Genomic DNA, 72,089 nt, shown 5'->3' with positions numbered 1-72,089 from the left:
CACAAGAAGGCTGCAGTTAAAAGGTACACCCAGGTAAGATAATAACTGCATCAAGGCATACACTCTTGATGGCTAGCCCAGCCAGTGAGAATATTTGGCTGTCTTCCAGATACTCCATTGGCAAGAACTCTGGAAAGCAACAGATTTTGTGAGCCTTTACCCTACTCTTCAATGCGAATATGGGGTTAAAGAAATACATTGTGTAAGAGGTAAAAGGGTGAGAGACAGAGACAGAGAACTAGGAGTTCAAGAAGAAAGCAGTGAGATTGCCCAACGTGAGCTTGTCTGTTCAATACATTGTTTGGAGAAGACATAATTCATTGTTTCTTGCAGATGATTCCTCTGGAATTCTTTTCTTGGCTTCTAAGCCTCCATCACCTCATGACCTTAAATATTTCACTTACTGCCTTGTTCCTTTGCCTTTGTGCCTTGCTCCTCTCTTCCATACATGGAGCTTCTGTTGATTGAAAAATGGAGCTATGTGGCCATTCAGACAATGACGACACTTCACCTGGATCTCTCTCACCAGAGCTAAGGTTCAAGCATCTGTTACCTTTCATCTATTTAGCACAAAGAAAGGTTTTCTCCTATAGTTAGGGACATGGTGTTCCGGCGATTTTTCTCTTGTGTTTGATCTCTTCCTGTACATTTGGAACCAGAGAGTCAAAAGTCCATCCAATTACTTATATGGGATTGGAATTTTGGCTTTCATACACTGCCTTGAGTTTCTGGGAAGTGGAGTTTAACACCGTAGAGGCTGAGCTGCTTGCTTGCTTGCTTGCCTGCCTGCCTGCCTGCCTGCTTTCTTTCTCTCTTTCTTTCTCTTTCTTTATTTCTTTCTTTCTTTCTCTCTCTCTCTTTCTTTCTCTCTCTGTCTTTCTTTTCTTCTTTCTTTCTTTGTTTTTCAAAGCTTTGCCCTGTAGCCCAGGCTAGAGTGCAGTGGCATGATGTTAGCTCACTGCAGCCTTCTGCCTCGCATTTTCAGGTGATTCTCCTGCCTCAGCCTCCCAAGTAGCTGGAATTACGGGTCCGCACCACTGCACCTGCTAATTGTTTGTATTTTTTAGTAGAGACAAGGTTTCACCATGTTGGCCAAGATGGTCTTGAACTCCCGACCTCAGGTAATCCGCCCGCCTCGGCCTCCCAAAATGCTAGGATTATAGCAGTGAGCCACTGCACCCAGCCAAACTCTACTTTTCCTAGGTGAATTCCTAGCATGTGAAAAATAAAGGAAATATGAGAAGTTCGTGTGGGTGTCATGCAGGATGACCCAAGAAAATGATGTAAGAAATGATATAAAACTGTTCCTCTGAAAGAAACTGCCCAGCGTTCAGAAACACCTTTCTGCTTCCTGCAAATGGAGCCCTGCTCAATTGAAGGAACACCGTGCTGCTAGCCAGGAGATTTGAATGTTAGGCATGGCCGTTGACCAACTCTATTTCCTTTGGCAAATTGCTTCAGGTCTCTGATTCTCAATTGCCCCTTTTATAAAATAAGCAATTTGGAAAAGATGACTGCTGGGATCCGCTCTAACTCTAACAGTCCAGGAAAGCAGTAAATGTTCATTATGGTTCCCAAGAGTAAGGATTCTGCTCAAAAGATCTGTTTTGAATCCCAGCTTCTCTGTTCATAAGCTGTGTAAACTTGGCCTTGGGCAGGTTTATCACCTCTCTAAGCCCAAGTTTCCTCACCTAAGAAGTGGAGATAACCATAGTACCTTCCTCAAAGGGTTACTATGGGGATTAACTAGGATGATGCATGGTTGGTGCCTGGCACCTTGGTCATTTGCTTTACGATTATTCTGGGATCCTAGAAGCACCCTTTTAGATACTGTCAGTTGGGAGCAGTGCAGCAAGGGATTAGGAGCACAGATGATGAACAGTCTGCCTGGGTTGGCGTTCCATCTCAGTCACTGAGATGGCGACAAGGTGTCTGGTATTAAGTTGACAATGCCCATTCCCTATTATCAGTCTCTTATCACTAAAGATACACTTGTCTTTGGGAGGGGCAGGGTGGATTTGCAGAATTTTTCATTTCCATCTTTGCACTTTATATATTCCAAATTTTCTACAATTACTTTTAAAACAGAAAATAAGGCCCCTTTTGGTTGGCTTTAAATACCATAATCAACTACATCAGGGCCTCATCACTAATGTATGCATAAACTTCTGTCTTACGGACACTACTCATTTCTTTGATTGAAGTAAAAGTTTGCCTCCTCCTCATTCAAATTCTTATCATGAAAGCAAGCCTGGCTTCATGAATCATTGCAACAGAAATCAAACATCTGCTGTTTATGGAAATATTCTGAGGCCTCCAGGCCACACAGTATGTTTTCTCCCAGCAACATGAAATTTCTCCCCAGCGCTTAATTGCTGTGGGGTAAGAACTTGTCAGCATACGATGACAAATAAATTTTCCCGGAGAGTCCATGAGGGAATCTTAACAATTGTGAGTTCAGTTAGAGGCTCTAGGAGCAGACACCATGGCCTGCAAAACAGGGACTCTCCTGTGTCTTCTGCCTGAGCTAATGACCAACTCTACTTGATACAGATGCAAGCTCATCTCCCTGCTAGAGGGTGAGATAAAGGGTCTTAAATAATACCTCTCAGCACTCCAGATTATTCTCTACAGTGGTTTTCCTTGTTTTGTTTTGTTTTGTTTTTTTTAATTTTGGAGACATGGTCTCACTCCGGTCGCTCAGACTGGAGGGCACTGGTCTGATCTCAGCTCACTGCAGCCTGGACCTCCCAGGCTTGGGCGATCATCCCACCTCAGCCTCTGGTAGCTGAAGTACAGGCATGTACCACCATTTTGTACTTTTAGTAGAGACAGGCTTTCACCATGTTGCCCAGTTTGTACAATAAAGGATTCTTAGAGAAGAAGGGAGAAAAAGATTCTAGGAAGAAAGCCAGAAAGAGGAAGTTTCCCAGAGGATAAGGGAAGAGATGCCAGTGGGTGGGAGTGTGGAGTGACAGAGCACAGCAGAAAGAAAGGGAGGAATTATTTACCCCAGGGAAGGACACTTTTCGTTAAAACTTTCCTATTAATTTATATACGTACAACTTGACAGTTTATAAAAATGCTAACCTATATCAACATTTTTCCCCACCAAAGTGTTCCCAAGGGCAAAGGTAAGTGAATACATGTTTCCATGCTTGTGTCAGGGGCACACAGCAAGGGAAGGCAGAATGGGCATGGCCTAGATTAGATCCCAGAAGCCTTCAAATTCCTTATAAGACTTGGGACTGTATCTTAAAATAATATTGTTTTTTTTAATTATTTGATAATAAAAGAATGGAACCAAATCCTGGTTGTCTGATTCTTTGCCCAGTGCTCGCTCTTATGTCTAACACTGCCTCGTCTTATGAATAACTCTGACATTACAGAGAAAGACTATTGTTTGTTCAGTTCAACACTCAATTCCATAGGTGCTAGCAATTATGAAAAAGGCTGTTAGTATCCAGCGGGGAAAGCAAAGGATCCGCAGGTGGTAACACCCTACTGAGAGCAGAGGGGGATGAATACATACAATTTTGCAGAAGCACGTTGGGAATTCCGCCATCTTCACATAGCACCCCTGCAAGCTACGGCCGACAACCTGCCAGACTAATCAGACAATGATCACTACCCACCTCTGCTGATTCATGTAGGAACACATGATACGATCGTTAAAAATCTACCATGTATCTCTGGAGACTTTGAAGCTCAGGTCAAGAAACAGAGACCTGGGGGCACAGGTAATGTCTGAATTCCTCTTTCATCATAAGACCTGACTTCAGAAAATATGTTAGAGTTGTTAACAATCAGTTCAGTCGATGGTAGAGTAATAATCACCATTTTTTTCTAAATTAAGCCCTTGTGACTTATACTCAATGAAAAAAATACAATATATATAGGAAGAGAGATAATCCTTTCTCATGTTAGAGTTATGGTTTAATGGAAAGTATACTGACTGACAAGAGGAGTTTATTTTGCAAAGAACACGTGGGAAGTTTTTTGTCAGAGGCTCCGAGATGCCATCAAAAAGAAAGGACACTGAATTCAAGGAACAGAGAGTAAGAAATCCAGAAAAAAAAAAAAAAACTAAAGATAAATTGTATGGACAATATGACTGCAACAAAGTGGAAGAGCAGCTTCCAAAGAGGTGATTATCTTCGGAAATTTGTCAGGAACAATCTATGTATGCATATTAAAGACAAAGTAAATACAGAATTTAGGTTTCTAAAATGGGAAGTAAATGCTACTATTTGTTTAAAAGAAAAAGATCTACTAGGAAGTAAAGCATAGTGGGTAGTAGCATGATGAAGGTGTACACTTGTGCGGAATCTACCATTCTGAAAGTGAAAGACCATTGAGATTAAAATTAAAAATTAGAGAAACACTGTTATGGTGGGAGAATAAACCAGGCAGCCCAGATTTATGAAGGCCATGCATCATGCTTACTTTAATTTTATTCTAAAATATGAGATACCTGAAACATATATAAGTGTATCCCACCCCAATAGGAGGCGGGGCTAAGTTGGTCCTTCAGAGATGTCTTCAGCATGGGCAAGAGGTCAGACCCTGTCATCTCACATATTGGAGAGAGGCCACCTCAGGAAGGGAGGGTAACTTCAGGTAAGGCAGCTGTCTGCAGCTGAGAGACTCCTGCCTACAGCACTCTCAGCACCAGGAAGAGGGGATCCCTCTATCCTGAAGAGGGCCTGGGCAGTACATCACAGGGGCTGCTGCAATGGCTAAAATGTTTGCCAAGCATGATATATTTTCTCAACACTCCTATGGAGGAGTACTATGGTAAACGGTAATTTAGAAAGGGAAAACTGAGGCACAGAGTAATTAAGAAACTTACCTATCCAAGGTGACCCAGTCAATGGAGGTGGCAGCTCCAGGATTTGAATGGAGGCCATCTGACTCTGAGGCCTTTGCGCTTCTCTGTAATTGATGGTGCCTTTGGTCATTGCCTGCTGTCATCATCAGTCCACACAGGAGCTGTTATTATTATTTTACTTTATTTATTGTTTATCCCAATCCCCATTCCTATTTTCTTCTTCTATACATGGTTCTGTGCTAGAGAGGTCACATTCTTCTTCTTCTTTTTTTGAATTTGGCACTCTTTTTAACACCTTTCCATGTTAACATATATGCCTCTACTTCATGCCTTCAAACTGCTTAATAATTCATCTCTGTAAAAAATGTTTATAGTCTCTTTCAGATTTGATTTTACTGTGTCACGTTTTGGGGGTTAAGGGTAGTATTCTGATTTGTTGAATGTATAGACTTTTGATTGTGAGGAATTTGTTCCCGGTATCTCTTTAAATGTTGGATTGTGAGCTCATCTTCAGTGGGATTTTGTTCTGTGGTAAGTCCCAACTGCCTAGGTTGGGGGAAAGTCCCTCTGCAGCAACTTTGCGTGTGATGCTTCCAGATATCTCGGGAATAGCACCGGGTTTTGACCAAGTTTATGTTAATTTCTTAGCTAGAAATTCAGACTCCAAACCTACTTAAGGAACAATACTTGGGTTGTGATTTCTTATAAGAAAATTTTGCTCTGCCTGGAAATCAGCAAGAAATAAGACCTTTTTTTTATTGTCTCTCTCTGGTGGTGAGTAGATTTTTTTCTATTTTCCATTTGCTGAGTGTGTAGCCCTGGCTGTAAGCTGGGGTTTCCATAACGCCTCCCTCTTCACAAGGTCTTGTCTGCTATTTGTGCATAGTCAGTAGGAAAACAGTTTCTTGCTTTGTATCTTTGTATTGGAACAAACTTCTCGCCTCCCAATTTGTTCACCTGCTTAAAGAGCACTTGTAGTTCCAATATCTGACACCTATAAAACCCATCTTTCATGCAGGCTTAAGTGGTGTCTTAAAATTTTTTTGCTATATTTTATTCAGTATTTCTAGATATAGTTGCTGGAATGTGTGTCTATTAGTTTAGACAATCACATTGCCAAAAGCAAAGTCCTCTCATCTGAATCATGCATTCTTACTCAATGGGTTCAATTGGGTGGGAATGGAAATGTTCACCTACCTGTGTGCCAATGGCCTTTTGCTTTTAACAGCTTTATTGAGAAATATTTCACATACCATAAAATTTACCCTTTAGAGTAAATAATTTGATGGGCTTTAGCCCATTTATAGAGTTGTACAACAATGACCGCAGTCAATTTTAGAACATTTTTATCACCACAGAAAAGCCAAACCCATTAGTATTCACTGTCCCCTTACTCCTACCCAACCCAGCCTTAGGCAATCACTAATCTACTTTCTGTCTCTTTGAATTTGCCTATGTGGGACATTTCGTATAAATGGAATCATACAATATGTGCCCTTTTATGCCCAGCTTCTTTCACTTAGCACTATTTCCAAGGTCCATCTATGTTGTAGAATATATCAGTACTTCATTCCCTTTTATTCTTGAATAATATTCCAGTGTATAGCTAGACCACATTTTGTTTATCCATGTTGATGGACATTTGCATTGCTTTCACTTTTTTATTACGAATAATGTTGCTATAAACATTTGTGTACAAGACTTCATGTAAATACATGTTTTCATTTCTCTTGGGAACATATGAAAAAGGTAACTTTTAGATCATATAGCAACCCTATTTTAACTTTTTGAGGAACTGGCAAACTGTTTTCCAAAATAATGGCACCACTTTACATTCTCACCTGCCACGTAGTATGAAGGTTCCAGACCTTTCTTTTGATGCTAAGATGAAATGCATCCTATAGAATCTCATGTTAGGTTCATTCTACGGAGTCTTGTGTTAGGTAGAATATAAGTGTTCTGATGCTTAGATCCTCCCCCTTACTGGATCATTCTCCTTGGATGTTCTACAAACACGTCACATCCAACAAGTTCTAATAGAAATCATCATTTCTCCCTTTCTCTAAATGTGCTTCTCTTGTATTCACTATCTCGCTCAGTATAGAAATCTGGGAATTATTCTAGATGCCCAAATTTCACTCATGCCTTCACTTTTAACTAGTCAGTAAGGCCTGCCTTTTCTTTCCCCAGAAAAGTTCACAAACTCATAATCCTTCTCTGTGTCACAGCCTCAGTTCTTTTTCTCACTGAAACCATTGCCATGGCTAGTGGCCTCCCGGCCACCCACCAACCAACCCACTGTGTGTGTGGTCATTGTACACTGCAGAATGCAAATCCAATCATATCTTTCCCCTGCTTAATCTTTCTCGTGCTTCCCTGTAACTTACAAGATAATAAGCAAACTGCACAACAGAGTATCCAGAGCACTTTGAGATCTGGCCTGCTCCCTTCTCTCCAATTGTACAGCTTGCCATTCCCATCACACAACCTCTGCCTCTACCATGCCTAGCTCCTTCCACTCCCTAAGCTAAATCTGCTAACTCAAACTACAGTTTTTGGAGTACATTTATCCAATTTGATCACCGTATTTGAAGGATGGCCAACTTTTATTCTCATTTTACCAGTGATGAAACAGGCTTGATGAAGAGGTCTGCCCAAAGTTATACAAATGCTAAAGAAAAAAGCCTGGTGCTCATTTCCAGGTTTTCTGACTTTAAGGCACTTAGTGTTTCCCCACACTAAGCATAGAGCAATCACTGAGCTTTGCTCCCTCCTGAATCTCACTGTGTTCTCTCTTACCTGGGGTCTTTTAGCATGTCACCCTCATTCCCTCCACCTGTGCACTCTCTCTATTCCCTTGACTAGCACATCATCAGACTTTACCATGCAAGTTCATTTTTAATTATATGTTACTTTGTGCTTTTTCGTAGTCCTATGCCATGACCCCCATCTAGTTGAGGCCTGGCCTTCAGTTTGTGCCCAGTGATAGGTCTTGGTAGGAACTCAATTACCATTGCTTGACTGATTGTTAGCTTTTTCCCTGAGCAGACTTCTAGACTTTAGCTATACGGATTCCCTATAAAGCACAACACTATATATCATCTCATATTAGGACATTTTTATAGTTTCCACTCAACATATTACAATATACTAGTACTTTATATTACTAAATATGTTTAGGTTTTAGGACTTAAAACATACTACTAATTATTATTTTATTTATTTACTGACATCAGGAAGTATTTATTGATTCTTAATGCACACAATTTTTTAAAGAATGTCAAGGAATTACAGTGACAATTAAAGTGGACTTTCACACTTTGAGTTCACACACCATTTTGCCAACCCCAGAAGTGGATGGTTCTTGATTTTCTTTAAAGAACTCTTGGCTTGGCATCCTCTGATAGTATCTTAAGTCTCACTGGAATATAAGTCTCACTTATATTTACTCAGAGGTAAAACTTCTCATCAGTCACTGCTTTTCTATTGTCTTATATAGTCTTTTATTTGTGCCAAGTGCTTTAATATTTTGGGGCTTTGTTCTCTTTCCCAAAAGCTCTGTGAAATAGATAGCACAGTTTACTGATGTGTTATAGAAAAGAAAAATAATAACCTATTCATCTACAATCAGACTGCAGATTAACACGGAGTCAGAATTAGAATCTGTAGTTCCCAAAACCTGTACATGGCCCAGTATGTTATAATTTTATGCTATATATGTTTTCTCTTTTTTGATTTTTCTTGATGTTCATATCAAAGGTTTTAATCACCTCCCAGTTACTAAACTTTCCATTTAAAAAATATAGGAAAGTTTATGAAAAAAGGTCACTGTTAAATCTCTAAAACAGGTACCAAATAAAAAGTTATATTGGATTGTTTATTATTAAACTTCCTGAAATTCTACAGAATATAACTAAATTGTAGCAGAATTTACTCATGGATATTCAAATGATGCAGAACAAAAGATCTTGACTAGTTTATTCTCTCCTTTGGAACAATTGCATGTTATAACCAGTATGTTATATAGAACCTTGAACAATGAAGTCTGTACTAACCTAAAATCATTGTCATAACTTACACATTCTTGCTCATAGTACAGGTCTGACATCATTTGATTGATTAGCACTCCAAATTTAGGTAGTATGCAATAATTGCATCAATGTTGAAAGTATGGTTCTAGTTAGCTGCTCAACCTCTTTGTTATCTATTAGTTGAAGAGACAAATAAGTGTTAATTCAAAAGTTATTTCAGGCCACACGTGGTGTCTCATGCCTATAATCCTAGCATTTTTGGAGGCCAAGGCAAGAGGATTTCTTGAGCCCAGAAGTTTGAGACCAGTCTGGACAACAAAGTGAGATCCCATCTCTATATTATATAATTAAACTTTTTTTTTTTTTGAGGTGGAATCTTGCTGTGTCACCCAGGCTGGAGTGCAGTGGCATGATCTTGGCTCACTGCAACCTCTGCCTTCTGGGCTAAAGTGATCCTCCTGCCTCAGCCTCCCAAGTAGCTGGGATTACAGGTGCATGTCACAACACCCAGCTAATTTTTGTATTTTTAGTACAGACAGGGTTTCACCATGTTGGCCAGACTGGTCCCGAACTCCTGACCTCATAATCCACCTGTCTCAGGCTTCGAAAATGCTGGGATTACAGGTGTGAGCCACCACATCCAGCCTAAATATTTTTTAATAATTTTAAAATAATGCAATCTAAGTAGTAGATGACCAGCTAATTAAGTTGTCTGATTATTGAAATCCTAACTTTCAAATGCATACTTAATTATTCCTCTTTGTGTCACTTTGAAAAATCCCTTTTAGCACCAAGACCTGTATGAAATCCCCTAATTTTTGATCTATGAAATATTTACAAGAATTGCTCAGAAACACCTGTGTTCTCTCTCCTTTCTCTCTATCTCTCTCCCCCTTTCTTTCACACACACTGAATCCATCACTGTTTCATCATTACCTCCAAACAATCCTCTTGCTCATGAGCAAATGGCATCATGTCAGGTAGAACTCACATCTTCAAGAAACAGAACTATGCTGCCTCCAGAACTTTAACTTTAAAAAAAGAAGTCTTTGTAATTAGGTACATATTCAACAACTGACATTGGGAAAATGGGAGGCAGTTTCACCAAAGAAGTCCGTTAGAGTAAGTTGTTTTGTTCCCTTCCAATGACAAGAATACAAATAATGTTGATTTGTGATTATGGTGAAAAGGGTGTTTTGGTACTTGATCCAGCTATGATTGCTAACTTGAAACTTTGAGCTGTTGAATCAGATGATTTTGGTCAGTGCTATCCAATAGGAACTTAATGCAAGCTGCAAGTGCAAACCCCAAGTGTAATTTTAAATTTTCTAATAGCCACATTTAATAAACCACCTATTATTAAGACACATGCATGCATATGTTTATTACAAAACTATTTACAATACCAAAGACTTGGAACCAACCCAAATGCCTATCAATGATAGACTGGATAAATAAAATGTGGCACAAATACACTAGGGAATACCATGCAGCCATAAAAAAGGATAAGTTCATGTCCTTTGCAGGGACATAGATGAAGCTAGAAACCATGATCCTCAGCCAACTAACACAGGAACAGAAAACCAAACACTGCATGTTCTCACTCATAAGTGGGAATTGAACAATGAGAACACATGGACGGAGGGAGGGGAACATCACACACTGGGGCCTGTCGAAGGGTAGGGGGCTAGGGGAAGGTGAGCATTAGAACAAATACCTAATGCATGTGGGGCTTAAAACATAGATGACAGGTTGATAGGTGCAGCAAACCATAGCACATGTATACCTATGTAACCTGCACGTTCAACACATGTATCCCAGAACTTAAAGTAAAATTTAAAACAATAATACATTTTAAAAAATAGGTGACACTGGTTTTAATAATACATTTTATTTAACAAAATATATCCAAAATATTGTCATTTCAACATGCAATAAACGTAAAACATATTGAGTTATCTTTCATTTGAAGTCTGTGAAATCTTGTGTGTAATTCGGACTTACAACACATTTCATTCGGACTAGTCACATTTCAAATGCTCGATATTCACTTGTTGCTAGCAGCTACTGCACTGGACAGCACAAATATAGATCTTCTCTTGCCAGCCTTCTATGGAGTAGCAACCAAAAGCATTCCTTATGCAAGATTTGTAATGTATTTAATTTGTCCACAGTTCTCATTACAAAGAGATGCCCAGTCATAAATCAACCAGTTAGCAGCTGCAATAACAAACCAAAAAGAGGCCAGCATGGTGGCTCACACCTGTAATCCCAGCATTTTGGGAGGCTGAGGTGGGCAGATCACAAGGTCAGGAGATTGAGACTATCTTGGTCAACATGGTGAAACCCCATCTCTACTAAAAATACAAATATTAGTTGGGCGTGGTGGTGCGCACCTGTAGTCTCAGCTACTCAAGAGGCTGAGGCAGGAGAATCTCTTGAACCCGGGAGGCAGAGGTTGCAGTGAGCCGAGATTCTGCCACTGCCTCCAGCCTGGTGACAGAGCAAGACTCTGTTAAAAAAAAAAAAAAGAAAGAAAGAAAGAAGAAAAAAAAAAGAAAAAGAAAAAAAAATTTGCTTGTCTCTCTCTTTTTGCTTCTAATAATAAGGTTTTGTCCTCCATGCCAGCCAAAGTACTTAGCTAAAAGGATAACCATCGAATGACTCATTTCATCTGTTTTCCTCCTCTGAAGCAAACAAACAAAAACAATGGCAGAAACCAGTCTCTGCTGTCTTGCAACCACCACCTGGGTATCTCCCTTTTGTCATAGAGATGCATGTCAACAACTTGAATGACAGCCACGTAGGAGAAGTGGGGAAGAGTGGAGTGTGATTCACCAAGCTCAGCGCCCAGGGGCAAAGATTGAAAACCCATGATATGAGCTAGCACAGAAATCACATTGGAAGGTTGATTCCTTAAGTATGTTCCACGTTCCATCCTTCGTCCCATTCAGAAACGTTACTCCCAAAATACACCTAACTGTGCAATCCAATATTCTGTGGAGGGAAAAATACTTCCTGATTTCATGCTCTACCGCATTCAGATTGATAGGCCTGTAATTTTACCCAAAGTGGAGCAACCACAAATGCTCTCTTTTTTTTCCATATGTAAATGTTTAATCCCTTCTAGAAACATGCTGTGCTGCAAACCAGAGTGATATCTCATCATCATGGGTTCCACAGGTTAATTACACACTGCTAAAAAAAAAAAAAACAAAGAAAGAAAGCCTAATTTATTAAGTCATGAATATAAGACACTTCCAAGAAAAAATAAAAACTCTGTATTCCTATTCCTAAGTAAGGAGATAATAGAAAACTTAGATGTGTTTGGGTGGTTGTGATCAGACATAAATTTGGGGTGTGGTGCAATTTTCATATAAGTGAGTTGTTGTATCTGGTTTGAGTTAAGTGTTAGGCAAGTCATTTATCTTCACTCATCATTCCAAACATATAAGAAAGACGAGGGAAGGAGGCATAGGAGAAATAAATTGTAAGAGAAACTTGTGAGTTAAAGAAATTGGCTGTACTGCATTGAAATCTAATAGAATGGTGCAGTGGAATTTGGTTTGTTCTGCTTGCAAGTTATACTTGTATTGCTTTAGATATATAACCTATGAGCTACTCTGCTAATGTCAGTTTCTTGAGTGGTAATACATCTATCTGTTGTCTATTCTGATTAAATGGGGAAGTATGGTCTCAAATTTTTTTTAGTAGTATAAAGGTGATCAGAATGCACTCATACTTTCTTGAACAATAAGTGCAATACATCAAATTTAAATGAAATTTTAGGGCCAGGTGTGGTGGCTCACAACTGTAATCCCAGCACTTTGGGAGGCCGAGGCAGGTGGATCACTTGAGTTCAGGAGTTCGAGACCAGCCTGGGCAACATGGTGAAACCCTTTCTCTAGTAAAAATACAAAAATTAGCTGGGTGTGGTGGCGCATGCCTGTAATCCCAGCTACTTGGGAGGCTGAGGCGAAAGAATTGCTTGAGCCCAGGAGGCGGAGGTTGCAGTGAGCTGAGATCACACCACCGTACTCCTGCCTGGGTGATAGAGCGAGACCCTGTCTCAAAAAAAAAAAAAAAAAAAAGTAAAATAATGAAATGAAATGAAATTTTTGGTGGTTTTAATTATGTCAGAACTTGGTCCTTTTCATCTTAATACAAGAGTTGAAAACAAAAACCAACTTTCATATAGAAAGATGTCTTAATGAGTCTGAACTCAGAATCAAGACACTTGGTATGACAAAGGATTAGTTTCTGATTAGTGAAAACAGAGATGAAATTGGGATTGCCCTAGAAATGATAATGGCAAACAGTTACATAAGCACATGCATCTGGCATTTACTATTATTCTAGGTGCTTTGCATTATATTAGCTTTAATTCTTACAACAGCCCTCTGATGTAGGTACTCTTTCTTTTTCCTTCTTCCTTTACATATGAGAAAATGTAGGCACAAAGAGGTTAAATAACTTTTTCAAGGCCACCCAGTTTTTAACTTGGAGCTGAGATTCAAAATCCAGGCTGGAACCTGAGGCTGGCCCTCAACTGCCTCTGTAACGTGTGGTCATTATGCCCATGAGTGGGCAGAATAGCATTTCTACAAAGTCCTTAGGTTGAAAGTTATATTGCTCTTTAGAATATCTTCTTCCTTTTGCCCCAAATTTCTATTAGTAGGGTCCATCCTTCCAATAAACAACTACCAAGGATTCCCTAATTAAGTGCAAATGGTGTCAGACATTAATGTTTCTATAGCTTACACTGTAGCCCAAAATGTTTAGTAGCTATGATGACAATTTTTAAATATTTCTTAGCTATAAGGCATAAAATCCTGAGGAAGTTCAATACAGGAGAGATAAGTTTCTTGTATCAGAAGAAGGGGATCCAGAAAAGTATGGAATCAACCTGGGGATATCAGGAAAGAAAAGTATATGTAAGAAACAAAGCAAGAAAGCACAAAAAAATGATAATAATACATGACCCTGGTGTATCTATATTCAGCCGAAAGTGAACCCTGTCCAAAGCCCAATGAGGTATTAAAAAGTCCAACCCAATGAAGAGTAAACAAAAATTGACAGCTAGATGTTAATGTAAGCATCCCATTTTTACATTTCTCTATTAATTACTCTGCAGATATAATAATAATAATAATAGCAAATATATTTCAAACATATATGGACCAGGCTGTGTTCCAAACATTTTGCTAGGATTATTTTATTAAATGCTCATATAACCAACCCTGTACAAAAGTTAGTATTAGTGTCATCATTTTAAAGATGAGAATACTGATTTATTTATTTATTTATTTATTTATTTATTTATTTATTTCGAGATGGAGTCTCACTCTGTTGCCCAGGCTGGAGTGCAGTGGTGAGATGTCAGCTCGCTGCAACCTCTGCCTCCTGGGTTCAAGTGATTCTCATGCCTCAGCCTCCTGAGTAGCTGGGATTACAGGCACCCACGACCATACCCAGCTAATTTTTGTATTTTTGGTAGAGATGGGGTTTCACCATGTTGGCCAAGCTGGTCTTGAACTGCTGACCTGAGGTGATCCACTTGCCTCAGGCTTCCAAAGTGCTGGGATTACAGATGTGAGCCACTGTGCCTGGCTTGAATTATAATATTATATTATGATATATATTGATTTTTAGCATAATCAAAATTCTATGTGGTATGCAAGATGACTAAAAGTGACACAGCAGACTTAGTAAATAATAGGAAAAATGTTTAAGGGATCGTTAAGATTCCCCATTTCTCTTCAATATCTTTCTAATATTTGATCTCTTTACAAACAAGCCACTAGCCTGCACTTGTAACTATAGTATTACTTTTAAAATAAATAATCCTTTTATTGGAAAGCTTTATAGTGTAGAGAGAGGTAGAGGAAATTTGCATGTGTTATATATTTTCAGTATCCACCTTCTCTTTCCCCATCCTTAAACACTGATCAATAGTCACAATGCATTTAAAAGTTTGTACTTTAAAATTGAGTGTGAGAGTTAGCTCCAACTCAATATCCTGCAAGTGGTTCATGTAGATGATCACAGAACGCAGCTCACAGATAGATGGTCCCCTAGGCTCGAAGGACAGAGGGTCATCTTGTAGTTCCTTCTAAATAACTTCTCCTGAAAAGGAATAACCTCCCCTTTTAAGTTTAGCTTCCTGTGGAAATTAACTCTGAGTCCCCTGGAAAAATACTACTACTGCAAAGCAGGATTAATTTTTTATATTCTAACACACTGGACCTTTACTTCAATGGTTCTTAATCTTTTTGGTATCATTCACTCCATGGAGAAATTCATACAAGCTGAGAAAGATCTCCTCCAAAAAAGCACGTAGACACATACACAAATTCCATAAACCCAATGAAGCCTCTATCTGCTGCACCCTCTGTAAAAGACCCAGATTAAGAACAATTGAGTTCAATCCAAAGGCTAAGAGATATTAAATGTCAGGAGTGGGGCGGGGGCATGTATCTTTGAAACATCTAAATTCATGGGACAGGAACATCCTTAGCTCCTACTTGGATGCTGGATTCTATCATGAGACACATTTATTTTAATAACCAGCTAGAACAATGAATTATCTTTCAAGCACTTCACCATTGGCCTTCTCTTTATTTTATAGTGATGTGTCCTTTCGCAGTGAGTCTCTCTCTTAGGAATATATACAAGAGAATGAATCAAGTTCACCTGTAATATAAGGGGAAAGGGATGTTGTTAATTAACAGCAGGGCAATTCAAACTTCTTCTTAGCCCTCGGGAGGAATACCCAGGTGCGCTGAGACAGATATGCTTGGAGAAAGAAAAGAGATGCTCTATAGTCAAACACACAGCACCAGGCCTTCTTTCATGAATTGATTTTCCCACTGGGTGACATCCTGGCAATTCCTGTTACCCAACCAATGATATAACTAAGTAGATGAAGCTGAAAGCTGGGTCAGATAAAAAAGAATGTTTAATCTAACAAAAGCAGCCTCAGTTTTTGCCGTGAAGGGAAGCTGATTTAACAGGCAGTAGCAGATTAAATAGGAAGCAGAACCAGGGAGAAAAAATCATATTAAACCATTAAAAAATGAAGATAGAGGAATGTCACAATGCCAATTATTTGGAGAAAAAGCACAACATTACCATAGAACTTTCAACAATAAGATAAATGATATCTGCTTAAGATGTACAAAAATAGGTCTTTTGTTCGCAGTATATATTTTAAATTAAATGCTATTGTTTAATTAATAGACTGTAACTTTTTGTATTAAGGAAAAGCATAAGGTCATATGACTATTTTAGGCCACAAAGTTACTTACTCTGAATCTCAAAAACAGGAATAGCCAATGTGTTTCAAATTATGGAACATTAGCCACCTATACTCAAATTATCAGGGGTATTTTTTTTTAATTCAGATTCTTGGGCTCCACTGACCTATCCAAAACTGAATTAAAAACTTTATGGGTAAAGTTTGGGAATCTTCATTTTAACAACTTCCCAGGTAAGAAATGTGCTAAAATATGAGACCCATTAATGTGTACCCTCATTTGGAAGGCTCCAGGAAACACCATCATAAGAAAGTAGCTCTCCAGGCCGGATGTGGTGGCTCACGCCTGGAATCCCAGAACTTTGGGAGGCTGAGGCGGGCAGATCACCTGAGCTCAGGAGTTCAGGACCAGCCTGGCCAACACAGTAAAACTGTGTCTCTACTAAAAATACAAAAACTAGCCAGGCATGTTGGCAGGCATTTGTAATCCCAGCTACTCAGGAGGCTGAGGCAGGAGAATTGCTTGAACCTGGGGGCAGAGGTTGCAGTGAGCTGAGATCACACCACTGCACTCCAGCCTGGGCAACAGAGCGAGACTTCATCTCAAGAAAAAAAAAAAGGTAAGTAGTTCCCCATAGGAACACCCTTTTTTCCCCCATTGCTATAGAATAGGATTCATCTCTCTTGTTCATTCTCCTTCCTCCCCACCACTAAAAGCTCCTTTATTATTTGGTAGGTCTCACCCTTATCTTATTCTTCACCCTAGTGATAGCCCAAAATGGTTTCTGGAGGGCTCTTCACCTCCTCTACACTCTTATCTTTTCTTTAATACTTCTAATTGGTGAGATATTTCTCTCTGGTTCACTCCATCACAGCTCCCAGGTTCCCATGGCAGAGCTCTATTTCATCCCCACTGTCAAAACAGCTGGTTTGATGACATTGAAATAAAAGGAATTTTACTTTCATCTTTTTTATTTCCAAAGACCCACCCATCTTTCCCCCATATATCTTTTACCTACTAAATCTAAGTGGAAAAATAAAAAGGGAAGGGGCAGGGTTGTAGAAATGAATCTTTTTTTTAAAAAATCTGTTCTGTTTATTATTAAGGCTGTAGTCAAATTCCCAAGGATCAGAAAGAGATTGAAAGCAAAGGACATAACAAAGTCAAGGGAAAACAAGAGGTCAAATTCTTGTATCATTCAGAATAAAGAGGTAGCCGGAGATTGAATGCTAGACCAAGAATAGCCATTCAGGACTTCTGTTGGTAAGAGGTCCCTCACCTCCACATCCGACCCTCAATTTCTCGCTTCAGAGTCCCAGCCCTCAATTCCTGCTCAATCCGTCACACCATCACCCAACTCCAAGCTTCAGTTTGCAAGTTGACTTGGAAGAATCTGAAGCCATCCAACTCATTGCTCAATAGAGAATAGCAAGTTAGAGGTAGGAATAAGCCTTCTTTTGAGTAGAAATGCTCTATTACCACAAGATGAATGCTAAACCTTTTCCTATAGAGACTCTTCACTGACATTCTATAATTTCATTTGTAGCATGTCACAGTCAGATTCAATCTAAGCTTAACAATCTTTTGTTAGTCAACTTGAAACATAACCATTGTTAATTCATTTAATCAATTAGATTCTATTTACAAAATTAAGACCAGTTCTCTGAATAATCACACTGTTTTATCATAACCAATTTGTATGTGTTCAGCTGCCTCTAAACATAGAAGCCAATTGTGGCTTCTTAAAAACCAATGGGCTTTGCGTTTAAATAAATCTTAGTTTAATTTAATCTCTGCCACCCACTCACTGCATAACTTGGAAGATGTTTTTCAGCCTTACTATGTTCAAGTTCCTACATCCATAAAGCCATAAAGTGAGGATGAAAATATGTCTCTTGAATAAGTTCTTGTGAAGATTTAATTGACAAATATTTATTGAATTTTTCTATATGTCAAGCACTAATGACACATAGACCATGCCCTTAAGTAACATGAAGTCTGTCTGGGAAGACTCACAGGAAAGCAGTCAATTCTATTACCCTGTGGTAAGTGCCCTGGAGATGGTGGAGGTGGTGGTGACTAAAGAGCAGAAACATCTTAGAACAAAACCTGAATTGTTCTTGGGGAGAAGAAATGTTCAGGGCAGGTGTTGTGGAGGTGATGACATCTAAAGAAGAAGCTGGTATTTGGAAAGAGGGATGGGACTGGGGGTGTGGTGGGAGGGTGGCTTGTCAACACAGAGAGGACATCAAGAGCAAGTCCGAGAGGCAAGCCAGACACCATATGCCAAAGATTTGCAAGCAGGCAGTCTGACCAGGGAAGAGAGGTGCAGTGAGAGTGTGAGGAGCAGGGAGGAAGAGTTCGACTCCAGACAGTGGACAGGTAGGAAGCCATCAGATCCAGAAGAGCATTTCCTGTGCCAGGATGGGCTAGACTGCTAGACTCATGTCCCAAAGACATGGACAGGATGGGCTAGACTCATGTCCCAAAGAATGGCATCAGGCAGGAAAATGATCACCCTCAGATTCTCTGCTTAGGAAGATCACTCTAACAGAAGTGAAGATGAGCTGTCAGAGGTGGTATCTGGCACTTAGTGGGTTCCAATGGGGGACAGCTGGCACTGTTTATTAAATCATTTGCCTCCTGTTGATTGGGATAACACAATTGTTCTCTTTAGGGGGTACTTTTTTAAAATTTTTTTTGTCAGAAAATATATTTATTATTGGTAGTGAGTGAAGTAAAGATGTCAGTATTCACGATAGACGTTATATAAGCCAAGGTTGCCTTTATATTGATAAAAATACCTTATTTCACTTCTAATCATACATATTAGTCCTGTAAAAGAGGTACATCATCTCTCCTTTTTGTTTCCTTGCTTGCATGATCACCAAAAGTTAAAATGAAATCACTCTTATGTAATCAAAGGTAAAAAGAAAAAGCAAGAAAACCAACATGCCGCGGCCTAGACAATTCCACCCAGCACGGCTGCCCTGAGAGCTGTGTTTTCTGGCGCTCTCCTCTCCACACTCCAATTACTTTAGCCCCACACCCCCACCTCACCCCATCACACTTTGTTAGGGTGGAGGTTCACCAAATGATGGGGCTTGCTTAGAAGATAAACATTTTATGTTCAGTAGAATTTGAATAGAAAGTACCAAAAGGTGGAGAGGGCTGCCCTTCTCTTAATCATCATAAGAGGGGTTTACTAATACTGAAGAGCATCCTTTGATGACTGATCCTGATCTAGGTTTTGGCCGCCCTTCAAATTGCTGCCAATGGAAATGTGGTATGATTCTGTTGGATCCATTGTCCGCTGTCTCTTTTGAGTGGTCTTCTCATTAGTGCTCGTCTCTTTAAATGGGTTATTTTCTTACTAGGAAAAAAAAAATTCCCTCTCTGAAATTAATGTTGAAGGTGTTTTGCTTGTTCTAAAAGTTGTTGATACTTTTTTCTCAAGCATGCTCTGTTTGGCATGATTGACATAGGGCATATACCGGCTGGCCAGAGTGGAGCATTTGAAGGTCTGGTGGGTGTTCTCGTAGTAACACTGAAGAATTTTGGCCTGGAGGTCAGCATAGACTGGATGAGACTCATACACTTGAACCGTGCTTCCACCTCTTCAGCAATTTTCTGATATTGTTCAGTGGTGACTTTGTAGAACTCTGAGCTCCTCTCCTCCAGTCTAGCCAGCTCCACTTTGCAGAATGCAACCTGCTTCTTTAGCACTCGGCCTTTCTCTTCCAGCCACCTAGCCAGGTGCATTGCCTTAGTGCCTTCCTCCTGGCTTGATACCTTCTCTCGAGGGATGGCTCTGGTTAACTGCCCATTGGCAGCAGCCCTCTCTCTCTCCAGCTCTGTGGCTTGCTTTAGTCGTTTCTGATCTTCAGTTTGTTTCTTGGCTTGTTCCAATGTTAGCTCCTCAGCTACTCTTCTTTTCAATTCTTCATCAGAAACCAAGGCATCATAAGCATCAGAATACCACTGAGACTTTGAACCAGATGGAGAGGATTCCTTCATTCAATCAATCACATTTTCTGAAAGCTCAATGCCCTTCACCACAGTGATGGGTGATGTTCTCATTCTTGTCCACCTCGAAGGTGACCCGATGAGTGCTCAAGGTCCCACCCGTGGCTCCTGTTCCTGCCCCCACAGAGATCTAGTACAGAACCACAAGCACTTCAGTTCCCCCGTGCCCACACTCGCGTGGAGGGGCCTGGATTCTTTTCCCCCAGAGCAGGAGCAAGGCCACGACCTAGGAGATACTCTTCAAGTGAACTTTGTCTTCCTGAGGCAGTGTGTACATTGTGTAATGCATTGTAAATTATGTTATTGGCATTCTACTCATCCAATTCTGAATAATGTCAGAATTTAACATCTGAGAAACAGCTCATGATCATTGATATTGCTATAAACACACCTGGGGTTAAGGCACTGTGGGTCTGGTTCCTTGCTAAGTCTATGGTGGTGACGACTGCCTGCAATTCAGATTGGCATTTTAAGTACTCAACTGTTTTTAGGAAGAGGGAAGACAGTTGACTGATCACCGTCATTACTCATTATGGTAACCTAAACTTGTCACCTTCCTCCTGCCAGTCACAGGAGTAACACCTGAGGCACAGGCCTGAAGCAGAACAAACCCACACAGACCCAACTCCAGGTGGAAGCCGAGGGCCTAGAAATGCCAAAGTTATTTTCTTGTCTCCTGGTGACGCTACGCAGCTTTGCTTTGCTGTTAATAAAAAATAATTGCTTTTGGTTGTCACTTTTTAAAATTTTAAGACTAAAATTGAATGCCATCTGCCAGAGCTTTGCTTATCGTACAGGAGAGAGGAGCATGGTAAGGTCATTTATTTTTCCTAATGTTCATGAGACATGAGTTTGCAACATTGAGCATCTTGATCACCAATTAGCTTGAAAACATTAATCATATTTTACCAATAATCTCTCCAAGAGAGACATGTACTCTGATCCATAGATGAGTCACTGGCCATCTCTAATACACAAACAAGAAAGTCAAATATGAATGCTACCTGTTTCCTTGTGAATCACTCCACAATCAAGTAACTGCCAGTGTGAAAAAACCACAACAGTCGAGATCCTTCCACCCATGACGTAAGATTTATTTGTACAAGTCTGCTTAATTTTTATATTCTATCCATGCCTTAATACTCATGACATTATTTTGAAAGTTCTCATTTTCTGGTCTTTGTTTCTTTTTTCTCTTTTTTTTTTTCTTACTTTGGTTATCATTTAAAAGTGGCCACATTTATTCAGAGGCATTCTGCAAACGTGTATCAAGTGCTTTTTAAAGTATTTTAGCACTGTGATAAGTGTTATAAATGCAGCAAATAAATGCAAAATGTTTAATGAAAAAAGATACCTATGCATGTTGAAAAGATCCAAAGAGATGTGAAAAGATCTGTATGTGCTTTTTTTTTGCTCATTCTATTATTATTATTATATAGTTGTCTGTGCTGTTTATTAATGAGTACTACTACTAATGATAATATTTATTCAATGCTTCCAGTGTCCTATAAATGTACAAATACCTTACATCTATTATGTTGTTTAATATTCCCAACAAATCTACGAAGTACTGAGTATTATTAGCCACAGTTTACAGATAAGGAAACTACAATGTAAAGAAACGATATGACTTGTTCATGACCACATAATTCCGATGTGGTAGAGCCTCTGATTCACGGACTCCATGTTCGGTTCACTTACCCCTTTTATGCTGCCACATTGAATACGAAAATAAATGAAATATATATGCTGACCTCAAGAAAAGAAAATTCCAATTGCAAAGAGAAAACTATACATGCATAAAACACTGATTTGTGATATGAGAAAATATAAGGGCTGCCATTAAGCCACTGCCAGTTGAATAGAGCAGAGTCAATAAAAATTCAAAGGTGGGTACGATTCCACCGACTGGAGAGGCCCAAGAATCTTGATGGCTTTGGAGATTTTGAATTGGTTATACATGGGTATAAAAGGATGGAGAATCCTGCAGGCCCTGGGAGGAAGAGGGCATACCATGGGAATGTCTATGAAGAGCATTGAGAGAGTGAGTCAGCCAGTTTGGCTGGGGAAAGTGGGAAAGGATTGAGAGACACAGGTTAGTTTGCAAAAGGTCTCTCATGTTAGGGCATTTGCCTTCAGCCAATGGGAAAACCAAATGGACACAGAAAGAGGCTTTCTGATGTCACTAATGGGCAAGGGTTTCAGAGCCAAAAAGGCATAGACCCAATCCCATACTCTAGGTGTGACCTCAGGCAAATGACTTACTCTCGCGACACTTCAGTTTCTATAAAATAGAAATTAAAATTGAAATATTTACCTTGCAGGGTATTTTGTGGATTAGAGATCATTTTCATGCAGTACATAACACTATGTTTGGCACATAGTAATTTTTCAGTAAATAGCAGCTCTCTCATTTTATTAACACAATTGTCACATTGATTCCATTGTTTAAAATACTTTTGATCTTCTCACTGATAATTTCCCTCAGGCAGAGACTATGTATTCATTGCAAAAGAAAATCTGATTTGTTATTTTTTTAAATGTGAATTTACTTTTTCCTACTATAAATGTACCAAAAATTCATTCATAATCCAAGCACCTTAACATTAGCATTTGGTAGGTTTTCTTTCATTTGCTTTGCAATGGTTATTACACGTTGTTTTAATACCCATGATCATAGTATTTCAATCATCAATACTCATCAATACATATTTCATGTATATCATACATACAAATCAATACATATTTCTTGTCATTAATTTTTATTGATCTATTGATTTTGTTAGATAATATTACAAAGATTGATAATGTATTTTACCAGATTCAATTCCAAATGGGCTTTTTAATTGTTACAAAATGTCAGATTTAACTCAGAAGTTAGAGATTTTTCATGTGAATGCAAAATAACCCACATATTTAAAAAAATTCCTATAAAGCACAAGTCACTGTTCTAGTCCTCAAAGGGAGTTTCTAGACTAATAAGGTACAGTTCCTGCCTTCACTCTCACAGAGCTTCCTACAGAAGATAAAATAGTTATAAATAAAGTTAAAAATAGTATAAAATGATGTCCTAAGGGACCTGAATACAATTTCAAGATGTTTCCAAAGCTGTTATTTCACCATTTTGCACATTATTGAATATCTTGTAGAGCATCCCAAAGTTATCTTAACTGAGGGGGTCATAATTAATTGAGTGTATAAATCCAAGCGGATATGCTAGAAACCTGTTACTTTATTTTATAATCATTCTCCCTCCATCTGGAATGAGAACATATATGCACTTCCCCACACATCCACTTTGCCTGTCATTTCTGGCCACTCCGTAAACATTTTGTAACCTGTGAGAGAAAGAAGGCTTTGAAAAACAGGACCAAGTTCTTTTTTTTAGGGATATACAATGTTGACAGAAATATACTCCAGAGGAATTTAATGCAGCTTTTTTTGGTTCCGGGCACAGCTCCTTTAGTGCATCAGTAAATGAAAAATGAGCACGGGAAGCTCCTGACAGTAGGAGAGGACCGCAGAGAGCCCTCGCCTCCAAACCAACGACTGGATTCTACTGTACAAACAGAGAAATGTCTATGAACTCCTCACCTTTGAAAGGTAAACACTGAGAAGGAAATACTCCTCCCACGTGCTTTGAAGCATTCACCTTGTAAAAGGAAAAAGGACTTCTTTAAAGAGTTCTTCATGCAGAAAAAAGAGGAAGTTCTTTGAAGTCCAGGCTAATTTTGGGTCACCATGAAACCAGCCATCCTTCTATCTACAAGTTCCCCTGACCCTTTGGACCGAAACAATAGAAACACAACCAGGTTATTTCATCAGTGTGAACAAAAACTAAAAATAAAAATCTCCAGGAAATGTACAAAAACCATAATCCCCAAGAGGCAGCTCTCTTTCACCCTTTTCTCTTCCCTTCTCATTCCTTAGCTAAAAGGTAAGCCATCCATTGGGGACAGAGTAATAAATAGATTTGTATGATAGGAAAGGTATACCTGTGCCATGTACAGTGGCTCACCCCTGTAATCCCAGCACTTTGGGAGGCCAAGATGGAGGATCACTTGAGCCCAGGAGTTTGAGATCACTCTGGGCAATATAACAAGACCCTGTCTCTACAAAAACTAGGAAAGACAAAAATAGGCCAGGCGCAGTGGCTCACACCTGTAATCCCAGCACTTTGGGAGGCTAAGGCAGGCTGATCACGAAGTCAGGAGTTTGAGACCAGCCTGACCAACATGGTGAAACCGCATCCCTACTAAAAACACGAAAATTAGCTGGGTGTGGTGACATGTGCCTGTAATTCCAGCTACTTGGGAGGCTGAGGCGGGAGAATCACTTGAACCCAGGAGGCAGCGGTTGCAGTGAGCTGAGATCGTGCCACTGCACTCCAGCCTGGGCAACAGAGCCAGACTCCATCTCAAAAATAAATAAATAAATAAATAAATAAATAAATAAATAAGATATATCTTCGTCAATGTAAGAGATCCAGATAATGTAACATCTCTTTGTTTTTGATTAATTCAGTACTCACAGCCAGGATCCAAGCTTTAAGTAGCCCTCTGATTTAACTTCAAATAATAAATTAAATAGCTATATTGAAGGCTCTCTGGGAAGAGCTCCAGGGAGACAACTGCGAATTTCTCAGAAGAATGGGCCACTTGGAATGTCCTGCTGATTCCTCAATTTCTCTGATTGGTGCACCAGACCCCAGCCCAATAGCTTCTGAGCTAATTCAATCCCTGCTGTTATATCTCCTGCAGAGATGCTGAGCTACAATACTGTTACATTCTTCTGCGTAGTTGCAGCAAGGAGGAAAGGACCTTAGGCCATCTCCATGACCAATGAATAGGTGTTGAATAGGTGTACGTTATTTGCACCAGGAACTTTGAAATCGAAGTTTTGGAGGAATATAAAAGCTAAACATTTTTATTTTGTGACATCTAGTTATGCAATTGCCACGCTTGCTAGAAAGGATATGTTTATTGTGACAAATAGGGTATTGGTGTGGCTCCCTCCCCTGCTTTTCTATGTCTATGGCAAAACCAGTTGGTCAGGCTGGCATGGAGCTACCGAGGACAAGGTCATGGAACTGTTTGCCATGTGGGCCCCCAGCTGTGACTCCCGCCGAATGACTGGCAATACCCAGCATACCCCATAAGTCACGGCTAGGAAGCTCTCAGTGCACAGAAATCTGGGCAAATAGAATTGAAAACTGGCATGATTTTTATCAGTTTGTAGAGACTTAGGCTGTATAGTCCATGATAAGTTAATATCTCTTTCTAAAAAAAAAATACCAAATGCTATATATAAATAATTAATTAGCTACATCATAGGTTGCCTCATGCTTGAGAACTTGAAAGAAAAATTCTCAAAACTTTCTTCAATGTTTAGCATGGTTTCAAATTTTGTAGGTCATCTTCCCTATATTCTAAATCTAGGAAAAACACTCTGAATATACACAATATAGTTATAGGACAAATAAAAGTACACACTTTAGGTAGCAGATAGGGAGGGTGTATACAGATCATTCCATCTCAAGATGCGGTTCATATTGTAGAAAGGTTCAAGTAGAGTTAAACAAATTCAACAAACATTTTGTTCTTGATTAAATGCCAGACACTTATCTCTGCCTTTGTGGAAATTACAGGGGAGGAGTTCGGATGAAAATATACATATTAAGTCACAAAGGCTGCCAAAAGATAAGTACGGAGTACTCCGTGGATGTTTTCGGAGTCTTTAAGGATAACAGAAAGGGATTTGATTATAAGGCAGTTGCTCAGAACACTTCCCCTTTGAGGAATGCCAGCTAACCACAGCAATGACTTAGTCCTGTATGACGTTCTCATTTGTCTGTCTTAATCTCTTACATCTAATTTTATTTTTGCTGTTGTGAATTTGAAATCTTGCTTTCACATATTTATTTGACGTTTTATATCATTTTCACCCCATAATATCTATTGGAGATAGGTATTTTTACCCAGATTTTACAACTTAGGAATCTGGTTTCATAATTTTCTCTCAGTAAAGTAACTAAAAATGAGTAGAACCAAAACCTGAGCCTGGTTAGTCAGAATCTAAGTCCTGTCAATTCTCCTGTATATCATACCAGTCACTGTATAGGCATTCCCAAAATGACAAATAGATCATATTCACATATTTTATTTTGAAATCTGAATTTAATCCCTACAGAAGTCACTTTTAAATGACGGTTGAGTTCCTGACTAGTTTAGGAAGGGTGATTTAACCCATAATGTAAAGGAATTACTGTAGACTTGTTAGACAGAACTCTGGAATAGGGGAACAAGAGATTTGTGATGACAGCCATTCAAACAACCAGAGGCATTTGCCTTTTTACAAAAGGTGATTAGCGTGCAGAATGAAGCTATAATTGGTGAAATTGCACATTATATTTCAGAAGGAAGTAGAAAGAAACAGCCAGTGTAGGGAGAAGATCCTTTAGGATGAGAAGTCAGCCTTACCTAGAAATCTACCACTGAGGTCACTTCCACCTGAGACACTTTTGATTTTCATAGCTTCTTTTCTCCCTCCACCTAAAAAAAAAAAAAAAAAAAAAAAGTGAAAAATAATGCATGTATAATAAAGTGTACAACATATCAATATAGAATTCAGTGAATTACCATAAACTGAAAACCAGTGTAAACACCTCAGTGTTCAAGAAATAAAACAGTGGTGGTGATCTACAGTACTCCCTTTCTGCTGCATCTCACTCGAAATTCCTGCTGACCTGTACTGGAAAAAATACTCTGCCTATTTTTGTAGTATTCACTCCCTTGCTCTTCTTTATAGCTTCACTACCTATGCATATATCCCTAAATTCTTTAACAAAGTTTTGCCTATTTGTTAAATTTTCTATAAATAGGATCACACAATAAGCATTTTTAAAAGTCTAGCTTCTTTCACTCAACGTTGTTTGTGACATTCAACTATGTTATTGAGCAGAGCATTGATTCATTTATTTTCATAACAATATAAATGTCACTGGACAAGCACATCTACTATCATGTTGATGGTTTGGGGGTCATTTTCAGTTTTGGACAAGGAAAAATAATCCTGAAGTGATCATTCTTGTTTATGACAGTCACACATTTTCCTTGGGTGTACACCAAGAAATGAAATTGCAGATCACAATGCTTGATTTAAATGCTTAATTTAAATTACTATACTATAACGAATTTACATTGATTAATGTAAATGTTTAATTTAAATAGATGAGGCCAAAATGCTTTTCAGTGTGCTTGTACCAATTTTTACTCCCACAAGCAATGTGTTAGAGAGTTAATTCCAGTGTTTCTATCATTGGCAACACTTGGTACTTGCTGTTTTCACTACAGCTATTCTGGTGAAAGAGTAGTGTTATATCATTGTGGTTTTAAACAGGATTTCCCTGGTTCCTAATAATATTATAAAATGGATAAGTTTACTGCCCAGTTGGGTAGCCTCATTATAAAAGTGCCAATTAAAGCTTCTTAGCTATTGGATCCTATGTCTTTTACATTCTTGATTTTTTGGAGCTCATTATATTTTGGATATTTGTCAGTTACATGTGCTGCAAAATCTTTCTGCTCTGTGGCTTGCATGTTTACTTTCTTGTGTCTTTCAATGAGCAGAAGTTTTTACATTTAATGTAACCTAAATTCTCAACCTTTTCCTTTATTGATAATAATTTTCATATAGTTTAAGAAATCTCTATATAACATAAAAATATTTTTCATGTATGATCTTCCAGAATTTATAGCTTAATACAATCCACCTGCCATCAATATTTGCATATGGTGAAAGATTGGGGTCAATTGTGATTTTTTTTATTGACACAGTATCATTTATCAAAAAGACCGCCACTGCTCTACTACTCAACGTTGTCAAGAACAAGTGTCCAAATACTCATACGTTTATTTCTGAGCTCTCTATTCTGTTCCAACGGTATAGCCTTTATATGGTTTGGCTGTGTCCCCAGGCAAATCTCATCTTGGATTGTAGCTCCCATAATTCCCACGTATTGTGGGAAGGACCCAGTGGGAGTTAATTGAATCATGGGGGCAGGTCTTTCCCATGCTGTTCTTGCAATAGTGAATAAGTCTCATGAGATCTGATGGTCTTAAAAATGGGAATTTTCCTGCACAAGCTCTCTCTCTTTGCCTGTTGCCATCCATGTAAGATGTGACTTGCTCCTCCTTGCCTTCCACCATGACTGTGAGGCCTCCCCAGCTACATGGAACTATAAGTCCATTAAACCTCTTTCTTTTGTAAATTGCCCAGTCTCAGGTATGTCTTTATTAGCAGCATGAAAACAAACTAATACAAGCCTTGTGACAATACTTGACTGTCTTAGCTACTGTGTCTTTACAAATATGTCTTGATATTTACTAGAGCAAATCCTCCCATCTGGCACTTCTTCAGATAGTTCAATTTTTTATCTTTCTTTTATTTTTACAATTCATTTAGAATCTCTCTCTCTCTCTCTCTCTTTCTCTCTCACACACACACACACTCACACACACACACACTCATAAACACAGAGTTTGTGGTTTGATTAAAATTGGAGACAGTTGACATTTTTGACATCTGTTGATGATATGTCCCAGTATGTATTAGATCTTTAATTTTTCTCAATAGATTTTTTAAAGTTTCCAGCAAGAACTTTCACATATTTGGTCAAACTTACTTTGATATATTTCATGTTATTTAATGCTATTGTAAACTTTATATTTTTAAAATTTTATATTCCATTTCTCATATATTGACTTTTAACAGCTTTATTAAAGTGTATTTTACATAAAGTACACATATTTAAAATGTATAAGTATTTATACATTTTAAATATACACATATTTAAAATGTATATTTAAAATGTATAAAATTTGATAAGTATTGACATACGTATACACCCAAGAGACCATCACAAAATCAAGATAGTGAACACATCCATCACACCCAAAAGTTTCCTTGTGACCTTTTGTAACCCTCCAACCTTTCCCCATGACCCTCTGCCCCCAGTCAAGTACTGAACTGCTTTTTGAACTACAGATTAGTTTTCATTTTCTAGAATTCTATTATTAATGGAGTCATACAGTATGTACATTTTTGTCTGACTTCTTTCACTTGCCATCATTATTTTGAGATTCTTCCATGTTGTTGCATGTGTTAAAGATTATTCATTTTGTCATTAAGGGGTATTCTGTTGTCTGGATATATCACAATTTCACTATCCATTATCTGTTGATATGCATTTGAGTTGTTTCCAGTTTGAGAGTATTACAGATAAAGCTGCTATGAACATTTGTGGACAGTCTTTGGACATATGATTTAATTTTTTCATGTATAAACACCTATAAGTGGGATGGCTAGAGTACATGGTAGGTATATGTTTAACTTTTTTAAAAAAATCATCATACTGTTTTTGCATATTAGTATCATTTTGTATTTCCACAAGCAGTGCACGGGAGTTTTCATTGATTCAAGTTCATCCCCTGTCTTTTCTTTTATTTATTTATTTTTAAGACAGTGTCTCTCTGTCATCCAGGCTGGAGTACAGTGGTATAATCACAGCTCACTGCAGCCTCAACCTCCCAGGCCCAAGTGATCCTCCTACTTCAGTCTCCTGAGTAGTTGGGACCACAGGCGTGCACCACCACACCTAACTAGGAATCCCTATATCTAGGGATGGTCCTCAAGCTCCTGGGCTCAAGCAATTCTCCTGCCTCAGCTTTGAGTTTGCTGGGATTACAGGCATGAGCTACTGTTCCTAGCCAATTTTAGATACTGTAATAGGTCTAATCAGCAGAATTGTATCTTTTAATAATTGCGGCTTTAATTTGCAATTCTCTAATAATTAATAATGTGGAGCATCCTTTCCTTTTTCTTATTTCCCATCTGTATATCTTCTTTGGTGAAATAGCTGTTCAAGTCATTTGCCTATTTTGTTTTATTGGATGTTTTAGTTTCTTATTGTTGAATTTTGATAGTTTTTTATATATGCTAAATATAAGTCTTTTATCAGAAATATGATTTGAAAAATCCCTTTTTCCAATCTGTGGCTTGTTTTTTCTTTTTTTAAATTTTTAAAAATTATACTTTAAGTTAGAGGTTTATGTAAGTGTTATTAATCTTCTCAAAGGACCAGCATTTGGTTTTATTTATTTTTCTCTGCTGCTTTTTTTCCTTTTTTTTTTTTTTGTTTCATTGATTTATTTCTGATTTTGAGCTTACTTTAAGTTTTATTTCCTTTTCCTTTTCTAGTTTCTTAATTTAGAAGCTGAGGTCACTGATCTGTGATCTTTCCTCTTTTCTAATGTGTTGCTCAATGCTATAAATTTCCCTCTAAATTATGCTTTGGTGGCATCCCACAAATTTTTATATCTTGCGTTGTCATTTTAATTAAAGTAAAGGTTTCTTCTATTTCTTTTTTGATTTTCTATTTGACCCAAGAGTAATTTAGGAGTGTATTCTTTGGTTTCTTAATACTTGAGAATTTTCCAAGGATCTTTCTGTTCATTTTTAGTTTCAATGCTGTCAGAAAATATAATTTGTATGACTACAATCCTTGTACATTTTTAAAAGTGTGTTTATTCCCAGCATATGATCTTTTCAGTAAATATGTTCTAGGCCCCTTGAAAAAACAATGTGTATTCTCTTGTTATTTGGTGGAGTTTTCTGAAACTGTCACTAGGTTGATTCATTGACTGTAGAAATATAGTTGACTTTATATAAATATAAAGTAGATTGGTTGACTGTGAAAGTGGATTCTTAGTACTGTTAAAGTCTTCAATTTTATTCATTTTTTCCACTTATTCTATCAATAATTGATATATCTGACTAAAATTTATGAACTTATCTATTTTTGCAGGTTTATTTATTTGTACTTTATATAGTTTGAAGTGGTTTCAACAGGTTCAAAAAATGTTTATAATGTTATATCTTCATAAATTGATCCTTATGTCATTATAAAATTATTCTTTAAGTCTTTAGTCTTTATTCTGGATTTTGTTCTTTCTGATATTAACATAATCATTTTCATTTTCTTCTGACTAATGTTAATGTTGAATTTTTTTCCATTACTTTACATTTAGCTTATTTGTGTTTTTATGTTAAAAGTTGGCTTCACATAGGCAGAATACAGTTGAGTCTCGATTTTTAAAATCTTACTTAATAGTCACTGCCTTTTAATTGGGGTATTTATAACATTTACATGTCATGTAGTTATTGCTATGGGAAGATTAAGTCTCCTGTTTTTTAATTTGTTTTCTACTTGTATCATCTATTCTTTGTTTTCCTTTTTCTTTTGTTTTTATTTTGCCTTTTTTTGTTTTTTGGGTTTTGTTTTTCAGACAGAGTCTTGCTTTGTCGCCCAGGCTGGAGTGCAACGATGTGAATTTGACTCACTGCAACCTCCACCTCCCAGGTTCAAACGATTCTCCTGACTGAGCCTCCCAAGTAGCTGGGATTACAGGCATGCACCACCATGCCTGGCTAATTTTTTTTTTTTTTTTTTTTTTTTTTTCTGGAGACGGAATCGCCCAGGCTGGAGTGCAGTGACTTGATCACAGCTCTCCTCAAATTCTCAGGTTTAAGTTATCCTCCCACCTCAGCCTCCCAAGTAGTTTGAATTACAGGCACATGCCACCACCCAGCTAATTTTTTATTTTTTTGTTGAGATGGAGTCTTGCTATGTAGCTCAGGCTAGTCTTGAACTCCTGACCTCAAATGGTCTTCCTGCCTCAGCTTCCCAAAGTTCTGGGATTACAGGTGTGAGTCACTATGCTCAGCCTGCCTTCTTTTAGATTGAATACTTTTAATTATTCAATTTTATTATCTTTCTTGACTAATTGGTTAAAACTCTGATGTTTTGTTTTTGTGATTGCACTACAATGTATAGCATGGCTCTTTAGCTTATCACAGTCTAAATTCAAGTAATACTATACTGCTGCCTTTAAAATACAAGAACATTACAAGTATCCTCTTACTTGTTTCTTTGTACCCTTTTTACTGTTGTTGCCATTTGTTTTACTTCTACATATGCTATCAATCATACAACACATTTTTATTTCTTCCTTGATCAATTATATCTTAAAGACGTTAAAATAACAGGAAAATATTTTTAAATTTATCCTCATAGTTAACATTTCTGGTGTTTATTATTTGTGTGTGTTTGTGAGATACAGATCCAGATTTTTGACTGGTATCATTTTCCTTTTGCTTGAAGGATTACTTTTAGCATTCACCATAGTACAGATCTGATAGTAATAAAGTCTTACAGATTTTCTATGTCTGGAAGAAAACTTAATTTTGCCTTTGTTTTTGACATATAATTTTGCTGAACATGGAATTCTAAAATGGCAGATTTTTATTAATTTGAAGTTGTTGCTCCACTGTCTTCTCACTTGGATTGTTTCTAAGCAGAAATTTATATTTTTTTCCTCTGGTCACTTTTAAGATTTTCTTTTTACCAGTGGTTTCCAGCAACTTGAATGTGATGTGATTAGGGGTTGTTTTCTTAATGTTTCTCATAATTAGGATTTCTTACACTTCTTAAGTTTCTGGGTTTATAGTTTTTATCAAATTAGAAAAATTTTCTACTTTTATATTTCAAATAGTTTTCCCCCACTCTCTTCCTCTTCATAAGAGACTCTGATTGCATGTATATTAGCATATTTTAACTGTCCCACTGACTATTGATCCTTTATACTTTCTTTTTCAGCTTTGTCTCTGTGTTTTATTTTTGATCATTTCCATTGCTGTGTTTTCAAGTTTACCAAGATATACTGTCTTTTACACATCTTCTATTGGTTACATTAAACATTCTACTATGCATGGTTGACTTATCAAAGTCTGACATAATTGATATTGTTACAATTCTTTCTAGACAATGCAATGACCTGAAAACCTTTTAACTTTATCACCTCCCCAACTTATATGACATTGTTGTCATGTATTTGATTTCTACATACATTTTAATACTCATGAGACATAACTATCATTTCAGTCAGCCAATGTTGAATATATACTCCCATTGACTCCCTTGTTTTCTCTCTGTTTCTTTCTTAATTTCTGACCTCACTGTAGAGTCAATTTCCATCTAATTAGAGAAAAATGTTTAGTATTTTCATTACTGCTGGTCAACAAATAATGAATTATTATCATTTTTGTCTTAAAATATATTTCATTCCTAAAGGATACTTTCACTAGGTATAAAAGTCTGGATTGTCAGGGTTTTTTGCAGCAATTTAAATATATTATTCTATTGTCTTCTGGCTTTCTTTTCTATTGAGAATTCAGTCATTAGCCCATTATTACTCCTTTAAAAGCAGTATGCCTTTTTCCCCCCTTCTGGCTTCTGGTGGTAAGATTTTTTATAATATACTTAAGTGTGGTTTTCTTTTTAGTTATACTGCTTGGAGTTCATAGGGCTTCTTGATTCATAATCTTTTTAATCTTTTTTTTTAGCTGCATCTTATCTTCTATTTAACCTGAATCTAATTTGCTATTAAAACCGTGTATACGCATTTTCAATTACTTTATTTCAATTCCAGAATTTTCATGTGAGTTCTTGTTAGACTTTCTAGTTCTCTAATAAAGTTATTAATTATCTTTTATCTTCCTGAATATAGAACATAGGGGAGCTCCTTTGTTGTTTATGTTTGAATATTCCAGTATCTGGGGATCCTATGGGTCTTTTTCTGTTATTGGATCTTTCTGCAAGTTTTCCTTCATATTGTCTTGCTTCCTAATATTATGATTATTCTAGACAAAATTTAAGACCAAGATCTATTTTATCTTCCTTCAGAAAGGTTCTATATTTCTTGAGTGTGCAAGATACCTGGAAGCGCTAATGCTGCAGGAAACCCTTACTCTAATATTAAGTGTTGCAATGGTCCAAAGCTGAGCTTCCCTAGTTGTAAGGCCTACTATTTGTTTATTCATATTCTAAGGACACAACCCTCAGAGTCTCAACTAAAGTAAGCATGGTTCAACCATACCTATAGCTTGAGCGAGTCCTGCTAATCAATACCTGTTGCCTTGGCCCTGAAAGATTGTCAAAAGTGCCACTCAATCTCTCCATACTTGGAAGGGAAGAGAAAAAAACATCAGGGTTAAAGGAAAACCCCCAAATATTCTAGTTATTGCCCTAAACATTCATCTTCCTCAAGATCCTGGTCTAGTAATTTATCTCTAATTTGTCATCTCTTCAATATATTCAAATAGACTTTTTAGAATATTTTTCCAGCTAGTCTAATTTTTCTCAGCCAGGGGGTTGGTTTGAGCTGTTTAATGTGTAATTTAAAAAAAAAAAAAAAGAAGTAACATTTTTTTCACTTGCCTTCAGTTTTAAAATCATTGCTACGGCAATGAGGACTAAGAATATTGGCAAACAAAGTTTGTGGCTGGTAGTGAACAATCGTTGGAATATGGGGTCATTTATAATTTGAGTGTATGTTGTTTTGATTCTACCCAAGTGATTAAACCCAGAGATGTTTCTTACTTCGTCATTAATTTAATTAACATAGATAAACCCAACCTCAAAGATTGGTCTCTCTGAACTCCCAGAAACTCTTCTCTGAAAGACTTATTTGGCCTTTAGCCGAAATACTTATATTGCAATTCAATTGTTTTATGTCTGTAAGTTCTCACTCCTTGAGTAGTTTGCAAGGCACTTTGGGGTTAAGAATATATCCTAAATTTCTTTATATCTTCTGATCCTTAAGGTAATCTATCTAATTAAAAGGATAGGTACTAAACAAAAAATTCACTGAATGAGGTTTGAATACCTCCAATGCATTCAAGACGAAGCCCAAGCTTATTTTGTTGGCATTGAAGATCTTCATGAGCAGCCGCTGCCATATTCTCCAGCTCTATTACAGGCCTGCCTACCCAGTGTCTGACATAAGAAGTCTCTCTCTAGTCCTGCTGAACTGCCATGCTGTCCCCTAACCCATGTCACTCTCATAGCTATACCTTTGTTGATGCTGTTCTCTCTGCTTGAAATGCCTTACTTTCTGTCCTGTGCTCTGTCTCCATCACTTTCCATATCTGGCTTCTGCTAACTTGCACTTAGCCATGAAAACTCAGTTTAGACATCACCTCCTCTAGGAAGCCTTCCCTGATGTACTCAAGATTGGGGTAAATACCTGTTCTAGGTGTTCCATCTTACTCACCCCATTACAGCCCTTTCAACACTGTATCATAGTCATCTCTTTAATTTGTATGTCTCCCACACTTAACTATTAGTTTTGCAAGAGACTTATTAATTCATTGTTTATCTGATCATTGTTTTCCCAGCTCCTAGGTCCTCAATAAATGTTGACTAAGTGACTAAATAGAGGGGTAGAGGAAATGAATGAAAACAGGCTAAAATAAGTCAATTTTTGAAAATTAATCAAATAACAGATTATAAAAATTTGCAAATGAATTTTTTGGAACATAGCATCAGACCTCAAACAATTATAATAAAGAAATAAAAAAGTCATGCACATCAGGGAAAATCCTTAAAGAAGAGGAAAAAAAGTAAATACAATGTCAATCTTTAAAAGAAAGGAAAAGAAATATTGGTCAGCCTAAAACACAGTGCCAGGGAAGTTACGAAGATAAATCATCAAAATGATCAATTTGCAATCACCCAGAAGAACATAACAGACTGGGTAGCAACCAACATGGCTTTTAGAGGAACAAATCATGCCAGACCAATTTAATTTCCTTCTATGATAGAGTGACAGGCCTTGTAGATAAAAAGGATGCAATAGATGTAATCTCTCTAGACTTCTGTAAGCCTTTGATTCTGTCCTACCTGACATTCTCATCAACAAACTGGGGAGATCTAATCTAAACCACACAACTATTCAGGGGATGCACAGCCAACCAGACAGAAGCATCCGGAGAGCACTTGTCAATGGCTTAGCATTTACCCAGGAGAACATTACTGGGAATAGCCTTGTCATGGTGCCTAGGATCAATTGACTCTTTTACAGCCAAATGAAAGGTTAAAATATAAATAGAGGTGTGTATATAATAAACGATATGTTTACACAGCAACATTTGCAAATTTATTTGAAGTTCGAGTAGTGTTTCTGCATAGAACTACTTGGCATACAACAAATGGATCAGTAAACAAATATGTGCTTTGAGAGTGACTTATGTTCGTACTGAAGAGATTGTTTTACCTAAAAATTGCAGCCCTAAGTCCATAATAGTACCCTGGGAAGCACTGTAACACCACCACCAGCAGCTCTGCCTATACTGTTTTCTTGAGTGAAGTCTCTGCTAATCAATACTCTGATATCTCCTTCTATCATGTTTGTTCTGCATCATGTGGATTGCTGTTCCATCTTCTGCCGTCCTCTTCCCAGCATCCTCCACTGTCCAAATGATAATTTCAGCCTGACCTTCCCCCTTCCCATTCTATCTCACAGTATCTACCTTCGCCCATAACATCTGACCATCCATTCTTACCCATGTTTTCTTCCCCTGCTCAATATCCTGTAGGTACGGGTAGATGAGATAGAATGAAGGGAAACTCAAGCTAATAAAAAAGTTAATAAAATTTAGAGATGAGATAGACCAGAGACCATCAGGGTTACACAGGATTTTTTTTTTTTTTTGAGACAGATTCTCACTCTGTTGCCCAGGCTGGAGTGCAGTGGCACAGTCTCAGCTCACTACAACCTCTGCCTCTCCGGTTCAAGTGATTCAAGTGATTCTCCTGCCTCAGCCTCCCGAGTAGCTGGGATTACCGGCATGCACCACCACACCCAGCTAATTTTTGTATTTTTAGTAGAGATGGGGTTTCACCATGTTGGCCAGGCTGGTCTCGAACTCCTGACCTCAGGTGATCCACCTGCCTTGGCCTCCCAAAGTGCTGGGATTACAGGCGTGAGCCACTGCGCCCGGCTGGGGTTATTATTATTTTTTTAATTAAAAAGTAAACTTTAATGTCGAAAATTCAAACTTGGAGTGGGCAGAAAGATCACACACAAGGCTGTCACTTCACACTTGGAGAGTTGCACAGCCACTACTTTCAATGGCAAAAACTGCAATTACTTTTGCACCAACCTAATACAAGAAGCATGACGCCAGCATCTGATTGGCTTTTGGGAGGGCCTCAGACTGCTTCTGCTCAGGGCAGAAAGTAGAAGAGGAGTGGGCATATACAGAGATGACATCTCAAGAGAGAGAAACTGAGGAAGCCAGACTCTTTAACAACGTGCTCTCAAAAACTAATCCATTCTCAGGGAAGGGAGAACTCACCCCAAAGGAAAGCACTAATTTATTCACGAGGATCCTGTCCCCATGACCTCCCTCTAGGCCACACCTCCCAACACTGCCACATTGGGAAACAAATTTCAACATCAGTTTTGGCAGAGACACCACATCCAAGCCATAGTGCACAGTGAAATAAAGCAGTATTCGGCTGTTAGATGATACTGTTATTATCACTACTGTACAGAGATGACTTCCCTTTAGGGGTCATAAAAGGCCTCAGAGAAGCTGTACTGCTGCGATTTTATGATTTTGTGTAACTCGTGGACTAAAGATAAAGCAAGGGCTGCTCTGCCCTCTGGGGAAAGAATCTTAACTCTAAAAGGGCCAATTAGATTAAACATCCTTTCTTGAAAGAATAAACTAACAACTAAATGGAATTTGTATTTTGTAAAGAAAAGCAAGTTAGGTTTTGCTTAAGATGAACTTAGAATCCATTTCCAGGTCTTTTTCTTCATAGAAACCATTAAGATAGACTCTAGAAGTAAATATAACAGGTGGTAATAGTGTATATGAGGTAAAATAGAGAATTGTGGTTTTATTGAGAAAATACAAGCCAGAAATAGTTCTAAAGCACTTCTTCATTCTAGACATCTAATCAATATTTCAGATGGCAGAATGACAGAAAAAAATCCTTTCATATCTTCAATTTGTTTTGTATATGTAGATTATAACAGGTGATCATAATAATACCTATCATAGTCTTACTGATTTCTAAGTTGCAAAGTTTCATCCACATACTTTATCTCCTTGTATTCATACTATTTCTGAAAAATAAATAGAAAACATTATTCTCATTTCACAGGTGAGGATAGTGGGATAATAGATACAAAGTCACATAATTGAATACTGGTTGAACTTGTACCCAAACCAAGACCTTTGATTTCTAGGAGATGATTATTTATTATAATTTTTATACAGCTGTTGGTATATTTTGAATACATACTCTCCATCAAGGTTGTTAGTATCACTCTCATGAGGCTGTCTGCAAATTCTAAAAGTTCATTTGTAATGAATTTGATATGTATTTGTACTTAATAAAATAAATTTGAGGGTGTGGAAACAGTGGTTTTCTGCCATTCAATTAGATGACTCAACCAGCCCGTTGCTAGTGAATTCTGAGCAAATGAGGTCTTGAGATGACAAAAGGATGAGTCAAAGATGGAGGCTGAAAAGGTGTCTGCAAAGTCCAGGACCTGAAATTATCAGCTATGAATTAACGTGCTTTGGAGGAAGAGTTATAGTTCATGTTGTAAATATGCTGATGCTTTTATTCTAAGTATATTTCAAGCAATTCACTTGAATTCAATGAGGAAGCCAGGACACAGAGAGTGATATGGTTTGGCTGTGTCCCCACCCAAATCTCATCTTGAATTATAACTCCCATAATTCCCACATGTCATGGGAGGGACCTGGTGGGAGGTAATTGAATCATGGGGATGGGTCTTTCCTGTGCTGTTCTCGTGATAGTGAATAAGTCTTATGAGATCTGATGGTTTTATAAAGCGCAGTTCTCCTGCACATGCCCTCTTGCCTGTGTCATGTAAGATGTTCCTTTTCTCTTCCTTTGTCTTCCACCATGATGGTGAGGTATCCCCAGCCTCGCAGTGGAACTGTGAGTTCATTTAACCTCTTTCCTTTGTAAATTACCCAGTCTTGGGTATGTCTTTATTACCAGCATGAGAATGGAGTAATACAGGGGGTTAGGTTGCCCATAGCCTCCCAGCTAGTAAATGGATGAACCAGGATTCCAACCCTGGCTGAAGAACCCAGGCCCTTAAAACGGTTTCAACAATAATACCAACCTCACAAAGTTTCTATAAACATCAAAATGAGTTGATAGATGTAAAATGCCCAGCACTGTACCTGGCACATAGTAAGCATTTAATAAATATTTAAGAAATATTTTATTACTAATAATATTATAGTCTGCTATCTCTCAAAATGTAAAATATGAAGCCAGTGACAAATAAAATCAGAACAATCCATGTTCCAGAAAAATTGCATTAAAAGAGAATGAGGAACATTTACTAAAATGGGGGATTTTCAAGGATAAATCAACTCAGAATTGAGCACCAAAGAGTTTTAATGCTCAGAAGAAATGCATACAAGATACTGGGGCATAAAATGAAAAAGAATGATTGACCGGAAGAAAACTAAACTGACTACGGAATAGCACAGTAGGAAAACCAACATATCCAAGTTGGTGTGTGTGGTCGCGTGCGGACAGCAAAGCAACGCAGCACGTTCGTGGTCCTTCTCTCCCTATCACTCCCCAGTAACCTCATCTTGTCTTCCGAGTTCCCAGGTATGCAAACAACCAGAAGGCCTTTGTTCTTTTTTGACCCTATTTTTATTTTTATTTATTCATTTGTTTTCTGAGACAAGCTCTTGCTTGGGGACCCAGGCTGGAGTGAAGTAGCACAATCTTGGCTCACTGCAGCCTCTACCTCCCGAGCTCAAGCGATTCTCCCACCTCAGCCTCCCAAGAAGCTGGGACTACAGGCAAGTACCACCATGCCCAGCTAATTTTTGTATTTTTTGTAGAGACGGGGTCTCGCCATGTTGCCCGGGCTGGTCTCGAACTCTTGGGCTCAAGCAATCTGCCTGCCTCAGTCTCCTAAAGTGCTGGGATTACAGGTATGAGCCACCGCATATGGTCTTGACCCTATTATTATTATTATTATTATTATTATTATTATTAAGAAAGAGTTTTGCTCTTGTTGCCCAGGGTGGAGTACAATGGCACAATCTCAGCTCACTGCAATCTCCACCTCCCGGGTTCAAGCGATCCTCCTGACTCAGCCTCCCGAGTAGCTGGGATTATAGGCGCCGGCTACCACGCCTGACTAATTTTTTTGTATTTTTAGTAGAGACGGGGTTTCACCATGTTGACCAGGCTGGTCTTGAACTCCTGACCTCAGATGATCTACCTGCCTCGGCCTCCCAAAGTGCGGGAATTACAGGCGTGAGCCACAGTGCCTGACCAGCCTTGATCCTATTATTAACAAAGAGGAAAAATCAAGCCATCCAGTGCAGAAAACCTACAGGATGAGCAGGAAGGTCAAATCAGCTGGGTCCCTGCTCAAGTTCCTGCTGGCGTATGTGAGCGTAGATGTATCCTTCCTGATGAATATCAGTTTTATATTCTTGGTTTGGATTTCCAGCAGGATGAAGGATAGGCGATCTCTCAGCCCAAGCATCACAGAGCAGAGAACTCGTGTTTGATCTTTTGACCTTGCTTTGTTGTCAGGGATGGAATTGTGTTGACAGCAAGGCTGGATGTGTGAGCTTGCAACCTGTGCAGAACCAGCAGACCCCCAGGCTCAGAGGATCTTGCACTTGATTTAGTGCTCTGCTCTCACTGTCTTGAAACTCTTAATAATTTTATCTTTTTCTAATGTTTTATAAGTCACATCCAGTAAGACAATGGGGAATAGGCATAAGCAGCAAAAATACACACAACATATGCTTCCTCTGTTCCTTGTCGCCTTATTCATGTCAAACATTTGTGTTGCCCCATGACCCACAGTGTGTAGGAATTCAGAGATACTCGATGAGAGCACAAGATCAGTGTGTTGTGTTGCTAGAAGGGGCATGTATCAAGAAGTGAAATTGTAATCCCAGCACTTTGAGAGGCCAAGGTGGGTGGATCATGAAGTCAGGAGATCGAGACCATCCTGGCCAACATAGTGAAACCCCATCTCTACTAAAAATACAAAAATTAGCCAGGTGTTGTGGCACGTGCCTGTAATCCCAGCTTCTCGGGAGGCTGAGGCAGGAGAATCACTTGAACCCGGGAGGGGGAGGTTGCAGTGAGCCAAGATCGCGCCACTGCACTCCAGCCTGGGTGACAGAGTGAGACTCCATCTCAAAAAAAAAAAAAAAAAAAAAAAAAAAAAAAAATATATATATATATATATATATATATATATGAGTTAGTTCTGTGCAGTGCTTCCTCTGTTCTGGTAACAATAACCGCATATGCATACATGAGCTACAAAACATGCATTGTGTAATTTCAGTCATTTTGCATACTAGTTAAATGCTCTTATAATTTCATGCGAAACTAGCATCATACAATATTAAAATGAGTGGTGAAATCCATACTAATAATTGACAATTTTAAATTTTCTTTACCAAGAATGGTATTAAACAGCAAATAGGAAACACCATGACTCTCGAGAGAGGGTGAGTTCCTGGAGGAAAAGAAAAAGCTTTGTCTTATAATGCCTTTCACAGAACTTTTCTCCTGCTTTTCTGAACAAGAGGCTTTGCATTTTTGTTTTGCTCTGGGTCTGCAAATCATGTGGCCATCCCTGGTTGGCACATTCTGTGTGCCTATGAGCAATGTGTTTCTGAGGTACCCCTTTCTTGTTGGAGTTTATTCCTGCATGTCATGAGTCACTGCTTGGCACAGGGGACTTATGTGTTTGGGAAGCCAGGCCACTTATATTCCCACTGTGCTAGAGCCTCGGATCTATCATACCTGTTACCTCATTCCCTAGACATCCCATACCTTGGCTGGGCTAAGTCTGCTTCCTCTGTGTTCGCCAAGGTCTCGGTGAGCTTCCCTAAAAAGCACTCTTTATTCCATTTGGCTTTGTTCCTACATTTTCTCTTTCTCACTGGACTATTAAGTAGCTCTTGGATGATGAAGACAAGGAACTGCGTCCTTCATCTTATGTCCAGACCCTGAACACAGGCCCCTGCAGATGACAGTCACTCACAGACTAAATGACATCTCATCCTCCCAGTGCCCACCTCCTTCCACCCTTCATACACCTCCTCACACGTGTACAATAAATAAAACCCTTTTCCCCCTAGTGTCTAATTGTAGAAGATAGAACTGTTTTGTTGTCTCTTCATTATCCCACTGGACTAAATACAAGGGCAAATAATCTAATCCTACCTAACATGCCCTGGCAACCGACAAGCCTCTTCTTCCTTCTCATAGTGCATTTCTCAAAGGGAAATGCAGCATATAAATGACAGTGTCAAGTTTTACAGACCTGAATCTGAGTCCCAGTTTGGCTTCTAACAAATGCCTCCAGCCAAACCATTCAAGTTATCTGAGCTTTAATTCCTTCATTTTATTAAACGTGTAATAATAGCACCCCGATGTGAAATATGCATGTCATTTCTGTAACATCTTCCACAGAGTTTGTTGATTCATAATACATAACTGACTTTATCATTGTTATCCCTGCCTTCAGGGAGGTTAATATATTTTAGGTTCTACATTGGTGTTACATCTTCTGAGTGGATAGATTAGAAGCAACAAAGACCAGAGAAGGTTGTCAAGCACCAGCTCCTGAACCTGAGCCAAGGAAATCAGTGGGTGAAAGCACTATTATGATGCACCCTGCTTCTCGGATTGAGAAGAGTCCATGGATGAGCTGGACCCTGAAATAAGTAAATAACTGCTGGTCTTTTATGAGAAGTAAGGGGTAGGCATTCCAGGCTACAAGGAAAGCATAAGCAAGAGTGTGCACATGACTGTGTTTATCCATCCCTATGACAGTCTATGCACAAGGGCAGGCAGTGAGCAAAGGGGGCAAAGGGATAGGTGACCCAGGAACTTGTATTAAGTGCCAGCTTTGAGAGCACATGATTCCTATACTTTTGGAGTTGAACAAAACAGTCACTACTAACCCTTGGCCTGCTAACTGTGCATATGTATCAGTAGAGAATGTCCAGTATATTTGCTTAGACTCTGTGGTCTGAATCTGAGCACAGATCACTTACAGGTAGAGACTTCACCTCCTTTAGGCCAGGTTTCCTTTTATAGATCAGGCCAAAACCACTTGCTTAATTGCATCAAAGACTAATAAACATCACTGTCCAGTGAGACCCTGATCTCCAGGTACTCAACCTCTGTTAGTTGAAAATAATAGTTCTCAGAGAAGGGCATTTTTAGGAGGGATCTTTTCTTCCTCAATATTTAGTGGACACCAACTTTGAGGGTGAAGGATAAGCAAGGCATCGTCCCTGCCCATAAGAAGACTCAACTCACCGTCTTTCACATAATATCAGAACAAGACACCAATTTTATTCACCAGCTAGAGAGTGGACTTCTTAAACTCAACACTGGGACTTATGTTACCAAAGTAAGGGCCGTGTGTGTGTGTGCACGTGTGTGTATGCATGCGTGTGCAGATGAGAGCAGATGAGGGAAGAATGATCAGAGTTTGGGCAGAGATGAAGAAACAATGACAACTAATGAATCAACAAGTGGCTGGTGGTGGCAATAGCTTCAAGGACTGAACACAGAAGCAGAAACTATTTTTAGGTTATACCTTTTATTGCTGATGCTTTGCAAAAAAACATAGATTTCCTTCATACATCACTGGCCTTTTTCTCTGGCTTTTCTCTTCCTTATCTGTAAGTAATCTTTGGAACAACAAATATTTAAGACCCATCTCAAAGTTTTTCCAAGATTGAGCTTTGATGTGATTGGCTGCTACTTACAAACACAAGGAAGCTCCTTATTTTATCTGCCATTTATTTGATCTTGTTTCTTAGCCCTCTCCAGGACAGCACTCATAAGGAGACAGTACTCCTGAAGGCCGCTTATGGCCCTGTGAAGAGAAACTTCTCTGCAGACTCAGTTCTGCGTACACACATAGTTCCTGAAGTGGAATGCCAGCAATGTTGCCTAAAGCAACCCGACACACACAACAATATGTGTATTCATTAGAACATTAAACAGTGAGACAATCCTACAGCACAATCCTACAGGCTTTCAATCTGTAGATTACCAGCCCTTAGAGCCTAGCTTCGGCCCGCTCTGCACATCACCCTCTGCCCCCAGAAAATGCATTTTACTACACATTTTGTGGCAAAGCTTATGACAATTATCACCCAAATCCATAATTAGCAAGTGGTAACATATAGGCAGATAGATCCACTTAAGGTGACATCTCTGACAGATTGACATCCCCCCCACCCACTCACCTTCAAAAACCCCTGCAAGGCTCTTCATTTTAAATGTGACGATGCTCAAACACAATGCTGGCAAGCCTAGTCTCGTGTTCGTGGAGGGGGGAGGGGGTTATAAAAGCGACATGTTCACACAAGCATGGCAGAGCCCATGCATAAACCATTTGGTTTTGCAATTAAAAACAGGTTTGACTTCCTTCTGCAACAGTAAGACAACGTCAAAGCAACAATCATCCCGAAAATTTTCCCTTGTGAATTCAAATGAACTGTGAGTCTTGGGGTTCTCTTTGTTTGCATGTGCATGCCTTGAGAATGAGTTTCTAGAAGGGTTCAACATGTTTCTTTCTGGGGTAGTGCCGTTGAGGTGTGTGTTGAATCACTGCTACCAGATGGGTCTCGGTTACACTCACCATTCCGGGTTCCTTAGGTACAGGGTTAGCGCGTTTTGGATTTGTCCCATCGGGCTTATTACTGCAGGTAAACTAACTCTCCAAGACCCATCCCTTTGCCCTAGAAAATAATCACTCGTCTTGAAGATCTGCCTGCAATCCACCCTTATAGACTGGACCTGAGTTTCAAAGGGACTAAAAACGCAAATGTGCTCCCTACTAGGAAGTGTAGTAAATTTGACTACAATGACGGCTAATTATATCTTTATTGTTGTCATTCTTGAATGATGGATTGAACGATTAGATCCTATGATATTGGGAGAAATCTCTACCTTAAAGCTAAAATCCTGCACTGTACAAGGAAGGGCTGAGGAGGATGCTGTAAAAGCCGATCCTAGTTCCAGGGAACTCACCCATTTTCTACAAGGTCGAAGATTACTTCCATTTTTCTTTCTCTCATTCTTTCTCCATTCAATGCAATGTAAAGAAATATTGCCCATTATTTCAGTGTTTATTTTTAAAATATGAGTTCGAATTTTCTGCCATATTAAAAAAAAATGCAAAGTAACCGGTCCTTATCCATGCATCAAAACTGTCAGAGCCTGGGCGACTCTGCGTTTGAAGAGATCGGAGGAACACAATTGGTTGACAGCACCCTCGGCCCATCCTTTGATGTACAAGGAAAGTTCTGTGAAAAGACAACATATTAGCAATGTCAAATTTTGAATGATGATGATGATAATTAATATTAATTAAAAGAGAGACAAAAAAGAACAATTAATCTCAGTACAGTATACTTGATCTAAAAGTTATCGTGGAATGAATTTGCCTCTATTTACTTTATTAAAGCCTCACCAACTTCCTCTTAAGAAAGTTTAGTTTATTGGTGTTTCTCTGGAATTATCTTATCTTAAAATGTCACCATCAAAAGTTATTCAGTAAAATAATTTCTAAAATGTAGGTCAACTTTTATTGCATCATTCTGAAATTCATAATTTGAGATAAATATAAAACCTTCACAATGTGTGAAGTGAGTAAAAATATTATTGACACAAAGTAAGTAAGACACACTAATATATATGAATAATATGTGTAATTGCATTTAAAAATTCAAAAATTCCTTTAACCTATTTTGTCCTATATTTTACCTTTATATAAAAGCATAATTCATACACATAATTGTATATTTCCCCAAAATACATGTTTTGCTTGCTTTTGACCTATGGACTAGATGAATAGGAAAAGAGAAATGAAATTTTTCTAAATATGAATTTTTATTTTTGCTCTGATAAAAATTCATTTTCTCAACAAATTATTAACAATAAATAAAAATATTTTCAATATTTATTAATTATACATATTGGAAATTTTTTATTGATGTTGGACTCTCATTTGCTGTACTGTTTGTTTTTTAACCTTATACATAAAAAACAAAGCATAAAAAGCAGTTTTAAATTTAGTTTAACTAAGGAAAAAATAAGTTCAACTTTTAACATCACAAAAATAACACAATTTTGTAACAAAGTCAGACTCCTAAAAATAAATATATATGATAATGAAAATAATTTTATAAAGCTTTATGTAATTTGAATTTTCCCCTCCATTTATCAAAACATTGCTTCTTATTGAAAACATTTTTTAATGAGCAAAAAACTACTACCACTTAATTCAAATATTGATTGGAGAAGACAGACTATCTGTGCTTTCTACAGGCTTATAAATTTTACCAGAGGAGCTACTTATTTAGGTTTTTTAAAACTAATTTAGAGTTAATAGCTCTGTTTCCTAACAGCAATGTATCTGAAGTGTTGTAAAAGAAAGAAGGGAATTAAGGGGTTATTAGGTCTTTAATCTTTAAACTCAAGTTTTCAAATGCCCAATAAATGATGCAATTGTGACTAAAGAAAGTTTTAAGTTAGAGATGGTTAAATAAAGAAATATTCAGAACTCACATAGAATTGTGATAAATAGTTTTTGTGAGAGCTTAAATAGGCCAAACATAAAGGATTGCTTCTAGGAAGGGGGCTGAAGAATCAGAAAGTTAGTAATGAAAATTCTTAGATCTTAATCACGAGCTTGTATTTCAGTAAATTAAACACCTTTCGTGTAAAGGATAGATGTACAGAAGTCATTATATCATTACGCTAATTTGTCACCTATCTGCACTGAAAAATCATATTGTGGGATTTATTCCCAACAACCAGAATTACATGGTAGTTTTTTAAAGTTTGGAGTTGTTTAGTTTAGGTCTTAAGCAATACATTCATCCTTATGAGTTGGAGAATCGACTTTCCCAAACTTATCATAAATTGCGTTTCTGAGGAGGTTTTTTAATAGAAACAGAATGAAATGAAAGCACCTGCTCATTGAAACCACATCACTGAAACTGCCCATAGCACATCAAACATGAAGAAGCAGGCAAGTCCTCCCTTTTCTCCCTGTGGGTTAACGTAAGGCACCGAGTTTAAAAATGGGATTCTGTCTCTCCTCTTTGCATTTCTGCTCGTACACGTCCCATAAAAACATGACTGAGAGCACAGACCCACTCCACAGGTGTGTCATGGAAGCCGCTAGTAAAAAATGATTTTAAAACATTTGGAAACTGCCAAGCTCTTGAGAAAATGCTTATTAAAGACCAATAAAATTGTGAAAATTGAGAAGAAAACATACAGTAAACTTTTTTGGTGTGCTTTAAAGAAGGCAGTTTCATCTCCAGTCACGTGGGCTTGGCTGTGGTAAACCCAGGCAAGAAAAACAAGCTTGTCCATGATTTCCTAATGAAGGGCTAAAGAGAGTTGAGAACAACAGTTCCATATTCACTAAGTCACCCATGTAGATATAAGCCATTTTCGCCCGTAGCCACCATAACCCACAATTTTACAAGTGATTGAAAATTCTGCAAACACTCCCAGACAGTGTCCATATTATCAGTAATAAATGAAGTATGAGTACCGTCAACTGAAATTCAAAATGGTCATTGGGTCTCTTTCTGCCAGACACCTGGACCATGAGGCAGGTGAAAGAGAGAATTTGGTCATTTTAACAGCCAGTCTGGGATTGTTTCATCAATAGCTACTGTAAGGAGAATCAACGTTGCATGGTCTCATAGTTCCTAATACTGCAGATTGATGATATGCTCCTGAAAAGCTACAGTTCTGCAAGGACCAAAAGGAAAGATGAATTTTCTTCCAGTTTTGTAACATTTGTGTAGAATGTTTCATTCTTTATTTTAAAAATTATTTTTCCCAACTGAATTGATTAGTACATTCTTGGAAATGAGATCGTCATACAGAATTAGCTGATTCTGGACTTTCCTCAATGACACTATTTTCAAATCTGCTTGATCCTAAGAATCTCCCGTGCACTGCCTAGACCTAAAGAACAAACTCTCTAATGAAAATTCTGAACATAGGTGTTTTTTAAGCACTCCATTTTTTAAAGACACCCCAGGTGAGGATAAAACAAGTTTGGGAAATCCAGTTTAAGTTTAATTGGAACAAATTTAATGCTGACAACACAAAATACCCAAGAAGAATAGAGAAAGGAGTCTTTATTGCATAGCTCCAAGAAGCATGGTGATCTTTCTCCTTAGAGACTTTCTGAGTTCTGTTATGTAGATATAGATTAGTACAATAACCAGTAGTTGGTGTCCCATTTAAACACTCAAGTACTATAAAAACTTTTTTTTTTTTGAGATGGAGTCTTACTCTGTCACCAAGGCTGGAATGTAATGGCATGATCTCAGCTCACTGCAACTTCCACCTCCTGGGTTCAAGTGATTCTCCTGCCTCAGTCTCCTGAGTAGCAGGGACTACAGGTGTGTGCCACCATGCCCGGCTAATTTTTATATTTTTAGTAGAGACAAGATTTCACCATGTTGGCCAGGCTTCTCTCAAACTCCTGACCTCAAATGATCCACCTGCCTCGGCCTCCCAAAGTGCTGGGATTACAGGCATGAGCCACCGTACCTGGTTCACAAACATTTTCAAAAGCCATCTCAAAAGCTTTAGAGGAGTATCTAGGTTAAAAATTATAACTCAAGAACTTCAAACATAGCAGTCAAAAAATTGTTAAATAATGTTAAGCTAAAGGAAAAAAATTATCTTCTGATGATATGTAATTATCCAATAGCTATTTGACATTTTTAGTGTCAATCCCAACATAATGAATTGAATATGTCATATGGATTTGAGTCTAAGCAAAGTGTGTATTCTTGTAGAATAGCCTTGCAAGAATGCAACTTCTAAAGATAAGAGCTTGTAACATAGATTGCTTTGAGGGAGATGAAATAGCACAGTCACAAAAATATACTGCTTTGTTTTCGAATTATTATTTTTATATTGAAAATACTTTTCATTATAGAGCCAAAAATGCCTACAAAAATAGCATATAAAAATTATTTTGTTTCACCCTTTGATTGAGAAAACTGCAACCAACTACACCACACACCTCGGTGATTAATAACTCTGATTTATTATAGAGAACGTGAAATCATCCAAGCCTTCTATCCACTAGTTTGCATAATAAACAAGTTTAAAAAACAGCATCAGTACAAGTAGGAGGTCAGTTCATAAAAATTTCATGTAATACAAGTTTCTCTAAACTAATAGTTCTCATAAGTCAAATGCGGCTTCTCATTCCCCATCTCTACCAAATATGCATAAAGTGGAGGTAGTGGGGTGTAGATGAACAGATTTTTCTCTCAATATGGAATTAATATTCTAGATATTTTGCCCAGAGAAGTCTTCTGAATAAATTGTTGCTAGCATTCCTCATAGTAATTCTCTGTTTTTATGAATCAAAAAGATAGTAATATTTAATAAATCAATAGTTTCACATCACCTTCTTCCAAATGGAGAAACTGAGGCCCAGGGAGCTGACTATGGTCACAGGAGCTGTCAGGTATTTTCAGATGAGTGAAGCTGATCAATATCTCAGAAAGACCTAGTAACGATTATGCAGAGAATAGAAATTACTAGAGTTTTATCTGCATATCTGAATAAATAGTTGCCATTTTCATAAAACTTCACAAGGGAAAAGCCATTATGAATGATTTAATGCAAAAGAAATGAAATAAAATTTTCATCTCCAGAAATTTTAGTGATTTGACTGCAGTGGTATTCTGTGCAGTAGATCATTTCTTGTCCTTTTACTTAGGTTAAATGCCCCAGAGGAGATCCTAAGAGCTATACGATATTTCACTTTGGAATCAGATCTATTTGCTTTGGAATCAGATACTTGGAATGGTTAGCAGGTGACCTGAAAACTCCGTGATAAAGTCAACCTTGGCCATTTGCTTATATGTCACCTGTATGTCATCACTGAACATTTCCAAACACTGGCTTTAAAATTAAGAGTCTGGAAAAATGTACACATGATATTCATGGGTTGAAGTCAATTGCATTGATTTAACTCTGTTTCCAAATGGGGAATAAAAGAAGACATAGCTGCCTCTCCAATTTTTTCCCCTCTCTCTAGACAGAGGGGTACATTTTTAGACCTCCCGAGAGCCCCATTCATTGTGAACATAAATTTTCACCCTCGAGTTATGCCTGCCTCTTTCTCCTTTGCCGGGATTTGGCTATGGGAGAGAGGGAAGAGAGACCAGAACCACAATCCAAGATTCTTCTTCTTCTTCTCTTCTCATCTTTCTAGCCTCAGCCCTACCATGCCCTAGTGTGAACAAGGTCATGTGTAACTCTGGTGAGAATTTACAGACAAGAATGTCATTTCTCCTGGATTCACACGGAAAACAAACCTAGGATTGCTCCTCATGTGAATTTGCGAATAGCCCAGTTTATGACACATCACATTATTAGCACAACGGGAGGGCTGAATCCCAAATGGGGCCCAGCATCGCCTCCTCCTTTTGTTGACAGAAAAAAAGTTTAGTTACTAGCAACCACCCAGCCCCTGCCAATGAGAAGCTGTCCTGCTGTTGCTGGGTACAAACTCACGTGAGAAAGAGGTCAAGGCATACACCACCCATCAGGCAGCAGAGACCTATTGAGAAGCCTATTATTATATGTAGGAGACTGCTGCAAGGAGAAACATCAGCATAAGATACAGTCCAGACTTCTCATCTCGCCAGTAAATGAGATTTACACATGAGAAAATCTTTGCCCCAAAAGAAAAAAACCTGACATGCGAGGGTTATACGTCTTAAGTAATAACTAAAGCAATAAATACATCCTATGTGATTGCTCAGAAAAGTAAGATCACAAGTTCCTAAGATGACTGGGATAGAAATAAATCAGATTTTGAGTAGTTCAACATCTGAGGGAGTTCGGAGGTGGGTAAATAATTACTTCTGATGTAAGAATTTGCTCTGACATCTCGTTTGTGACTCTCCTTAATTCATTTAAAATACTTTCTAAACAAGGAAAAACTGAGAGGTGAGATCATCATAGAGGAAAAGGCAATAGAAACAAACATTAAAAGATATTTGCTTGCATTGGGTTTTTAAATTTTGTTTGGTTTGATTTATTTCTTCCCTGTCAGAATGTTCGATGTTGAATTTGCTGACTTCTATAGAAAAAAATGAAGCAGGATGTCTCAGAAGTCTCTGAGTGCACTGAATAATTACACTCTGTTTTTCTTACTATACCATTCCAATATTACAGCAATGGTAATTCTAACAAGTCGGTACAGATTCATCAAAACAAAGTTAATGAAGAAGTGGAGACTATATTCAACTTGTCATTCTTTTTTATGTTTCTTTGTTATGTGTAGCCATTTTAGGCCAAACTTTCTCCACTATTATCTGCATGTTACTTACATTGATTTAATGCATTTAGACAATTTATCTACCATACATTTTCACAATTCAGGGCTGACAGGAATTGTCAGGTTAAAGCTGACAATTGAAAAGTTAAAGCTCTTTAACCTTTGTGGCAGATGAAAACCTACACTTTTGCCGCTGCCTGTAATGCATGTGTTGCCAAAGTCATTTCGATGGCTGTTTATTGTAAGAAAATAGAAGAGCTGATTACCCAAAATTCAAAAGAGGAGTGGAGGAAATGAAGAAGTGAAGAAGGAAGGAATGGGAAGAGGGGGGAGGGAAGAAGGGAGAGAAGAGGGAGAAATGGAAAGAGAGCGATGAGTAAAGAGAGGAAGGAAGGAAGGAAGAAGAGAGAAAGAAAAAAGGAGAAAAAGAGAAAGGAAAGAAAGAGAAAGAAAGAAGAAAGAAAGAGAAAGAAAGAAAAAGAGGGAGAGGGAGAGGGAAGGAAGGAAGGAAAGAAAAAGGGAGAGGGAGAGGGAAGGAAGGAAGGAAAGAAGGAGGCAGGGAGGAAGGGAGGAAGGAAGGAAGAAAGAAAGAATGAAAGAGAAAGAATGAACGAACAGAACAGTAAGTGTCTATTGTTGCAGAGCTCTGTCTTGGCTTGTCATGGAGATATTTCACTTGACTGAAATAAGAGTGCAATAAAGTTATAACATCAGTTACCTCAACGACAAGCCTGCCACCCACACAACCTTGCCATTCAAATGTCTTGCTAATTTTTCTCGTTACATTATTATGATCAGCCTCTTAGTCAAGTCTCAGTTTGACTAACCTATTGCCATGGGCTACTAGTTGGTCAATTTTCATCGTATTTTACAAGAGCAATGAAATGGCCCTGGACACTCCTGTTGTTTCCATTCCTCTCACAACCTTGATGAGATAATCCAGCTTATCAGCTGTGTCTGAGATTGAGGGGCCCTTTAGGACCACAGGCTCTTTTTCTTTAGTACTTCCTTTCATAACGAAGGGATATGTTCTCAATGGCAACTGAACATTCAAAATGCAACAACGCATGTATTAAAGAACGTGTTTTTCCTTGTTCACATTTACATTTGGAAGAGGGACATTCCAGTAGCTTGGAAGGAACGGTGAATTAAAGTAAAAATAACCTACCTAACATGTTGCTTACCACATACCAAATGCAGTTCTGAGAACGTGGCTCACGTGAACTCGTTTCGCCTTCATCACAGTTCAGTGAGGAGGGTGCTAGCCATAATTACCCATTTTACAGACCAGAACATGAAAGCACAGAGAAACCAGTTGCTGTGCCCAAGGTCACAGAGCAGGGAAGTGGCATGGTCAGAGTTGAAAGCCAGGAAGTTTGATTCTAGATCCACACTCTTAACCCCATGCTCCACTGAAAACAATAAAGGTACATTGTTTAGTACAATTGTAAAATCGGATCCAATAGAAACTTTAAATACAAAAGAGTTGTGGGAAAAAACAAAGTCGAGGAATTATTTTCCAAAATCCACATTAAACTCTGAGAATCTGAATCCATGTATCAAATTTTCTATGTCTAAAGCCTCCTTTGAAAAAAAATATGGGCCAGGTGCAGTGGCTCACGCCTGTAATCCCAGCACATTGGGAGGCCAAGGCAGGTGGATCATCCGAGGTCAGGAGTTTGAGACCAGCCTGGCCAACATGGTGAAACCCCATCTCTACTGAAAATACAAAAATTAGCCAGACGCGGTGGAGCGCTCCTGTAATCCCAACTACTCAGGAGGCTGAATGGGGAGAATAGCTTGAATCTGGGAGGCAGAGGTTGCAGTAAGCTGAGATCGCGCCACTGCACTCCAGCCTGGGCAACAGAGTGAGACTCTGTCTCAAAAAAAAAAAAAAAAGAAAGAAAGAAAAAGAAAAGAAAACAAAACAAAAAATATGTTTCATAGCCAAGAAGGATTGAGTCCTGGTTTCCTCATTCATATAGGGGAAACAACACAGCCCTCCTTATACAGTCTTTGGTATGATTATGATAATGTATGCAAAGCCCATGGCACAGAGTTTGATGTATGTTAGATGATCGATAAATAGCAGCTACTATTTATGACTGTTATTGGATCTTTTCCCCCTGTGTTCCCCTGATACATCCTATCAGATGTATCTTGCATTTAGGTGCCTCCTCTCACTTCACAAAGCAAATAAATGTTCCCACTTTCCCATCAAAACAAACCGCAATGCTATGAAATGATATCTTGAACAGAACTCCAATTGGGAAATAGCAAATATATCAGCTAGTATTCTGTGGACTTAATAATCAGGTTTCAAAGTGAGCACTTGTATGTGATGGTGAAAGTTATTTTAGAAAGATCTGTTAGAGCAGATACAGAGATGGAAACTTGGATAGGCACATTGGCTGAAAGAAGACAGTTACACTCATGTAGTTATAATTAGATAAGGCGCCTCCAAATACATGCATGAATCAGCCACTGAACTCCTTAAGGTTGGGAACCATTGAAGCATGTGTCTACAGAGGATTCCTCTCTTGCAGACTGATTCTCTCTCTCTCTCCTGCCTTCAGAAAAGGAGAGCAGGTAGGCAAAGCACGTGAAGGAATGCAGTTCCCAGACTTGCACAGGAAGTGGCCTAGACTGGTCTAAGTGCTCCTGTACCCAAGTATTTGTCCCATTGCCCTGGCCAGGACTTCCTGTTCCACTTTGTTAACAGATTTGGAGTCCCACTGTCAGGAGTTACAGAGCAGAAGCCCTAGATTTCAAGGAACAATCAGACAGGGTGTTTTACGTACTGTTGATGCATAGACTATAAAATTAATTACAGTGCAAATGGCAAATGGTTACACATAACCTAATCACACATCCTGATTTCTGTTTACTACTACCATTTACCACAACCGAGACAGAGAAAATTTTTATGTAAATAGCCAGTGACCAACAGAGATCTAATACAGTGGGCACACATGTATGTATGTGTTTCTAAAGACATGTACAAATTCAGACACATGCATTCATACATGTGGGCACACACATATACGTATGTATGCATACGTGATCAAATAAATGCTCTACTGGAAATCTTTGCAAAATTATAACACTAATAAATGAAGTGTAAAGAAATATGAATTACTGATGCAAAATGTTGATTTGCCAAAATGAAACCTTGCAGAGTTGCAAACTTAAATGAAATTTTTATCAACAGCAATAATTATCCTGTGCAGTAGAGATCTTCTGAGCTATTCATAAAAGCTTCTGAGGAATTTTTTTTTTAAATAGACCTTATTCAGAGCAGTTTTTGGGGTCACAGCAAAATTGAACAGAGGGTATGGAGATTTCCCATATGCTCCCTGCTCCCGTACACCCACAGCCTCCCCAATTAACAATATCTCCCACTAGAGTGGTCCATTTGTTACATGGATGAACCGACATTGACATACCATCATCATCCAGAGTCCAGAGTGAACATGAGGGCTCACTCTTCATGTTATATATTCTGTAGGTTTGGGCCAATGTACAATGACATGTGTCCATCACTGTAGTATCATACAGAGTAGTTTCTCTACCTTAAAGTCCCCTGTGCTCCACCTGTTCCTCCCTTCCTCCTCCAATCCCTGGCAACCACTTATCTTTTTACTGTCTCCATAGTTTTGCCTTTCCCAAAATGTCATATAGAATGCAACCTTTTCAGATGCATTTCTTTCACTTAGTAATATGCACTTAAGGTTTTTCAGTGTCTTTTGGTGGCTTGATAGCTTATTTCTTCTTAGCACTTAATAATATCCTGTTGAATGGATGGATCACTGTTTATTTATCCACTCATCTACTGAAGGGTATCTTGATTGCTTCCAAGTTTTGTCAATTATGAATACAACTTCTGTGAACATCTATGTGCGGTTTTTTTGGGACATAATTTTTCAACTCCTTTGGGCAAATACCAAGGTGCAAGAGTCCTGGATCCATGGTAAGAATATCCCTATAATCCCAGCACTTTGGGAGGTTGAGGTGGGAGGATTGCTTGAGCCCAGGAGTTTGAGACCAGCATGGGCAACAAAGTGAGACATCATCTCAAAAAAAATTTTCTTAATTGGCTGGGTGCAGAAGTGCACACCTGTAGTTCCAACTATTCAGGAGGCTGAAGCGGGAGGATTGGTTCAGCCCAGGAGGTCAAGGCTGCAATGAGTCATGATTACACCACTGCACTCCAGCCTAGGCAACAGAGCATGGCCCTGTCTCTAAAAAATTAAAATAAAAAAATTAAAAAAAGAAAAGTAGAGGGCTGGGCACAGTGGCTCATGACTGTAATCTCAGCACTTTGGATTGCTTGAGCCCAGGAGTTCGAGACCAGCCTGGGCAACAAAGCAAGACCCTACCTCTAAAAAAAAAAAAAATTAAGAATATGTGTAGTCTTGTAAGAAACCACCAAACTGTCTTCCAAAGTTTGGAAGAGAAACTTTCTGCAAATGGACCATTTTACCTTTCCATCCGCAGTGAATGAGGGCTCAGTGTTCTGGATTTTAGCATCTCTAATAGGTGTGTAGTGGTTTATCATGGTTGTTTTAATTTGCATTTCCCTGATGACAGATGATATGGACGATTTTTTATATGCTTATTTGCCATCTGTAGATCTTTGGTGAGGTGTCTGTTCAGAACTTCAGCCCATACCATTTACTTTATCTCTGACAAATAAGTGTATAGAATTGACACAATAAACCAGCAGACACTTAAGACAACCCTGCTGAGACAACCTCAGAAGAGGGAGAAGTCCTGATACAAATCCTGCCTTTACTTTTTGAAATTTGATTTAAAAAAAAATAAGGTAGTAATTCGAGGGATCTCCAATCACAAGGCATTGGAAAGGACTGGAAAGTCTTAATTGGCTGCTGACAAATGTTTGATTAGAAATATCCTCTTTAAAATGTTTAAATTTACTCACCTGATGAAAACTTTCACACATTGATTTTGGCTTCTCATTATGAAGCTAATACTGAGGACGGTTTTTCCCGGTATTTTATTTCTCAAATTTTCACTGGTATTTTTCTCAGGACAATTTGCCAAGAGCAGAATTCTAAACAGCCAAAATCCCATCTAATCCTTTACTCACTAGTAGTAAAAAGTACTATAATGTTGTATAAAGAGAGAGTGGGTTGGTGGGGGAATTAGGTGATTTGAAAGATAACTTTGGAAAGTTTGTAAACCAGCATGATTGTGTGTGGTGTGTGTGTGTGTGTGTGTGTGTGTGTGTGTGTGTGTGTGTGTGTTTGTGTGTAGTTAACACTGGATTTAGACATCAAGGCACAGTTTACAACTCCTAGGCTGATAATCTCATCTGGCCTGAATTCTCATCTTTACACTTCACTGATTTCTGATTTCCTGATTGGCCTCAGGCAAGTCACTTCCAGTTGCCCACAGTGGTTACAATGGCCCTGCTCAACCAGTCTGTGTGGATTTGAGCTCTCTCTCAACTGCTTATGAACCGTGTAACTTTGGGCAAGTTACTTAACCTTCTTGTGCCTCTGTTTTCTCATCTGTGAAATGAGCGTAACAGTTTCTAGTCCACAGAGCTGTGACGGGGGGCAGGGGGGAGCGAATGAGATCATGCGTGTACAGTATTGCTTGGACCATCATAAGTACTCAATACATATTGGCCCATTGTTATTAGCTGAGTCATAGTTTCCTCATATACTGCATGAGAGGGTCGGACCAAGTGACCTCATGAATTCTTCGGATCAGTCTTAAGGAAAACCCTATCATATAGAATGTAGCTACCCAATCTTCCAAAATCTCTGCAGCCACAGAGCCCTCATCACCACACTGCTGGTTGCACAGGCTTCATTGATTCCTATTTTACATGCAATTCTAACAACTGCATTTATTCAATTTCTCAGACGACAGCAAATCAGATGCCCAAATTAGGAAGGAGAAAGAATGCCGAAAGAAAAACGCCTTGGGAGCCAGAGTGATTGCAAATTGTCTGGCATTAGGGAAAGACAGACTAAACAATTGTTACCACAGAATAATGTGCCTGTGCACTACCATGACGCCAACGTCACTAAAAACTTTTGAATTACATTTAGTATATTGCTTACGGCAGTGATCAATTTTAAAGCTATTTATATCAAAAATTATTAGCATGTTATAGGTTTGGGGATTATCAGTTTCTGGTTGTTTTTCTTATGGGAAAAATGCCCCTGGTTGCTGTTTAGGTCTCTCCCAGACTTGCTGGCCCTCTCTGGTCTCTCCTGGTGGGGCCTCCCTGCACCACACCGACTGGGTAGGGCTGTGCACAACAGTTCTCTCCCAACAGGAAGGTTTACATGGGATTAGAGAATAACAACCCAGGTAGCCAGCACTGATACAGCAGTGCTGTTGTGTGTATGTTTGACTTCAAACTCCAGCCACATTCATGCTTACACCTCAGTAATAAGTGAGAGTTTACCATTAGAGTTTACTATCTATTAGTGCCATTGAGTAACAACTACTTACTATCTATTGGTGTTATCAGAGAGTAACAACCCAGGTAGCCAGCACTGATTACAGCAGGGCTGTCCTGTGTACATTTGACTTCAAACCCCAGCCACACTCATGCTTACACCTCAATAATAGTGATCTCTTTCCTTGGCCCTCACATCACCTGCTTCTTTTCCAACCTAGGAGGTAATGTGTTCAATTAAGACTTTAGTAGACCTAGATAAAGGTCTGAATCCTGTCTCAACCACTTGCCTACTATGCAACTTTGGGCAAGACATTTGTATTTTGCACATCATTTTCTCATCTATAAGATGTGGATAGTAATGCCGTACCTCCCAAGACTCTCGAGGGGAGTCAATGAGACTGTGGAGGTCAAGCACAGAGCCGGGAGACAGGAGGTGTTCAAGGGGGAGTAGCAATTCCTGGTGCCCATTTTAATTGCGTCTAGGATTTTGACAGGCCTTCCCAACCACAGCTCATCACACTACGTAGGACGCAGAGTGGGTGAAGTATAGGTTTGGAGTCAGATAGACCCAGATTGGAATGCCCATTCTATTGGTTGCCATCTGGGTGGCCATGGGCAAAGTATTTAGGCTTTTTGAGGCTCAGTTTCTCCCACTTGTATACTGGGGATACCACCACTCTCCTGTAAGATTTGTTGTGATAATTTCATCAGAAACATATTTAAGAGGAGTCTCATAGGAGTGGGTGATTAACATTTAAAATATCTATATTGAGGCCGGGCGCGGTGGCTCATGCCTCTAATCCCAGGACTTTGGGAGGCCGAGGCGGGTGGATCACGAGGTCAGGAGATCAAGACCATCCTGGCTAACACAGTGAAACCCCATCTCTACTAAAAAAATACAAAAAAAATTAGTTGGGCATGGTGGTAGACGCCTGTAGTCCCAGCTACTTGGGAGGCTGAGGCAGGAGAATGGCATGAACCCAGGAGTCACAGCTTGCAGTGAGCCGAGATCATGCCACTGAGCTCCAGCCTGGGCAACAGAGCGAGACTCCATCTCAAAAATATATACATATATGTAAATATATTTATTATATGTATTTTATACATATAAGATATATATATACACACATATATATATAGAGAGAGAGAGAGCCTGTACTCTTCAAAGCAGTTTCGCTGACATTATCTTATTTTATTCTTACAGAAACCCTGTAAGGTAGTTGGGGCAGGTATTTGCTGCCCATTTAAAGAGAAAGAAAGAAGCTAAGTGATGCTAAGTGTTTAATCCAACATCACATAGCCCATAAATGTGCCAGGGTCCAAACTAGAGTCCAGGCTTCTGCCTCCCGCACTAATGATTTTCTACATAGTTAAGATCATTTCTGCACTGCAGATTTCCATTGTAAACATAGAGGAGAAGGCAAAACAAGTGAACACATCTTTCCTCACACTCTTCTAGCAGCTTTAGAATGTCTGCAACGACCTTTTCAGCAGCAGGTGATAGAAAGCCCCATCACCAACTAGCTTAAATAGCAAGGAAATGTATTATTTCACATAACTGCAAATTCAGAGAATGAAAGGAGAGCTCCAGGCTCAGTATGATCATCAGCACAATCATGTCAACGAAGACTGTGTTTCTTTCTGTCTTACCTCCCTGCAGGCATCAATTTCACCTTAAGGTTGGTCACCCTCATGGTCATCAGGTGGCTGCCCATGGCAATTAGAACTACAAAGTTCTCTTGTTCATGTCTGGCAGGACCAAGAGAGAAAACTCTCCCTCAAGCACTGGGTGTAAGTGCCCCCATCAGTCTGTTGGGTCTACTACTATAGACCTACCCCTGGGCCAGTAAGAGAAAACAGAGAAATGCCTGCACTTACTGCCCCAGATTAAGCATGATCTGCTCCCACAGTGGAGAACGAAGTCGTCTGCTCCTTAGTCATCAGAGGGAGGGGTGAATGTATAAGTAATTAGGTTCTTAATTAATGAGTACAGGGGCACAGGTGTTGGGTGGATAACCAATAGTATCCACAATGTGGGGCAATAATAAAATTCATTACCGAATTATTGCAACACATTTCCATTTTTAGTCCACCTGCATTCTTCTTCACCAAAACATTGATTTCAGGTGATTATTGAAATAAAAATTGTGAAGACAGCAGGCAAAGACATTTGCTCACAAATTATTTTTATGTCTTTTATGACTTTATTATCTTAACTTAAAATCAAGCATGAAGCCCTTTCAACATTTTATATGAAATAGAAGAAAGGCGATGAGCATTTTTATAAACCCAAGTTTTATTGAGAGAAATCAACCTGGAACAAAGACAGATTTGATATTTCTAAAAATAAAATTTAATGGTACAGAGCCATTTGATTGAGAAGAAATATATAAAATAAAATTGGGAGCATGATACGATGGGGAAAATTTAAGGCTAAAAATTAGGGGAACCTCTGTTTTTGATCCACCTCTGTCACCGACAAATTATATGTCCATGAGTAACTCACTAAGAATAAAACTAAATCAGTGGTTGCAAACTGGCAGCCCACAGGTCAAATCTGGTCCAAGACATGATTTTTCTTTCTTTCTTTTCTTTTTTGGCTAGCACTTAAGATTCAGTTGTATCTCAGATAACCCTATTGTTAGTAGCATAAGAAAATTTCTGAAAGTAAACACAGCCACCAAAACTCTAGAGACCAGATGCCAAAGGTTCAAAGTCACTTACAATGAAAATATACATACAAGTTATCCCAGAGCCAATAAAAATGCATCATATTATCAAGATATCAAGAAATAAATATCTTCACTCAGAATTACTGTTGGTCCATTGTGGTTGAAAGATTGTTTATGTAGTTCAAGTCAAAATCTTTATATTGCCTGTATTATAGGACCCAGATCTGTTAGAAGAAGAAGAAGAAGAAAAAATAGTGTTTTAAAAAGACAGTTCCCCAAATGGGTCACTCTGGAGGATTTAATTTAACTTCATGCTGAAGTAGAATGAAGTCAATCCTGCCGAAGAGTTCACGTGTTCTGAATGTGGAAATTAGCTCTTCCGTGGAATCAGAAGGATTCGCAATTTGTATAAATGAATGTTTCTTTTACTCAGTTTACTTGCAAAACAGTGCCTGACTCAGTTTCACCAAGTAATAGTGAAACCTTTGTCGAGTTGGAAAGTACTCACCTTTCAAAGAAGAACCACAGAGCTCTTTTGAGACCATGAAATGTGTTTCCTGATGAGTGTCTCAGAATCTATGCTAACATAGGTAATACATTTTTCTTTTCACCGCCCAGAACTCATTTATCCTGATTAGAAGTTTTTGGCACACCTCGAATATTACATAATCAGACATCAGTACAGAAGCTTTTAGCCTCTTGTCACTGTTCAGGCTAAGCCATCGCCAATGTTGTAACATCATTGATATCTCCAGAAGATAACTCAAAGTTGTCTACTGGCTATATAATTTGTCAGACATTAATAGTGACTAGGGCTATCAGTAAACATACAGTATTTTTTGTCATCTTTTCCTGATAGTGGTTTTGATAAGATTTAAAGTAGCCTCAGCTTTAGCTTCCTTAACTACTGGGATGTGTGTGTGTTTTAAACAGGTGGCTTAAAATGTCGGATGCCATCATCTTCTCTAACTGTAAGCCAAAGAATTGCCACATTTTCTGACTTCTTTTGTCAGTTTTTGACATTTGCTTTCCCTTGTTGGAAAAAGTTGTCTTTTCAATGTGTTAGTGCTTGATCCATTGAATGTAATGAAAGCTAACCTCAAGGAAATTCTCAGTAAAGTCCCCAAAGAAGGGAGGTTCTCCATTAGCAGGTAAAACATTCTCCAAAGATCCTCAGCAGGTTGCTTTTTGAAAACCTCAGCAATTTAGTAGAAAATAGCACATAAATTATATGTTAAACTTTTATTACTTAAATGCAGTTGATTTCTAATGGAGGAGGAGGGAAGATTTTCCCTAACTGTGGTTAGGAAGCTGAACAACGAAATGAGATTAATTTTTAACAAACGAATCAATCAGTACAGTGAAATTTCAGAACTCTTCCACTGAATTAACCCATGTGATCTTTTAAAAACTAGTCTTGGCCAAGTGTGGTGGCTTACGCCTGTAACCCCAGCACTTTGGGAGGCCAAGGCAGGCAGATCTCTTGAGGTCAGGATTTCGAGACCAGCCTGGCCAATATGATGAAACCTCATCTCTACTGAAAAATTTTAAAAAATTAGCTGAGTGTGGTGGTGCCCACTTGTAATCCTAGCTGCTCTGGAGGCTGAGGCATGAAAATCACTTGAGCCTGGGAGACAGAGGTTGCAGTGAGCTGAGATCATGCCACTGCACTTCAGCCTGGGCGACAGAGCAAGACTCTGTCTCAAAAAAATAAATAAATAAAAAATAAACAAAAACAAACAAACAAATGAATCTGATAAAATAACACAGGTTAAAAAAACTTTACTAACCCTCTTAGATTAATATTTCAAAGCTCTTTAACATCTGCCCACTTTACCTCTACAGAATTTTCAACATAACATCTTTGCATAAAACATCCATTCCAACCAACCGGTTCTACTCCCTGCCAAGCAATCTTGACTGTTCTTCTCATTGCCACTGTGCCCTGTGTGTGTTTCCTGGCCTTAGCTGCTTTCATTTTTCTCTCTGATTATCTCCTAGGCTAAATTCAAGTGATGCTTCCTCCACAAAGTTTGTGCAAATGACTTTCTCTCTGAATCTCTAGAGTACTGATGGTCCATCCTCAACAATTTAAGATCTCTTAGATTATTGCTATCATTTTATGTCTCTATTACTATTTCCAATTGACCAGGCACTTTTATTTTATGTGCTTCAAGGAGATTTTCAGTTCCCAAAGATGTCTTGTACTTGTCATTGTGTCTCTCCAATACCTTACCCAATGGCTTGCACATAGCTGACTGTCTCATACATTCTCTAATCTGTATAGTCCAGCTGATCTAGTTAAATCATTTAACCTGAATCAAAAGACTAAGTGATGGACTGTTATGGAATAGTGGTAAAAATTTTAATCATATTTGTAGTCCAGATGCCTTTAATAGATAGATTTCCAGATCTGCCACTTACTAGATAGTGACTTATCTTGGACAAGTCATTTCACCTTTTATAGCCCCAGTTTTCTTCATCTGTAAAATTGAAAGAATAATAATGACTCTCTCGCCTATTTCACTAGATTACTGAGAGAAGCAAATGATGTAATGTCTTTGAAGGTGTTTATACAAAGTCAAGCACCTTACAAATATGAATGATCCTAGTTGGGCAAATGAAACACTATTTTTAGAAATCCCATATCAAATGCAGTGAGGAACTCCTAAACTGATCAAGACTGGTGATCAAGATCATTTTAAGGCATATTATGATCAATTTTAAACAGTGCTGTGAGTCAGATTGCTATCCTTGCCTTACAGGTGGAAATTTGATGTTATCTAGAAGCAAATGGTTTAAGTAAAATCACTGACAGCACCAATATGAGATGTCTTTACTGTTCCAGTTGGTAGCTTTCAGTCTATTTAGCACCACTGCTTCCTCTTAAACTTTTCTTTAAGCCTCATTAAAGTTCTGATTCTTAGGGATTAATATAAGCAGACACTGATAATATCAAGCTCTCCTCTCTATAATTCCAAGAACCCTTGGAATTAGCATAAATTACATTCCTGAATCCATCATTTGGTTCCATATCTCTTCAAAGTCTTTTCTGACCCTTCTCATCACCCTCAAATCCATGTCCCTTTCTCATAAGCTCAGTTCTTTGCCATTCCATCATTACTAACTTCCTGTAAGACATCTCCACTTGGATGTCTCACAAAAATCTTGAATTTAAGAAAATCAAGGGGCTAAGGCAAGCAGACTGCTTGAGGTCAGAAGTTCAGGATCAACCTGGCAACATGGTGAAACCCCGTCTCTACAAAAAATACAAAATTTAACCAGGCATGGTGGTAAGCACCTGTAGTCCCAGCTACTTGGGCGGCTGAGACAGGAGGATCACTTGAGCTGGGGAGGTCAAGGCTGTAGTGAACGTATTCAGGCCACTGAACTCAAGCCTGGGTGACAGAGCAAGCCTCTGTCTCCAAAAAAAAAAAAAAAGAAAAGAAAGAGAGAAAAGTACATAAAAGAAAAGAAAAACTAAACAACAAAAGAAAAGCTAAACTTGTTGCCTGTTCCTGTCTCACCCCTCCTGTTCTGAAACCCACAACTCTTTCTGTGTTGTCCAGCTCAGGACACGCAGTGTCATCCATCCCATGGCCAAAACCCAAAACCTGGGAGTTAGTCTTGCCTCACTCTTTTTCAAGCCTTACTCACTGCTGCGATTCTGTCTCCTGTCCATCTCATTAATTCGCACACACTCCTGTGTCTCCATTGAGACCTTGGCTTGGCTGGTTGATTGCTTAGATTACCGCAACAGTCTTCGAACTATCCTCACCTTCAGTTTGTCTCTCTCCAATCCATTGTCACTTCTGTAACCAGAGTAACCCCTTTAAGATGCAAACTTAATCCTATCAATTCCTGGCTTAGGATCTTTCATTGGGTCCCTATTTCCCTCTGTAAGGGGGACGTAAGATGAAATGTACATCCAAACTTCTCCACATGACAGCCAGAATCTCCCGTACCCAGGTCATCTCTCCCCTTCCTTTAAGCCTTAACTTAGTTGCCAATGTCTCCTAGAAGATTTTTCTATAAAGTCACATCCAATAATCAACTGGTTAGTGCCCTACAATTGCCCAAATGAACATTCTCCCACTCTTATAATTGACTTCAACTTGCCTAAGCACCCTGTAAGCTTGAAACCTCCTTCATGACAGGACCATTCCTTTCACCAACTTATCTCAGTAACTCTTGATCCATAAACACCATCTCCAGGGTTAGGTGCATGATATACTCTCAGTAAATAAGAAAGACAATGTACTCTCCCTTCCTCTTGCATATTTCCCTTTATTTCCAAATATTCTACCTCTTCTGCTCTGTTAGATTTCATGAATCACTGCCAGCCATGGTGGCTCACTCCTGTAATCTCAGCACTTTGGGAAGCCGAGGCAGGCAGATCACCTGGGGTCATGAGTTCAAGACCAGCCTGGCCAACATGGTGAAACCCCATCTCTACTAAAAAGACAAAAAAAAAAAAAAAAATTAGCCAGGCGTGGTGGCAGGTGCCTGTAATCCCAGCTACTTGGGAGGCTGAGGCACGAGAATTGCTGGAATCCAGGAGGCAGAGGTTGCAGTGAGCTAAGATCACGCCACTGTACTCCAGCCAGGGCGACAGAGGAGGACTCCACCTCAAAAAAAAGAAAAAAAAAAGATTTTGTGAATCATGTTTATTTCAGGATATCTTCCTAATGCCGTCTGCTCCAGTCAGCCCTTATTCTGCCTCGCCTTTGAATGTATTCATCGAATGCTTCTCATGTAGCACTTTTTGGAATGCTTTAGAAGAAGATTGTGAGGTTCAGGTCTGGGTATGTAGTGTGTCCTAACATCAATGATAAGCTGCATGGGTAAGCAATCAGGGGTAATCTTCAGTTACCTTCGTAGCAGTCATACAATGCTTATTCAGGGCTATTTAGAATGTGCCATCACCCCTTCCAGTGTTCACATCCCGACCTCCTGTGATTCATGGTTCATGATGCATCTTTCTCTCTTCACTCTCAGGTAACACCAATGGATGGTTCATTACGTTGCCCCATTGCAGAGATTCAGAGTGCTCATGGACAGGGCCAGAAAGGCTGAGTGGATGTGCCCTACTGAGAGCCAGCCTTGACTTTAAGAGCAAAGATGTGCTTTCTCAGAGATCTAGGGTTCTTGCTTTTATATTTGACAAGTTGTTTTCAACACTTCAGTCTTTTCAGCTGTTGGGAGAAGGACTGTAAGATTCCTGCCAACTCTACACAAGAAATATTACAAAAGTGCTCATCACCAAAACAAATGACTGATGTGACTGTTGATCTATGAGTGTCAAAATTAACTTACCACAAGAGAGAAAAACGTCTTTAATATGTTTAAAACATGTTCTGAAAGGGGACAGAAAGGATGGAGCCCGAGCACCTAATATTGTCATTTCACTGTCACACAGCCTGTGCCCGCAGCTTGAATTTTTCTAGGAAATGTCATTCTGATGCCTTCTATGTAGAAGAAACTTGAATTGTCAAATACTCACCAAACTAGCACAGTCTTCCGAAAACCAGGAAGACCTGGAACCAAACAGAAAATGAATATTCAGCCAAGCATGAAACTTTCAAAGAAAATAAACTGCATCTATCCCTATTAAACTCTTTGTTCATTCTAAATAAAAACAATTTAATTAATTCACTTAGGCAATTCCACACCAAATATCTAGTAATTGAGGGAAACCTACATATGAGAAAAGAGGGAGTAAACAGATAAGGAGAGTGGCCTGAAAAACCTGTAAAGTTGATTCCATTCAATTTTAATTGTATACAGATAGTCACTGCCTCAGCCACAATATCAGATGGTGTGGTCTGTGTTTTAGATATTCTTTTGTTCCAGCACGACTATCTACATAACATCAGAATTGCCATCTGATTGAGTAACTACAACTGCCACAGAGAGATTTCTTTTTATCTTACTTTAGTAACAATACTCTGTGTGTGTGTGTGTGTGTGTGTGTGTGTAATTTGGAGTAATGACTCTTCGAGATATATTTTACAAATTTTAAAAATTAATAGAAACTTACCAATCCTAATTTCTTATTTTCATGTATTTGCACATTACATCAGTCATGTTATTCTCATTTTTAATCTACATAGTAGATTTATGCTGCAATATGTAGTTACCTTCCATATTTCCTAATTTGGAAGTGTTTGAATTGCTTAAAACGTGAGACTTTACAAATGGTTCTGCTATATATATATATCTTTATTCAGATTTCTCTTTTGCATACCTGCCTAATAATTGAATGAATGGATCTAGGTCTAGAAGAGTGTCTAGCTCCTTTTACATCATTGCAGGTTTGTGTCTAGCAAAATTAAACCAATTTATAAATTTATAAATTCCACCAATGGCAGTTATATATGAATGTATGTCCCCTGGATCCTCGCCTTCAGTGATTTTTTTTTAAATTGTCTATTGTTTTGCTAGCTTAATTGGCATACAAAGATACCTAAAATTTGAATAACTTTCATTTATTTTACTATTAATGAGTGTGTGTATTGTGTTTGCCATGGTCCCTTACTACTTCATTTCTATGATGGAAATCTACAGACCACAACAGTGCGTGAAGTGCTGTGTCAAGATCCTAAAGATGACCAGGACATCACTGGTACCCTCAAAGGGCACATAGTATAAATGAAGGATACAAACATAAAAGGAAAACCACGACAAAAAACAAGTTGCACTGAAAACAATGAAATACTATATAGCAATAAAAAGGAACGAGCTGCTGACACGTGCAACATCAGATAAGAACTTCAGAAGCATGAAGCTAGGTAAAAGAAGGAAGACTCAAAAAGCCATATACAGCACGATGCCACTTATATAACATTCTGGAAAAGTCAAAACTATATTAACAAAAAACACAGGAGCAATTGCCAGGGACTAGGAGAGGGGAAGGGGGCTGACTAGGAGTGGGTGATAGAATATTCTGTATCTTGCTTATGGCATGATGTCAAAATGTGTAGAGCTGTACACCTTAAAAGGATGGATTTTACTAAATATGATTGATATCTCTACAAACCTGATGTTAAAAAGGGAGAAGTGAAATGGTTGACGGTATCTGCTGAGAATGAAGATTCTCAGGTCAGGCTGCTGGAATTTGCATCTCCTTCCTATCCCTTACTGACTATGTGGGTCTACACAATTATTTAACCTCTCTGTGCATCAACTTGTTCATCTTTGAAACGGGTATAATAGTGCCTACTTCATGGTATTATTAGGAGAGATAATCAGTGTAACATATCTGGAATATGATAATAGCTCAATAGATTTTGTTTCTTCTTTTTTCCAAGTGCTACAACGGAGTTTTTTGTTTGTTTGTTTGTTTGTTTGTTTGTTTGTTTTATAGAGGAAGTCTCACTCTGTCACCCAGGCTGGAGTGCAATGGCACAATCTCCGCTCACTGCAACCTCCACCTCCTGGGTTCAAGAGATTATCCTGTCTCAGCCTCCCGAGTAGCTGGAACTACAGGTGCCCACCACCACACCTGGCTAATTTTTGTATTTTTAGTAGAGACAGGGTTTCACCATATTGGTCAGGTTGGTCTCGAACTCTCGACCTCAGGAGATCCACCAACCTTGGCCTCCCAAAGTGCTGGGATTACAGGCTTCAGCCACTGTGCCCAGCCTACAATAGAGTATTACACAATGAACAATGAAATATGGTAACATTGGGGTAGGGTGCAGTGGTTCATGCCTGTAATGCCAGCACATTGGGAGGCCAAGGCAGGAGAATCACTTGAGGACAGGAGTTCAAGACCTGCCTGGGCAACAAACGAAGACCTTGCCCTATAAAAAAAAAATAATAAAAGAATTAGCTGGTGGTGCATGCCTGTAGTCCCAGATACTCAGGAGACTGATGTGGGAGGATTGCTTGAGCCCAGGAGTTCCAGGCTGCAGTGAGCTATGATGGCACCACTGCACTACAACCTGGGCAACAGAGTGGGACCCCAGCTCTAAAAGAGAAAAGTAAATGGGCAAATGGTCAGAAAAGCCAGTTCATAGAAGAAGGAATACAGATACCCACAAGTAACAGAAAGATAACTTTAGCCTAACTACTAATCAGAAAAATCTATATTAAATATAAACAGCACTTTTGTTTACAAAATAAGCAAAACTTTTCTTTTCCTTTCTTTTTTTTTTTTAAATTGAGAATGAGACCCAGGGTGGAGACAGATCCAACACTGAAAGATAAACCTTTATAGAAAACTACATGGCATGTGTACCAAGGGCAGGAAAGTATTACAACTCTTTATTCTTATCATTTTTTAAATTTTTTTCCTAGAAAAGCATCAGCAAAAATCAGAGGGATCTATGTGTGAGCGCAATTATTGTGTTATATTTATAGGAGAGAAAAAAGTGGCAACTCCCTAAATATTAGAGGAAAGGTTAAATAAATTTTGATATATGCATACTGTATTGTAACAAATATATATCTGTTTTTTGGAAATTACTAAATGGGCACAGGAAGATAGACAACCAAAACACAATCTTTTTGAAGTGGCAGAATCTGCCTCTTGAAGTAAAATAGAAGTTTCCCAGGTGCAGAAAAATGAGGACTTGGATTCCAGGCAGAATATTCTGTGCAATAGAGGTCAAAAAGCTAAGGACTCTCATGGCCTGGGAAGGTCACCTAATCCAAAGCAGTTAGAGTATAGAGGTCCCAGGAGGAAGCAACAAGATGCAAAGTGAAAAAACTAGGCAGCTCCAGGTAGTAAAAGCCTGTACAGGCTGGGCGCAGTGGCTCATGCCTGTAATCCCAGCACTTTGGAAGGCCAAGGCAGGCGGATCACCTGAGGTCAGGAGTTCAAGACCAGCCTGGCCAACATGGTGAAACTCCTTGTTTACTAAAAATACAAAAATTAGCTGGGCATGGTGGTGCGTGCCTGTAATCCCAGCTACTCGGGAGGCTGAGGCAGAAGAATCACTGGAACAATCCGGGAGGTAGAGGTTGCCATGAGCTGACATCACAACATTGCCCTCCAGCCTGGGCAACAAGAGCTATCTCAAAAAAAAAAAAAAAAAAAAAAAAAAAAAAGCTTGTACATCAGGCTAATATGTCTGAACTCTTTTTGCAATCACAAACCTTTAGAGCTCGTAAGAAGAGGCTTAACACAATTGTTTGACTTTAGAAAGGCACCTTCAGCAGGTAGGAACGTCTCATTTTCCTCCTTTGGACATTTAACAAATGGAATTAGATATTTTTAAAAGAAGCTTAAAAATGAATAGCGGGGGTTATCTACCAAGCTCAGTATACTAAGTAGGTGGTTACAAATGCAGCAAGAGGCACAGTGATTTAAAACACCTCCTCGGGAACTCACAAATATTTGTTGAATCCACTGTTTTCAAAGAAAGGCAATTCCATTATTGCCAAAACCCATGTTTGTTGTTTGGTTTGGATGATTTTCTAACAAAGACTTGCTTCCCCTACTTTGATCTGTTTTTCTCCCCTTCTTGGCTGTTCTGTCCCACTTTTCGAGCCTAGTTTCACCTCTGGTATTTCTCAGTCATATTTCTTTATTCTCGATAGGTTAATCAGCTAACACCTCTGCCGTGTGGTATCCCAAAACAGCAACCCAGTTAAGCTGAGCCTTTCCCCTTTACTTTCCAATCTTTGAATCATCATTTTGCAAAATGGCAGTCACTGCTTCTAAACAGTGATCAAGGCTTGGGGTGGTTACACCCTGGGTGAAATACAAGTCTCCTTGGCCAAACTTTTATCAGAAGGCGTTGCAGAAACTCATTAAGGCACTTGAGTCAAAGATCCAGGTGAATCATTCTAAACCTCCACCCAGTTCAACTTTCCCTCTGGTAACAATTAATTACGTTTTTCCCCTCTCCCACTCCCACCTCCACCAGCACTCAATCACATGTTCCACCAGGCCACACGCTCAGTCTGAGTTGCAAACTCACCTGAGGTTCACTTGCTTGGCACTCACGGGAGACAGATAAGAAAGAAAATGTCTATGGCTTGTCTACATCATGCCTGGCAGTAGGAAAAAAAAGTCTCAAAACCTAGCCCTAAGAGTCATGCAGATTGATCTTAAACAGCACATGCTATTCAGCTTCACAGTTTAATGCTCTAATAAGGAGAATGTAAGGAAAATACTTCACCTGAAAATATTCAAGTGATAGTGTGCTACCTTATTAATTATTCAAATACTTGTTCTAACTTGCATTATTAGGCCCAGTCTGAATACAGAATTGATGGATCTTAGAAGTGAAAGTACTCACAGAATGTGCATGGGCTCTCCAATTAATGAGACTGGATTTGAATACCTGCCCTCTCACCTATCAGCTGAGTGACCTTAAGAAAGTCCTTCTACTTCATAGAGCCATGATTCCATCTATTGGGATAAAAACCATGTCAGAGGATAGCCATGTGGATTGATTGTAACAATCTATTCAATGCTAGACAGGACTACCTCTTTCAGAAATAATCATGAAAACAATAAGCAAACAACCTGATAACATTTACCCTTCTAAACATTCTAGCTAAATCAGCTAACTCACTTAATCCTGTCAAAAACCTCATGTGGGGGATACTACCAATATGCCTACTTTACAGATGGGGAAACTGAGACACAAAAAGGTGAATTTCTTCGTTCAAGATCATGAAGATATGAATTGAATAAGCTGGATCTGAACCCAGAATCCATCCACGACAATGCCTCTGAATTTATCCCTGTCTCTCCTTCAAGAATAAGAAGGGGTAAACGGACAGTCTCAAAAATTCAAAGTCATACTGAAGGTCATTAATTGAATCGGAAGCTAGGACCTATAAGCCTAAGTCTGCCAATCCTATTCTAGTGCAATTTCCCTAAGAAACAAAACACAGATGAACAGGAGACAGAATAAAGCACTGAATAAATGCAGACAGTGGGTTTTGAATAATGAATGAGAACGTTTCACTACTGCTCTGTGGCTGTGAGGAGTCTGTTACAGTGACCAGTTAGCTGCTAATTACTTATTTTGAAATAACCATATCAAGTCCTTACCCTGCTTAAGGATCAAATCTATAATACTCTGGAAAGACCCTATCTCAGGAGCTCTAAAGAAGAGGAAATCGTCTTCCATACTGACACTGTGGCTTATACTTTCTTTTTTGTTTTTGTTTTGAGAAAGGGTCTCTTTTTTCACCCAGACTGGAGTACGGTGGCACAGTCATAGCTCACTGTAGCCTCTACCTCCTCGGCTCAAGCAATCCTCTAGCCTCAGCCTTCTGAGTAGCTGGGACTACAGGTGCATGCCATTATGCCTTTTTAATTTTTTGTAGCTTTGGGGTCTCACAATGTTCCCCAGGCTCATCTCAAACTAATGAGCTCAAGTGATCCTCCTGCCTCAGCCTCCCAAATTGCTGGGATTACAGGCATGAGCCACTGCACCTAGTCATAGCCCACCCTTTCTTTATGCCATGCTGACGTCATAATTGGAGTTGGCCCCTGCAACACTCTCAAGTAGGCAAGACTGGATTTCGGTGCCATGTCCCA

At 38.7% G+C, this 72,089-nt stretch overlaps 1 long non-coding RNA gene and 1 pseudogene across 1 annotated transcript; one reads left to right on the top strand and one right to left on the bottom strand.

Moving 5' to 3' along the window:
• Positions 1-19,491: 19,491 nt before the first annotated feature.
• On the bottom strand, positions 19,492-35,000 carry LOC100976749 (MICOS complex subunit MIC19-like; annotated as a pseudogene).
• A 9,483-nt stretch (positions 35,001-44,483) lies between these two features.
• LOC130540504 (uncharacterized) lies at positions 44,484-66,235 on the top strand. Its single transcript, XR_008954486.2, has 2 exons — positions 44,484-44,622; positions 65,582-66,235. It is a non-coding gene; the product is annotated as an uncharacterized LOC130540504 (long non-coding RNA).
• The last annotated feature ends 5,854 nt before the right edge of the window (positions 66,236-72,089 follow it).

The sequence above is a fragment of the Pan paniscus genome, chromosome 8, assembly GCF_029289425.2.
Source record: "Pan paniscus chromosome 8, NHGRI_mPanPan1-v2.0_pri, whole genome shotgun sequence".
Taxonomy (NCBI): domain Eukaryota; kingdom Metazoa; phylum Chordata; class Mammalia; order Primates; family Hominidae; genus Pan; species Pan paniscus.
This window is presented reverse-complemented; position numbering and strand designations above follow the sequence as displayed.